Raw genomic sequence first — 66,914 nt, 5'->3', positions numbered from 1 at the left:
GTATATATATATACATATACATATATATACATATACATATATATACATATATACATATATATACATATACATATATATACATATACATATATACACATATATATACACATACACACACATATATATACACATATACACACACACACACACATATATACACATATACACACACACACACACATATACACACACATATACACACACACACACATATACACACACACACACACATACACACACACACACACACACATATATATATATATATATATATATATATATATATATATATATATATATATATATATATATATATATATATATATATATATCTCCTCAGTGCATAGAAAGGCTGTATTTTATTGAAATAACCCACCATTGTGCTGTAGTTCATTGTGGGGAAAGGGGGGGGAATGTGTTTATTGTATCGCATAAACACATTGGTGGAAAGTAAACAGGATTTATGTTGATTTCCTTCTCATTGTGTTGACTTTGGGGGAGTTGAGCTCTGTCTTCACAGCATGGATGGAAAGACCTGTTCTGTTTTATCAATCTCAAAAGCAGATAGCTGGTTTAATCAGAAAACTACACCACAAACTATTTGATGATGTGGTGGTTAAGATCAAGCAGAAATCAAAAATATCCTAGACTTCTTACATACCTTCATAGGTTTACCATTACCTAGGTGTTCATTTTCATCATTATGGATGGGCTTTGGAGATCCAGGCCTGTCCAAAGAGGTTACCATGCTCCCTCTGCTGAATTCTACTTTATAAACCAATAAGTAAAATTAATTCTCACAGTTGGGTAAAAAAAAAAGTTAAATACCTACATCGCTTGATAAGTTGTTGAAACTCAAGCTCAAGTTTTTAGCTGGTTAATAATAGCTTAGGCTTCAACCACATTGGCCTAGAGACCAGTTGGTTACAACCTGGTAATCTCTGGTCAATGTGGAAAAATATATATTCCTCAATTATTTGGCAAGTGGTTACTAGCTGTTGGTGAAGTAGGTTGCAAGAAGGGTGCTACAAAAACCTCCTTGTGATTGCTTTGGTTTCTAACTGGTTGCTGCTGTTTCCCATAGTTTCCAGTGCTGGTGCAACATTTACTTTCAAAGTAAAAGTTGTGCCTTACCACTGATGTTTCAAAGGGACATCTTTTATTTTGATGGTGAATGATCTGTTTCCAGCTGGCATAGCACTCTTCCCAATTTCTCTACTGCTTAGCAAGTGGTTGGCAAGTGTTTGCAGACAAGTCAGCATCTTCCCAATAAATTATTGACATTTGTGGTAATCTATTAGCAGCCCAAACAATCACAAGAAGGTGTTTAGTACTGCACCACCTAGTGACTGTTGGCAAGAACTGGTGAGGGAATACATGCACAACTAATTGGTGCCAGGCAGTTTCTAACCCAATTCTAGATCTGGGTAATTGAGGCTTTAGTGTTTTTGTAGCACTTGCAGTAACTAGGTTGACTGAGGAAGACATTGACTTTGAAACATGTCGGCCGAAGTAAGTCAAACTTGGGAACAAATGTAAAAGTGCTGAGAAAATTGTGCGCTCACAGTTGGTGATCCCAACTGCTGCTCTTGCCTTTTACACTTAGCAATCCAAGATGTAATTCTGCACTTTTAAAACTGTGGCTACATTTCTCCATGTTTTGTTATCCCCTGTTTAGGGGATGGAAACACAACATGAAGAGCATCCATCTTCCTCGAAGTCCCAAGTAGCCACTAGAGCAAGTTTCACAAATATAGTGAGCCAATGCCAAAGCAACAAACAAACAAGTGTGTCTATGGATCCAAACTGAGATAACCTGACCAAAAGAAACAAACCAAAACAATAAGACTAATAATAAAAATGTCCTGTCTAGCATAAACAAGAAAGAACTGTTCAAAATAAATTGCAGCTCAGCCCTGGTCACACCTTTAACCTTGAACACAAAACACATTGCAGAAGTTACACATTAGCACAGGCGTGGCTCTTTGGAAAGTGGAGATGTGAATCATCCTCTCCCTTAATGGTAGCCACCTTGGCTCCTTCTGTAGGGTGTGGTATTCAAGCTGAATCCAATCATCTTTGAGTTATATATGAGGCACACATATTGCTGCCAGGCACCTTCACTTTCCTTTAACGGAAAGAAACACGTTAGACAGAATGGCACAAAAACCATGACAACAGTTTTAACAGTGTACTCTACCTGTATTGTGGTACTGAGGTATGTTTTAAAGTAGATTATTAATTTTCAAACAAGTGGCCCATTATACAGTTATATTAATTGCCTCTTGCGGAACAGTTTTGGTGTAAATTGGGTCTTTCTGAGTGCACAGTGTGCAAGAGTGCACGAGGGCATGTAAGGGGCATAAATTTCCTTTCTTTTTAAACACTAAACTAAGTTGAACTAAATGCCCGCTGTCAGAGTTGGTTGCCTCTCCAAATGATATGTTCTGGTGCCAAGCTTGTAAGATTTATTCACATTGCTTTTTCCTGTGGCACCACACAACACAAGTTGACAGTTTTGAAAATTGTGACTCCACCAGAATTGGTGATCCTCTCACTTTTCCTTTCCTTTGGCCAGAATGTCTTTTTTTTGTTGTAAGTTCAATACCGACTGCAAAAAGATTACAAACCAAACCAAAACATTTCCTATAGTCAGAGGCCATGTCTAATAGATTTTCCTTTGAAAACGCATCTTTTTCTCTCCGTTTTGGCGTTCCGTCCACACTGAGACTGTGTTTTCGATCAAGGAAAACGGAATGTTTTGAAAACGCTGTTTTCGGGTCGCAGTGTGGCTAGCAAACCCGGAGCCTATTAAACTAAGATAGCGGAGGGCATAACACAGCAGTTGTTTTGTCTGCTCTCAATTTTGACAGCCCCATTAAAGATTAATATCTGTTTGTACATGCTTCATATAGCTTTTCTTCAAATTCTTTCATTCTCACTCGCTTTTGCAACTTTGTGCTTTTGTGTTACTCACAGCAACAACTCCACTTCATTGTTAGTCAATTTAAAAAACTTGGTGCCTTTCCTCAACATTTTGCTGTGACGTTTCAAAGAGCTGGAAAGTAAATAAACGGCAGACAGAAATGAGGCAGGTCGAATCGCTTTGCGTTTCACACATGCGCAGTACTGGAACATAAGCATTTTCGGACGTTTTTAATGTGAAAACGAATTAAAATGATAGTGTGAACGCAGAGCATCATTTTCAGACGTGTACAAATTTCAAATTTATCCGGGCTAGTGTAGACGTAGCCATGTAGGTCATTTGTTAGCTTTTTGTGTTTGACTGGTTGTTCTAAGTGACAAATGGCACCCTTACCCTTTCACAGTTAAAAGTAACTGTATCACACAGTGTGCTTGATTTTAAACTGACACAAAAAAGAACCATACTTTTAGCTAGCACGCTGCTAAACTGCTAAAAGATAGCTAACAGCACGCTGACATTATCACTGTGAGCATGTGAGCTTGATGATGGTGGGGATTTATCTCAAATTACCAGTCTCACAGAGCTGCTGGCTCTAGACTTGTTAAGAAATACTTTAACACAGAAAACAGCTTTATGTATATGAACAGGAAGATTGCATATCTTTGGTGCCATGACTAATTAACTCCTGACAGCTGGCGGTGACATAATCCAAACTTGTTCAATTGACTGTACACAAGCATGAGGTTCATGCCAAGAATATATGACGTTAATATTGCTTTGCAAAAAAAGGTCTTCTGTTTGAGAGGCGCGTGGGTGGGCGCGGGGCAGCTTGGAGCGGCAGATGTGGTGTGTGTGAAGGGACGAGTCCAGGCATGCTTATGCAAGTCACCACCACGTAGTTCATTTCATGTTTTGTGCATGTTAGCTTGCTGAAACATTGGAACACATAAAGAAAAGTGCTGTGATTATTTTATACCACCAAATGTTTGCTCTGTCATGTTACTTACAAGTGACTGAAGCAGAAATATGTTGCAAAGTGCAAACAAGTGCAAAACTTTTCATCTTTGCTTTTTAATCTTTCACGCTTTCAGTAAAATGACTTTATTGTTTATGTACTTCATATTGAACTTACTCAACAGTTTTCCTACTGACACCTGAAAACTGAGCTGCTTTAAACCCCTGAGCCGTCAATAGATCGGCTTGGCCCCCCGAGTGCCAGCTACTTTCTGCGATTGTTATTTCCTCTTTTTCTCTCCTCTCCTCTGCGACTGAGGGTGGGACATAACAATTTATTCCTTCGCTAACTGTTGAATCTGATTGTTGGTGACTTGAGTGCCCCAAAGGATCTGAGCAGTCATTTTTAGCTGAAGCATGTTTTTTGCCAGAGAATTACTGTAAACAATCGTTTTCTAATAAGTAACAGACTTGTTTACAGTGTACACACTGACAGGCCTTTATCAAGCTTTATGGATGGGGAAAGAAGTGACCCTCGTACCCTCACATACCCCTGAGGGGATCTCATTAGCTGGTCAAGACCGCTTTTGTCCAGTTGAGCCAAAGGTCTGCCAGAGGCTTAGGAAAGACATTAACATTGTGGTGTACAGTATTTTTCTGTGCACCCTCCTCTTCCGGCTCATGTTTATGCTTTTTAACTGCATGTTGTTGGACTAATGTTTGAATTGAGCAAATAAAAAACTTTTATTAGGTTATTTCTGAATAATTTTAGCATAATTTTATGTTTTGTGCACGGAAATAGCTATGTTAATTGATGGTTTATAATTAAATGTAGTTGCAGTCGGGGGGCCTAAAACCGCTATCAGATTCCTGAGTCGATCAGTGCGTTAGGGCCTGTAAAACTTAGTTAAGCAGTTAAGAATCTAGTCAGGATTCAACACAACAAATAAAATTGTATAGAAGAAGAATAGAAGAAATGTGTATGCCATCCAACACTTTATTTATAATTAAGATATAGATACACTGAAACTGATTGTTTAAGTGGTATAATGTGATTTCTTTTAAATATGTGTCACACCATGTGCTTGTAGGTTATCACTGATCCATTAATTTTTCTTCTTTGTTGGTCACAGGAAATGTAAACTATTAACTTTACACTTGTTTGACACTATCACACATTAATTATGAAGTCATTCTTTTTCCCAGAGGCTGTGCTGTGTGAAATGATGATACAGTTTATGCATTCTCTTCCTTCGAGCTCTCATTTCAAAGAAAATCACATTGTGGGAGAAGAATTGTCTGCAAAAGCTCGATCAGCTCTTTTGTTTTTATTTCCTCTTTCCCACTAAACAGTGCTGGCATGTTCAGGAGGGTACGTTTAATACCAATACACTTCACATCCAGGACAGACAAATCCTACAAGTGCTGTGTCCAAAAAGCATACCTGAGGGAAGGAAAATAAGCCATTGTATTGCAGTCGTATTATTTCCTTAGTGTTTCAAAAATGGATTAATGTATCCTGGTGTTGCTGTATTGTTCTTATCAGGGAGGTGGGGGGGCGGTTACTGACTTTAATGCTGAATTGTAGATTATGTCGCCCAATGTGAGGAAATGCAGACCAGAGTCTTTGGCTCCTGCTTTCCTGCAGTAGCAAGGTTAAAGGAAGCTGAGGGTCTAGTACCAAGAGTATTGTTGGGGTAGTTTGGAAAATGTCTTAATCTTTGGAAAACTGCGGCAATTTCATGTAGAATTAGAAACAATAATGGCATCTTGGAATTTAACCACCTATGTTTACCTTGTAAATTATGCATCATTTAAAAATGACCTACAGTGTAGGTTAATAATAGGGAACCATGGTTTTCCCTCAGAGGATAGAGTATACACAGGTGAAATGTGATATTCTTTAACCCTAAGCCTAATTTAAATGCAAATTGTGTACTCTCCTAAGTACTCAGGCTTTCTTGAGCTTAGCTTAAATGTCCTCAGTACCGGATTGGTTGAGCAACTACACCCAGTTCCTGCTCATTTCCTGCTGTCTTTCTTTAGGGCCTGTGTTCCAGCTTGCTACTGCAGATAAAGGAGATGGAGTAATAAACTAAGCCAAACCACCTGTGCTAAATTAGACTTCTGCTCCCTTGCCTAATTCTCTGGACCACTTAGAGCATACTTACACTATGCTCTCTGTACCAGTGCTCTCAGTACGATTGACCCCTAAAGTCTAGTTTATTTGACTAGTATGACTACTACACAGTGCCCACAAACCTTACAGTGTTTTCATTGTTTAGCCAATTGTTCATGTAAAAATATGGTAAACGAGGGAGGATGTGAGATGAGATTGTGCTTAAGCAATCAAACAGCTACTCATGCAGTTGCCTGCAATGGAGTATAAGCTCCACTTAAAGGAGTGGTTTTACTATGTTGCATGCATCTCAGAGCTGGAGACACGATGGCTGAGTAGTCATTCCTGTTATTACGCTTTGAAGTCAGCTTGAAGTCCTGACCAAGGATGCACGTCTGTGTTTTCACAAACAAATTATGAGACATGCACAGGGATCCTTGCAGCACCATTATGATCGCCACATCACCCATATTATGTGCAAACAGTGGCATCACCACAACTCTGAATGTACTGTCTACCTTACAATATAAAGCACCAAATCACAACTGTTGTTGTTGAATAAATAAAATTGAATTGAACTGAACGGAACCATTTGTACCAGTGCAGAGGATACCAGCGCCTACTGGAATAATCTCCTGAATGATAGTTATCTCTACTCAGACAAAACCTCCATCCACAAAGCCAAAACAGGAAACAATGAAACTGTATTTTCTGTGTTTATATGTATGTATGCTAAAAAAAAGTCAAAATGATTGTACACCCCTGTTTTCATCAGTGGCACATGTGAGAGGTTAGAATGGCGAGTGTGAAGGGCCGATTACACTCAGTGTGTGATAATAAAACTTATGTGATGTGAACCCAAGTAGATTTAGACTTGCAGATGAAGGTGTATAACTGACAGAATGGTCCAACTAACTAAACTTTGGGGGTCAAACAGATTCAGAGAACATAATATGAATATGCTCTACTCTTTGTCCTGCAAGACTGATTGCAAATACATAAATATTAAACTTTCTAGTAAAAACAAGAGAATGTAGGAGGACAAGAGGACTATCCCACTTTTCATCCAAGATGCAAGGGTGAGTAAGAAAAATTTCACTTGTAATTATTCACAGCGCTCTGTGATAGAGCCAAGTAGTGTAAACATGGATCTATACCACCCTAACAGGGATCTTACAGCTGGTAAAACAGAAAGGTGATTTGTTCTGGTACATAAATGATTTGTTGCTCTTTAGCTTTCTTGTTATGTTCCTTAGATGTGTTCTAACAGTGACTCTAGTATCCCAGGTAGAACAGTCAGCAGTTTTAGTTTTACAACCATGCCGAACGGTCTACATGTTCAACAATATACAATAAGGAAACTCAATGCTTCTGATACCTATTACGGATATCAACCTATCAAATCTTCTGACCCAGTAAGTTAAAACACCATTTGGGCCATTTCCTCTGCTACTGCCCGTTAAGCTAATTACACTAATGGTAGCTGTTGAATGGCATTAACAGTTTGTCACTTTTATGTCATCTGCAGCTGCTTCCCAGTATTGTGGTGGCACCCTGGCTACGTAAGCACAATGTGCGGACAGCCAGACGCAGTGGGTCAGTGGTTCTCTGGCCCAGAATGAAGAGTCGTGGGAGGTCCAGACCCCGGTTCTGTTTTTGGACACACAGTCACAAACAGGAAGTCCTTGCAAACCAGTCACACAGCGCCACTTCCTCCTTTTGTTTACAATGGGGGTTGAATTAAATTCCCAAAGACGAAGTTGTACCAGTGTTTGTTGCTCCAGCTCCATTTTGGCCCTGCTGCTTTGACTCTGATTTTTCAGCCTGCTGCCTTTGCTTCACAGTGAATCTTGATTGAATCTTGTTTGTTTTCCTTTACCCATCATCTCTTTTGAAACTCAGGAACCTAGGAATGAATGGGCTGTTTAGTTAAGAACATCAAATTCAAAGTTTTTTTTAAATGGAATAGCTCTTTTTTAAATTAAAAAAAAAATCATTTCTAACTTTACCGATCGATATAGACATAAGCAGAAGATTTTCAGAAACAAATCTAATTTCTTACCTTTATACTTAAAACATTTTAGCAAGTAACCAGTTAGCTCACAACTGTGTTTTTTTATGTAAAACATCACGTATATTCTGTATACCAGGGGTTTTTCGACTGTTTTTTTTTACCCGTTTCCAATGACTCCCTGTAGGTTTGACAATAAATAGATGAATAAGTATAATGATTGCTTTCATCTGATTCATAAAAGGCTTTCACGTGGTTGCATTGGTAAACATTGTTTATTAGTACTATAATTTCCTAAATACAACAGAAATCTGGTGTTATTGTAATGACAGGAAGTTAAAGCAACAAAATAATGTTGAATAAACATTAATAGCTCACTACGGAGTACCTTTGTGGATCCTTTCCAGATATTCCAGCAGAAAAACCCTACAAACTCCATTACTCCAAATACAGTTAGTGGGGTTAGGTTAACAGGGGATTCTAAATTGGCTCTAGGTGTGAATGTGAGTGCGAAACGTTGTCTGTCTCTCTGTGTTAGCCCATCGACCGGAAAAATGTATAGGGTGTACCCCACCCTATGGAATGGCTCCAGCCCCACTGTGACCCTGAATTAGATATGCAGAAGACGGATGGATGTTTCAGAGCATGGACAGGGAACAAAAGGCATTGTACCAGAGAGAAATGACATCAAAGTATGCTGATTTGAAATCTGCAGAATTATAAATCACTAAAAATGGTGGTAGAAAAACTGAATATAGTGCAAGTCAGCAAACATTTTTAAAATTTTTAATCGATATATCTGATGGCTCTGTTATGTAGGTTTTATATCCAGGTGAAATTATAAAGGAAACTACCCTACACTAAGTGACCAGAGATATTTCCGGAAGGCTGCCAAGCGGTAAGACTTGCTTATGGGACCTCCTCTGCATGCTGTGGGATTTTAATATGGGATGTTTGGGTTACTTGGGTGCCTTTGTTGTGATCCTGAACAGTTTTTGGTGATGAGGCAGGTTTTGGTGATCAGCTACAGGAGGCTGCTGCTACATGAAAGTGCAGCAGCTGTGCTTGCAACCATATTTAATATGAGATTTTACGTGTTATGTGACTTTGAAGTAAATGCAGAAACCTGTGGATTCTCACAGAACCTTGCACTGGGACAAGGTGAACAATATTATACACTTCATCTGTCACTTGTGTAAATGTTTTGGCTAATCACTATACATCCAGATGGACCTTATGTAACTGTTGCTTTAATTATGCAGGTGCAGTCAGTGCCATAATGCCCTACACATAGCGAGTCTGTTGGGAGCAACACAGGAAGTTCACTTGATGATCGAGTCACAAAGTCTGCCGAGTGAATAGCTCAGGGACGTGAGTCAATAATATGCCTGACTATAAGAAGCACATTTAATGTTTTATTCTCTGTCTTCAATAAATGTTGATGTTGATACATGGGACCGCGAAGGCTTAAGTAAAGACAGCGCTCACAGCTGCTGCTGAGGTGACAAAACGGGGACTAATTTCTTGGTTGAACACAGTTTGCATTTTACAGATTCTACAGAAAAATGGTGATACCGCTACCACAGTGCAGATTTCTTTCCTTCAGCAGTACATTTATCTTGTTGTGGCTGAAGACATGGTATGACACACCTCTGAATGTGCTCAGGCAGAAAATACAGTTCCTTTGTTCCCTAAATATCTGATAATTACCGCAGGGAACTCTGCATACCACACTATGCTACCTTTATGGGAAAGGCCTCCACTGTTTACATTGTGTGAAGTCTCTGCAATAATGAGTGAAAAGCATGTAGAATAATGGAAAAAGTAATATCAGAGGCTGTGTTCAGAGGATGCAAAGGCTTCTCAAGGGGATTATATGTTACTTAAAATGTTAACTTCGCAATATTAGTGCAGCCAGAGGGAAAAAACATGCTGTGTTTAAGTGAGTTTGGGAACTGTGTGGCCTTTCGCTTATTAGAATTTCCCAAGGGAGTGAAATTCCACTTCTCCCCCAAACTTCTTCACTTCTTCCGTATTTCTTACTGGGTTTCTCCCCCTCACTTAAAATGTATTTCACCTTTTTTTCTTTCCCTGTCTCTCCTTCTCGTTCTGTCTTTAAGTCTTCCATTCTCTGTTTTCTCCCTTAATATTCCAGCTTTAGCCAGGAGCATGTCACTCCCACACAACACTGGCCATGCCATGTGTCAGAGGTCCAGGCCTGTGAAATTCCCAAAGGTGGTTTAAACAATTGTAAAGTGAAACACAAAACTAGTGAAATATATGAATATGTTACAGATGTAGTAGAAGGCCTGTTTTGGTCCTTAAAAATTTCCAAAAAGAGCAGTGACAACGTGCCATTAATATCTCTTGATTATTGTAAAACAAAAGAGCCTTGAAGTCACTTACATGTGCCACACAAAACCCCATTTATTGATGCCAGATTTGACACAATGATGTCACTGAACGGTACCAAAAATCTGCACCATTGAGTCACTTCCTGGAGGAGAACAGCCGCCACCTAACATCACGGTTAGGTGTGTCACCTTTTCCCACTCACAGCCCATTTGGGTTCAGTTTTGGCATTCCCACTCTTCTTTTTATGGAGTTACAGCCCAACCTCTCTCGTGCTCACATTTCTGAGACATTAAATGGAGAAAGGAAATGGAGCGAAAAAGGTATAGCATGAGTCGCCAGTGAAAGCTCTCTGCCTGAAAGTCAGGGTGTGGTTCATTACTGTAAGTTAAGGACAAATCTGGTCAGAGTGCAACAGCTTTCCTTTTAAAATCGTACACTGCAGTTTTAAAAACGAAGGTTTTAAAAAAGCCTTTTAATTATTAGTATTGCTAAAATGAAAAAGAATGAAAAAAGGATGATTATTAGTTCATCAGCGACAGCGCCCCCTAGCAACACCAGTACTTTTTATCTATACCAACTAATAATGAGAGCGTTCATTGTATAAAACTGTATCCAAAAGATGGATGTAGTTTCATGGTGTGACAAATTTAACTAATTAAACTTCAGCCTCCATTTTTCTAGTGTCCACCCAGGGGCAACTCTCTTGTTTAAAAAAAGTCCATTTGTATAGAAGTCTATGCTTCATCCGTAACCTCTGAAAACACTTTACTGTAGGTTTTATGGTTAAGTCCTTCATTGAAAGTGTGACTGACTAAAACAGGATGTTCACTTTGTAATTTATGGTCCTTATGGTCATAAATAACGATAAAGCAAGGTATTCACTCATGTTTTTTTAACATCTGGTTTTAAAGATATACTTTTACTGTAAAACCAGATGTTATATATACAGAATACTCAGCTCGAGGCTTCAAGATCAGATTGTCAGCTGACCTCACAGTGACTACTACATCTTTTATTTACAGTCTATGAATGCAATATGCAGTGCAGTAGGTGTCTTGGGCATTAAATTTTGCTTATAACATTCAAATCAAATAGGCAAAAGCAATGCCTTTAAGGGGAATGATTTCCATAGCAATAGCTATATACACCCAAAGCTATGAAATATATGTGGCATTTGACTTAAAGTAGATTCAGTCATCTGCTGTCATGGAAAATGGTGGTATTCGATGATTAAATGTTGATAAGGAAAATACTGTGTTTCCCCCTTCTTTTTTTGGATAAATGAAAACCATAAATAACACACCAGCTGCATTATTTTGAATGTTTTCCTTCAGTCTGCATCATGCCATCTTTTCTGTCAGCACCTGCCTTCCACTCACTGTCAAATCTGCTCTCTTGTGATGTAACTTTGATAAGAGGGATGTGATGACAGAGGGCAAAGTTGTACCGTGCTGTTGGCACAAACGAGCTCCATGATCCTGTGGGATTGTGGGTAAATATCTGCAGCCCAGTCATGGGAATGAAATTGCTCCATGTCAAGTTTGTGAGCTGGGGTTACTAATATAGATTTAACCAGTGCAAGGTCACTTTGGAGGACCAAGGGACTTTGTACTCCTCTCATCAAGGACTATTTCTTCCCCTGTTTCTAACTCTGTAGAGACAAATTTACTCACTGTGTTCTTTTTACTCCTTTTCCCACTGTATATCTTCATAAGGAAAATATTTTCTTGAAAATAGCTGTTTACACGGAACTTTGATGTGCCCCGGGATTATTATTGTAAGATTTAATGTCTCCAAAAGTCCTCAAAGTTTGGACAACACAGTGGCAAGGAACCAATAACGTGTGTGTGAGTGTGTGAGCTGCTTGTTTGTGAACATAATCACATAATTGTAGTTTGTGTAAGAGAGAAGGAAGGGTGAGGATTAGCGTTCCTCTGTGTGTCGCTGTGTGATGTTTGCATGAGAACACTGTGGAAGCTCGTGACACAGTGCCACACAAAGAGTAAGGAAACCCGCTAGCGTGTGGGACAATGAAGCACCTGAGGAGTTTAGCTCAGCACTTTGGAGGAGGATGTGGCAGTAAGAACAAATTCACACACCTCTCATTTACGTATAACAATGACACTAAAGTTCTCGGGGGTCTTTGTTTCTTTCCTTCTTCTTTTTGTTTATTGGTTTCTGCCATGGAAAAAAAAATTGGAGGATGAAATAAAAACATAATTATTTTTATTCCCCTACAAAAATGTGGCTTGGTTTCACATCATATATTTTTTTCTCCTGTTTATCAGTGCTTAATCAGTGGGAACTCCCCACAATTTGAGAGCAGCTGTGTTAAACAGCAGCACCTTAAACAGTAAAAAGCTATTAAAAAAGAAAAAAAATTCAGCCCTGTGTGTTTTTCATGAGAAATATCTACAATATCTTGCAGCAGCTTGCTTATCCTTGGTAGCTGAAAATAACGGCACACCACAGTCTCTGATGTGTCTCATGCAAATATAGCTAAGCACACAGAATTACAATATTTCTGCTGATGTGTTGCATAAAGATTTTTTGCATGAAGTTATGTCATTCATCTATAAATATAGAGAATATACTTCAGGTTCAGGTTAAGGTTACTTTAGGTTTGGTCTGTAGTAGTGAGTCATGCACCCTTACATTAACATTTTCAGTACAAACAAAGACAGCAGGTTAGCATAATGCAACATACTGAAGAAATAACTAAATAATAACAAAAGAAGATTCAAACACCATCATGCAGGATGGAAAAGCTGTGATTTGTCTGTCAGAGAACTTTTTTTAACCCACGCTGTTGTCCACAGCATCATGGTTTTTGCAAAGAAAAACATTATTGTATGTAAAGTTTTGCTGAAAACTGTAACTGAGTTCAATTGTTTCTTTTGGCAAAATGTACAGCAATCAAAAAAGAACCTGCACAAACATGGAGAACATACTGTGCTGCTTTTCCCAGGAGCACGTACACATTTCAGAGGAAGTAAATGTTTTGTTTTCTGTGATTAAGGTCCTTAGCGTCTAGTTATAAACAGGCTTTCTGTTACCGTCTCACCTATACGCCTGCGAGATCAAGGATATCTCTGATTTATGTTCAGAATTCCCCTTTCACTTCCCAAAAAATTTAGAAGGACTTTTTTAAATTACAGGCTCTGTGACTATTTGCTTATCTACTTAATCCCTCTCTTTAAAGAAAACAGCTATTTGAGTCTTCCAGGCAGTTCACAGGCTACTAGAGTATCCCTTCCGTCTAAACAGAGATAAAAACTGTTGTCTTCATATTTAGACCTATGTGTTCCTGACTGGCTCCCATGACAAGACAACGTCACGACGGTGGGAAATTCATTTTCCTGTTCGGCTAAACAATTGGGCGGCATTAATCCTGAAACTGCAGCTGTGAGAAAGTTCTGGAAAAAAAAGAGTTCATTACACCTTCTGACTGATAATAGGTGTGAACTGCTTTTTACTCAACCAAACAAGGAATAATGGGAAAAAAAACAATACAATACATCTTTAAAATCAGGCTCAGACTTCAGGCTCTCATCCTTCATTTCTCACATTCTGAAATCTTTCTTTTCACCGGCTGCTTTGAGTTCAAACACATCGTCAGTTAGAGACTTTAATGGATGCGCTAAGACTTCAAAAGGATGCATTAAATAAGACTGTTAATCCTATTGTTTGAGGTAGGTAGGCTGGAGCCTACATCAGCTACCATAGGGTGAGGGGCAGGGTAAACCCTGGACAGGTTGCCAGCTTGTTGCAAGGTCAACATAGAGAGAGACAAACATTCACACCTATGGGCATTTGGTAACCTAAACCCACTAAGTGTGCCTCTGGACTGTGGAAGGAAGCTGGAATACCTGCAGAGAACACACAGAATAACAGGGGGCACTAACCCAATATTTTTAGTGGCGCCCATATTGCCACCTCTATTAAAAAAATAATAATAATAATTTGGAGGCACCCCTGCATGCAACCCCCCAGCCAGTTGGTGGATTAAAACCCAGGACCTTCTTGCTGTAAAGCAACAGTTCTGACCACCTTGCCACTGTGCTACCCAGCAATTTGTTGATAAAACAAAAACATCTGTGTTGTATATAATGGTAGAAACGTGTCCTTTTCTCTCTGTTTCTACTGGAAGATCATCAAAGTCATCAGTCAAAATTTCCTGTTTGTGAGTGCACTTCACTGCAAACCAATCAAACAACCATTTTTTCCTCCTACAGTCAAAAACCTCTCTCTGTAATGGCTTGATTAAAGGATGAAGCATGAACATAGTATATGGATCTTGTCCCTGGCTGACTAACTGAGTTCACATCACTGGTGCAAAAAGCTGGAGGTGGAAATCAGATGCCTGGGCTGCATGACAGGAAGTGGCCTGTTTTTCCCAGCGCCATAGAGCGCAATACATGTGGAGAGAATTCAGCTTAGGAGGTTCAGTCCAAAATCATTCCAATATATTTGATCTTTTTATGCATCTTTCAAGAATATATTACCAGTTGGAAAGTATCTAATAGTGTGAAATGCAGTCTGCAGGCTTAATATATCAAGACTCCCAACTTCCAGTTCCAGGAAAAGGTGACTGTGAGATATATGCCTATAACAGCTTCACAAACTCTTATCAAGCTGTTCATCAGTTTCCCACACCGTGTCCACAGCAAGCGATGTTCCCTCTCTGAGACTGGTTTGCAAATGCTGATGCTGTGTGATGGAGTATTTCACAGCCCGCATGAAACTAGAAGTTCTCGTTATTTTCTCCTGGCCCAGGTAGACTCAGAGACCGTTTATCTGACACCTGTCATCCTGTTCCATTCCAGCTGACGGTTTGTTTCCCTGCTTCATTCCTGCAGCACAATGGGAAAAAAGCCTGGGGGTTATTGTCTATTGTTTACCAACTAACCCCATATCTTTTACTCTCCCTGCGCACTGTTTTTGGTGAGATTTTCTTTTTTTGAGCGGGAAAAAAAATTCTCTGGAGGCAGCTTGGGGGAAAAAAATAAATAAAGGAAATGATATTGATGTTTGTGTTCACACAGTGGTTTTCCTGATACCCAAAGAGGTTTTACTAGGTTTGGAGTACCACTATTGTCCTCCCGAAATATTTACAGTTCATTTTTTTGCATGACAACAAGCAGATGTTTCACACTGAACAAGATCATATCACGGTTTTTACACAATCCATTACTGTTTCTGCTGGGAAAAAAACCTGTTGACAGTCTCATCAGGCAGCTCGTATCATTTTACATGATCATGTTTATCCTTTTAAGTGTGAGGAAAAGAGGAAAAAACATCAGCAAGAAATTCTGGATAACAAAATTTTTTAAGTGTTCAGCTGTGTAAATATTTAGGTTTTTCTGTGTTTATGAAAGAGCAGAACACACACAAAATTTTTCCAATCTTCCAGATCTCTATTTACAATATAAGCTGCATAACTGTAGGCAAACAAACTCATAAACAAAGAGCTATATTTATCCTGTTTGCTCATTCAGGATCACTCAGCTCTGACGGCAATCTCCAACTGACAGATCCTCTTGCTCTCTGGACCTACACCTCAACTAAGGGAGTTAAAGGCTCAAATGACCGGTTTCATACTACTGAATATAACTACTGTGAAAACTACTGTGAAGTACAAAGCAGTTTATGCTTCTTTGCTGTAGATTCAAATAACTGTTTCCTTCAGCGATTCATTGGGTAGAATTCCCCCTTGGAATAGCAGGAAAATTAACAGTACAACTGGGTTATAATCTATGACTAGTGACCCCCAAAGTGTTTTTTTCATTGAGATAACCATTTTCTATCTTCCATCTATCCATTCTCTGCCACTTGTCCTTTTCAGGGTCGTGAGGGGCTGGAGCCTATCCCAGCTGTCTTAGGGCAAGAGGCAGGGTACAGCCTGGACAGGTCACCAGTGTCTAAAATTGTTGCATACATTCAAAATGACTGAAGAAAACTATTTATATGGATTATTATACGTGGACTAATGTCAACTTGCTAATGTTAAGACCCCAGTTATGGTCTGTTAGATCCACATTGACAATCAAATGTGTTTTTCAAACGACAGTTTTTGGGTGGGTATGAATAGTGCAGCTCAGGGTTATTTCCATAAAGAAGTAAAACATGTAATAAATAATATAGAGCTAGAAGTTCAAGTGACAACGATACTGATCACAATTGTAAAAGCAGATTGCAAGTTACTGCTTCCTCACATCAGAAAGGTGCAGGGGGAGCAACCGACGTGCAACTCAGACTGAACAAAATACAGCTGATGTTATATTTTTTTACATAATGTTTTATTTTATCCTGTGACCCCAAATCAGATCATTAAAAAAAAGAAATAAATGGATGGATATTTTATTTTGTAGTCCAAACACTGAGTTGAGGTTCTTGGACCGGATGCAATGTTGCATCAGGAATTGGGTGTAAAATCTATGCACAGTGTATGGATCCATCTGGTGTGTCTTTGGGAAATAAGAGAACAATCAAAATTACCTTTTCTTTGGTGTTTTTCTCCTCATGGATACCCTGTAGATAACTAATTCAAGCTTTTGGCCACCAACATCTTGGTGTTTTAAAATCAGACCTCATGAGGACAGACCTGCCTTAGAGGATACCCTGCTTTAGCATCTATCTTAACTCTGTATTTAACAAAATGAAGATCCTGTTTATTGCTTTTTAAGTATTATTAAGTCCATAAACTCATCAGGTGTGGTGCTTACGGAGGTCATGAATCATTCTTTACGGGACTTCTTTTTGCAGCCTTTGTGATTTTTTTTTACTGTTCTCTGAAAATCTATATTCACTCCCTGATCACAAAGTTCAGAAAATATGTGGCTTTTTAGCTGTTAAATACTTACTGTAACTGTGTTCAGTGAAGAGTGTTTCAAATAAAGTATGCATGATCAGCATTGACCAACCTCATTCATGTAACTGACACATTTCATATTTGTCATTAAACAACCAAGGTTCCTATGTAACCTTTTACACATACCGTAGCTAAAAAGCTTCGTTTGAATCAGCTGCAGACAAAAATACCCATTTCACTCAAAGGTTAATCCTTGCGCCTCATAAAAGCTCTGTTTTTCACAGTTCACAGTCCTATTAGATATCTTAAACCCTGTTTAATGTCTAATAGCATTTGGTCACAGTCTCCTTTCAGCTCCAACTGTCATAACCAGTACCATAACTATGAGGGCTTTTGCAGGGCAGCCCTCATATGGTCTGGGTGAACTGGTCATTGCCTCTTTCTGTAGCTGGTCTCCTCTGGGAATAAAGGCTCTTACTGTGTGTGGTTGGACACTGTTGATAACAACGAAGTGTCTGGGTCTGACATAGTCAGGCCAACGGTGACGAGGGCCACACAGGCTCTCGTCCTTTCATCGCAATTATGTGCAGTCCTTCTGCTAATTGCAGAGAGCTGGCTGGAGTGAGGCAAGAACAGGCTGTTGGGATTTTATTGAGCGGAGGGACGGAAGGTGGAAGAGAGGGACGAAGCCGGGTCATGGAGATGGTTGCTCATTAGAGATTGAACAGCTGCCAATCTTCCAGCTGCCTCTGCTCGACACGGGGATTACTGAGGAGGCAGAAATGCAGAACATGCATGTCTGTGGTATACTTTTCCTAACAAGTTTTCTTTACCTTTCTTATTCTTTTTATTCTTTTCTGCTTTCTTTTCTGTAGTTTCACTTTGTTTCTTAAACTCCATCCTTCATGCTTTCTGCTTTAGTTTTGATGGGTTTTTTGGTACCTCTGTTGTGTTTCCCCCCTTTTATCATTTTGCTTGACCCTTCTTTCTGTGTGGGCAAAGAACAGGCAGGAGGACATGACTGAGATCAACTCTGGCTCCGGTATCATTTATCACTGATATCAGCACAAGACCCATCTGCAGAGTGATGCTAATTAACCAAACTCTAAAGAGAGCTTCAATCAGTTCTGATCTCCTGGTAGTCAGCACTGAATCCCAGCAGGTTTGTTAGGGCAGCATGGGAAATAGTGTTTAGCTGCTGTGTCCCCCATTAAAGCCCTGGGAAGTAGGAGACTTTTGGAGGGTGCTGGATTCAATTTGGCAACAAATGAGAGATTTCCTTTATTTTTGTGTGAGGTAATAAAAAGTTAGTAAATGTCACCTATTCCAAAATGAAACACAGGGGGCTACAAGTCATTGAAAGGTCTGGAGATTTTGCAGTAAAGCTGTATCAGCATAAACATGGCCAACAGACTGCTGAATTAAAAAACAAATAAACAGACAATTTATTGTTCTTGTGAGTTTTAAGGTCTTCATTATGTGCACCGTTCAGAATGCAGTTATTCCCAAATAGAGATCCCCAGTCTTTGCTTATTTGTGGTTCTATAACTATATAGTAGTGAATTCACATTTGAACGTTTTGGTTCAAATTATCATCAGTACACATGGAAGAGGTCAGGAGAGAGTTACAACAGTGGGTGGGTACAGCCATCTGTGAAACAGAGTGGAGGCTCTGTCATCATTTGAGCATTTCAGCCATCGTTATTTGGAATCTTGACAAAACTGAAGGGGATTGGAATTATGATCCCCGAAAAGAAGCACCAGATTTTTGCGCAAGACTAACTGAAAAACATCAGTGGCTCCATTTTTCAGCATGGAAATGAGCCCAGACACACTGCCAGAGCAGTCAAAGCCTACCTGGAAAACACACAGCAGAACACTATTAGTCATGGATTGTCCTCCTTAGAGCCTGGATTTCAACATTACTGAATGTGGGATTATTTAAAGGCAGCCAATATTCAAAGAAAAGCTTGAATATCCTTCAAGAACTCTTCCTGAAAACTACAAGAAATTACAAGAAAGCTTGGCACAAAAAGGCAGGGGTTAAAACTGCACACTGTTTTGCAATTCTAACCACTTACTTCAAATGCAATGCCCCTGGAGGCCATTACTAACTGAAATTACTTTGTGAAGTTTGAAAACTGACAAAATAAGTTTTCTTATTTGTTTGAATAAGGTGTTTATTGAGCGAGTCAACTGCATTTAAAAGCCTCTGTGTTTTTGTTGTTATACTTCCACTGATCTACTTCTGGCAATATGTCCATACAATAATAATTACAAAGACTAAAATTATAATAAAAACGAACCTCTTTCAAACAACAAAGTGAAACAAAACTGCATTGAAAAACAAAAATTAACCACAAAATTACAATAACTCTCAAAAGTAGCGAGTACCCACACATTATCATAAACCTAAGGAGAGATAAGAGATAAAATTAGTTAAATACATTATCCTGACAGCTACATAGGTATACCTGTACCTATGTAGCTGTCAGGATAATCTGTGTGTGAACCGGTGGCTGTTTATGATTGTGACCTTAAGGAGACCATTGTTCCTGTAGTGATGAGGTGTCATTCCAGCTCTATTGTCTACATGAGTGCAAATCTCCGGAAAGTATTAAGCTTGTTCCCTCCATTCAGCTTCTGCCAGCCAGAAGGCAGCAAAGTTGATTTCACTACAAAATGCTGGATGACAAACAAATAAACAAGGCAAACAGCTACAGCTGAAGCTGTTTGTACAAGGTCGCTTTTAGTTAAAGTTACAAACAAACAGGTGACCAAAGCTCAGAAGCTCATGTGCTTGCTGGTGCCTGGATGATAAAGTTTATACCCTGGACTATGTTTTTGAAAACACCAACCCTCCATTATAACATAAGCTATATAATATGAAGTCAGATGTTTTTGGATTAATAAAGATTAAAACATCTGTTGACCGTAGATTAGAAGACATACGACAGGAACGAGCAGCCACATATGTGTCCTCTGGCAGACTGACCGAGGATTTGTCCTGATTTGTGCTAAATTGGTTTGGCTGAGCTTTGTATGAGAGCTTGTAACACATTTTAGTGTTAAAGGGTTTAAAGAGAATCAAGTCTTTAAAGTTTTAAATACTTGCAAAAAAATAGAAAGCTACCATCATGTAAAAAATAAAATTAGTTAGTGGACTTAAATTTTTGACAGGACTGCACAGAGCCCTGTGAATCAATACCTTGTGGAACCTCCTTTAGCAGCAATAAGTAACTTGAAGTAACAGTTTTTTGTATTAATTTCAGTCTCTTGCGTCACTGTGGAGGAGTTTTAGTTCACTTCTTGCTTTAGTTAATTGAAGTTTGCAGGCATTCATTTGCACAGCTCGCTTAAGATCTTGCCACAGCGGTGTGGATTTTGACTGAGCCGTTGCAACACCTCGATTCTTTTCTTTCTTAGCTTTCAGTTCAGCTTTAGCTGTCGGACAAATGACTTCACTTTGAGTCTAGAATACCAGAGTACAGTTTTGATTTTGGTCATGTCTGTGCAAAGGACATTGATCCTTGTTGTGATTTGTTAAGATGCAATGCCGCAATCCTAACCTGTGCAAAAATACCTTCTCCCTCTCCAAACATGCTGTACTTGCTCAGTCTTTTTGCACATTGTACTTTAGCATTTAACATGCTAACTTAGCCCTGTATAGTCTAAGATATTCTAAATACTTCTAAATACTGGGTTTTTTTTTTGTAAATTCTCTGAGCAAATGTGCTTAGACATTCATTCCTGGAATTATTCTGGCATTGCATAACACTGAATGACCACAAACTGCTCAAACCTCTGCTTTTATAGAGTTGATCACAGTTTTTTTTATGATCAATTAATCAAGTGCATTTAATTAGCAGGACCTGGCAACACTTTACCCTCTTATTTCTTATGGAAGCAGTAGGGGTATACTCAGTTTTTCACAGGAGTCTTAAAGTCCTGTGAAATCTCCACCAGATTTGCCAAGTCCAATAACAATCCATCTCACAGATACAACTGAAAAGTCTGGAAAATCTACTAAATGGACCTTGAGATATGATATTATATCGGCAACTTTCTAAAATCAAGACTGAGCTTGACCTTAAAAATGTGAGTGATTATGACCATGTGATCCACATGTAGCATGTGGAGTTTTTAGAAGTATATAAGAAAAAATAAAACGTGAAAAAATGAGCTGATAGATTTTCTGCCATGTATTCTGACTGTGTACAGTTCTTTAGTCTTCTTTCTTAGATAAACAGGTTGGTTATCTGAATACAAGCCACACTACGGGGAGCTCTGTGCGACAGGCTGCTACAGTAGTTTATTTTAGGTGTATCTTGAATGTACGAGCCAAGTTTACATGTGCCAGATTTTCTCAGACAAAAAAGAAAAGTATTTGACAGTTACGTTACTTTGTGCTGAACCTCTAAACATCATAAATCTCAGTCTCAAGAAAACAATCCTTAGCAAATATCTAAGCCTTTTGTTGACAGCAAATCACAGATGACTATTCTGGAAACAGACATGTCTGTGACAAAACACACATGTGAGGCATGTGAGGCACTGACAGTTTAATTCCCTGGTGGTGTCGTGGATGAAACCTGAAAACCTGAAACCATGTCAAGTATGCCTCAGCTGCTTGATGTTGAATTGTTGTGGGTCCAAGAGGAAACACAATACGCTTTATGAAATATCAGCTGTGATGGTCTAGCATGAGGTACACAGCGTTGGGCTTGGCACAACACAAAGGCTCCCAAGGCAAGCTGAATTTTGTGGATTATGATGAAAATAAAAAGTGGAACCTTTAGCTGCAAGCTTTTTCTTTGTCAGTTAATTATGAGTCTTATAAGAAACCTCACGGATGGACCCCAACTGAAAGCAACAGTGTTAAATGTTATTGGAACATTTAACACTGGGATTTGGTGCCATATGGATAAAACTGAACTAACTAAAAGTACAAAGGGTGATGACTTTATATCTTGTCCATCCAGTCATTCCGAAACTGCTATCCTTTACTTTTATTTAACTTCATGTTTTCTGTTTCCTTTAAAGGGTGCTCTTTACAGAAAGTCATGTCATTGCATTTGTAGCTATCTGTGGCAATCCTTAAATATCTTCTCCTTTTGTTTTCAGTGTGTTCACCATTTGACCTTAGAACTGAAGAAGCTTCTCGGATGAGAGGTGAAACGTCTTCAAGCAACTTAAAGAAGTCCAGACGCTTTTCTTTGCAAGCTCCTTTGACTACGATGACCTGGATGACTGAGAACCTTCACAGACATACTGTGTTTATTCTTCTTCCCCTCTGTCAGTTTATTCCCTTTTTATTTTGAAAGTTCATGTTTTACTTGCCTCGTTTGCTCTCTCTCGACTAAGTTCGCCCGGGCCTTATTCCCCATCTCCCTGGAGTGTGTCTGTGTTTTCTGCTTCAGCCTTTGTCAGGTCTTTGTCTAATCTCTCACTCGTTTTTCCTTTGAGTCATCTATTGTATTCACTTCCTACTTTTGGTTTATTCTAGTTATCTTGTTGGATTTGGTTTAGTTTGCTGGTTTCCCTCAGAGCAGCACTACTTAGTTTACTGTCAGCTATTCAGTTCCCTCAAAAACTTTCTGAGCTGTAACAAGTTGACTATATTATTTTTATGCTTCATCACAATTTTAAGAAATAGTTTTTCTTTTAACTCTTCTTTGATAAGTACTCTAAAGGATAAAAGACAGTTTGTCCATTGTGCTCAGCATATCCATCCCATATTATAATGATATTTTTGGCTGAAGCGTGAAGTCTGGAATGGGTATTGTTGTAAAAATATTGACACAGTCTAAAAGAACAGCAGTAGTTAGCTGTAAACTTGTGAAGGCTGCTGCACTGCTGTGAGCTTTGGGAGCAGCCGGCTGCTGTGTTTTGGCCGCTGACTGGAAGATGTACATGCTGCCGACAGCTGCTGCACATGCATGCACGCACACTTACTCACAGAAAGCCTTCATAGAGGTCTTTACACACACAGCATGCCATTGTTAACAGCTGGCAGGGGTTTAAGTGCTATTTTACTCTAGACACGCAAAGGAGAGGAGATAATGTGGCATGGTAACCTTGACTGTCAAAACTGGGATGTAAATGTAACACTGTGACACAAATAGCCATTTTGTTCGCAAGTGATTGCGAAACCGTGTAATCCCTGTGTAACTGTGAAGGAATGCTGGGGCACATTCATAACAAACGCGATTATAGTGAAACATCCATAATATTTGTAAAGAAGCCAGTTTGCAAGAAGCCACCTTTGCAATAAACACAGCATCAAATTGTGAGTTTGCGCTTGAATGTCTTAATATACAGAATATGAATAAAGATGTACAGGACACATTTTAATGCATGCAAGGTCAAGCAAATTTAGGTGAATCCATGATGACTCTTAAAAATAGTTGGCCCTCCTATTTTATCTGCTATTAACATCATTATATATCTTTACATGGCTTAGAAAACAATATTTTTCCTTTAAAAAAAAAGAAATTGCACCAACAAATTATTCCTCTGTCTGAGAGCAGGCAGTCAATCTGACGAGTTTGAAACCTGCTTTAATGCTTGTATAAAAAGCTTTAATTTTCCCAGATGGCAATTTCTGGAACTGAAAATTAAAGCCAGCCAGCCAAAACGTCAGTTCTTAAAACTTTCACATGAGACTGGATCTAAAAGCAAGTCAGTTAAAAAAATAGGTTATAAAATGTTAAAATGGTGTTAAAATGGCTAAACCGGCTAGATAGTGCTAGTGCTACTAAGTTTTATTCCTCATGTCTAATTATGGTCATTGACAACTATTAATTTATTTATTGTCTGAAAAAACAGGAGCCAGTTGTGGTGTTTTGTGTATCTGACCAGGATGCCTCTAGGGTACCTCCTGGGTTAGGCGCTCCAAAGACTTCCTCCTGAAATGGAGCCCTGGGGCAGACCCAGGATCTGCTGGGGAGATATATGTCTTGGTTGGATTGATAACACCTTTGTGTGCTCCTGGAAGAGCTGGAGGGGTTGGCCTGGGAGAGGGAGGTTTGGGCGTCTCTGCTCAGTCTGGTGCCCCTGCCACCCAAACTCAGATAAGATAAAGGTTCCAAAAAGGTTCTGCAATGGGCCCACAGTTACACTGGATGTAGCTATGTATATGATGTCACCCAGTGATTTCTGAAACCAAGTTTTGAAGCCTTGAGATGAGCGTTTCCAACACAACCTTGGTTGCAAAAAGTTGCACATGTCAAAAAAAGGGTTAGGTCAAACTGTAAAACTGCACATTCATTAGCTACGGTCTTGTGATCTACAAGAAATCAGCCAATTAACATGCAGTTTCACACCACAGATAATGCTCCATTTTGAAACATAAACTGGATGTCTGACATCTTGCAAGTTTGTCTTCAAAAGAAAATTTGAACTTCAACAACTTTATGTTGCCACATAATGTGCCATCTCCTCTAACTGGATGGGAAAAAAACTCTAACTGAAGCTGCACATATTTGTTTTACACTGGATCAGCTAATGGGTCACATTTAACAACCAAACAGCTGTTTTTAGCTTTGGGTGAAATTCTAATTGTCTATTTTCTGAGTAACACTTTAATTCTCCCAAACTCTTCATTTCTTATGAGCATGTGCATAAAGCTACTGTATGCCACCCATCTAAAGCAAATGGGGAATCAATATAAATGACCACAGGGTGACAATAAATAAGCGTATACCTGCTCCTTGTTTGAACACATGCGTATTGAGTTTCAGATAACGCTATAGTTGTGTTTACAGCTGAACATTAAATCTAAAAGGAGGCCCTTGAACTTGATACAGTGATTTCAAATTCAGTAAAACCAGTAAGAATGAGATCATATGTAACTGTGTATTTATGGGAAGACTGCACTCAGTGTATGCTTGGATTGTGTACAACCATCCTTGATGCCATGACATCTGCAGAGGATGGTGGAGCCACATAGAGAAAGACAGAAAAAGACAACGATTAGGAAGCAGGAAGAATATAAAAAGCAAAGACTGTAGCGTGATGGAGTTAGGGAAATGAGTGGGAGAAGCAGGGGTCCCAGTCAGCCACAGAGAGTCCATGTTCAGTGGCGGGACCAGAGTTGGGGGAGGGTTGGGTGGAGATGTGTGAAGTTCCCATGCCCTGTAGTTCCCTGGGGAGTAGCGGTGGCAGATGTGACGTCTGGAGCCCGGCCTCCCTCCCTTCATCTGTGTCGCTCTTCCTCCCTAGCCTAGATGTTCTGGTTTCTCTGCTGCAAGTCTACTGAAGATAATCAAAATCTGTCACTCTGCCTTCGTTTACTATTTAATTTTTAAAAAGACTAGGCGAGAATTCTTTTTGTGCATTGTTACATGTCCAGTCAGAGATGTTGTGCCAAAGGAATGGACCACAAACGTCTTTTTAATGGTCTTACTGACTTAAATTTGTTATTTTTCAGAAGATGAAATACTTACATTATTATTTTTAAGCACTAAATTCCCAAGAAAGAGACTGGATTCCCATACAAAAGAAATGTTCCTTTTAATTTACAATTTAAGGGATTTAGGAAGTTAATATTTTCAATAAAGTTTGAATTAAGGGGACTGTTTTCATACTGGGATGTGGTACAGAGAGGACCCAAGTGCAAAGATGGAGCGAGTTGGAGTGCAGACAAAATGAAGCGGTTTGTTTAAGCTGATATTGATCCATAGATAAGAAAAGGAAACAAAAGGATAACTATGACAAAAGCAATACTTGGAGACCACTTGGAAGGAGCTTGGGACACACAGGCTGAGTACACAGAGAAGGCAGACACACATCACAACAACGAACAGACAAAAAGCGATGGTTTAAATACGCACAGATACAAAGGAAATCAGCGAGGAGTGGAAACAGAAAGGTAACACAGCTGAAACTAATCAGAGACAAGACAAATAAAACTAAATATAAAAGCACAAAAGACAAAAAGACATAAAGGCAAATAAAACAGGAACATGAAGACATCAAACAGGAGATGGAAATAAAAAACACAGGGGAGGCAGCCATAAACGGAAACTCCAGGAATAAAATATAAATTAAACTATAACCATGAACAGAAACTACAATGCAGATAACAGCAAAGTGAAAACGTAAGAAAACTGAGAGACTAAACTGGGAATATAATCATAACCAAAATAAACAATACATGAATACAATACAAATCTCAAAAAGGTTTTAAAACATCAAAAACACAAGAATCAGAAAATGAATGCGAAAACTCAAACTTCAGCAGAAAACCCAACAACTGTCATAATGTGTGGCTGCACTGAGAGGTTTGTTGGACAAGGACTGGGGGCAAAAATAGCTCATTGCTTGCAGTTTATGCATCAGAAACTGTGAAATAAATTTAAATTGTCTGCCCTAGTTTTAAGAGATACCTGCAGACTGTGACGTTAAGATAGCAAACACTGCAAACATTGGAGAGTCCAGTTGTTCTTTCTTGTCATTTTTTGGCGGTTATTGTGTGCAACTAGCATTTTCGGTTTGTGTCTTTTTCTGGGTTTTCCCAACTTGCATCACATTTCTGTAAATGCTGACCAAATTAAATTAGAGGAGGATTTAAAAGAGAAGTGAAAGTGATTTTGTTATAAAGCCATAAAATCGCATTATAAAGAAAGTCAAGCTAGATGGATGGGTCAACAAAATTTGGCTCATTAACTCCTAAACAGACATCAGGTAAGCAACAGGCAGCAGAGTTTTAAAGCTGTGCTCTGAGTAGCTCTGAGGCATTTGGATCAAATTTGACTAACTTTGTTTGAAAGCATCATGCCTCACAGTTCAAATTGTGTAAAACATTTAAAAACGTCCGCACCAAAAGAGCAAAAGTTCCTTATCTTGTTCGTAGGTACTTGTTCAATCACTGTTGTTTTGGACATAAGCATTAAAAAAGGTTCTAATTATTGTTTTTTTGTAAAAGAGGTGATGGATGTTAAGGGTTTTTCCCAGTGAACAAAGATAGCCAGTGAAGACAAACTGAGATGTCAAAACAGGAAGTAACTAAATAGAGACTCATCACTTATCATTGTACATACAGTTTTTATAACTGTAAGTTCTGTGTCAAAGGTCTTCTAATCTTAGTAACGTAGTTCTTCTAATTCATACTACAGTACCAATACAACCTACTACCCAAAATGCAATTTATCATTAATCTAAAATGAATGTCAGCTTAAATTTTAAAGTAGAAATCCCTGCATACATGCTCCACTGAATTGTAGCACAGAGATTGTGGTTTCACTGTTTGTTAAATCATGTGTCTGAGAAAAACAGAAAAAATGTCTGAGGCTTTGCAGTGAAGTGAACAGTGTTATGAACCACAGCCACAAGGAGACCAATAAGAAGAGAGATTTATGGGTAAAAAGAAGGCCAAGCTTAAGTTTGAAAGGAATTGCAAAGGCTCCAAGGCAGAGACCTGAAGAGGAGATACAGCAGAAAAGAATGAAAAGATCAGTTTCTCCAAGAGTCTGTCAGCATGAGACAGCTGTGAGGAGAGGCCTTTACCTCACTAATGCACTGTATTACAGCAGGCCTCTTGGAAAAAGCCCTGTGCTCTGTGCGGCTTGATGAAAAAGATCCGGATTGGATGCCTCCTTTCTCTGAACAGATTAGGACCCTGTGAGTAGTCACACATCTGTAGCCACCACGTTGCTCTTTGAAGTCCCGCGAGTGGCTGTCGACGCCCATCAAACATGGCAGCAGGAGCACGACCTCTGACGCCTCACTGAGGGACCAAATCTCTGGGTTTGAATACCAGCAGGCAGCTCTCTTTGAGGCTTCTGAAAATAAACATGTTTTAAGACCCTGAGTGATAAGAGAGCGCTCGCTTTGGGCCAGTTTTGCAATGGGAATTAGAAAGAAAAGGAGCAGAGATGATGGAGGCATAACAAATTAAGCGGAGACTTCCTGGATGGTTGGAAAACAAATGCCGGGCCATTCAAGATGAGAGTTTCGGGAATAACAAACAGGATATGACCTCAGATCCTCTGTGAAAGAACGGACACGTTCATGTCCTGAGGGAAACCATCCTTCTAGGACATGAACGTGCCGAATGGTGTTTTTTATAATCAAACAGAAACATATCCAACGTTTTTCACACTAATTGATGAGATTTGCACAATAGTGTGATGAAATGTTACAACATAATACAGTTACAGATCAAGGAGCTCATAGACTTGAGCTGGTGGCTCATTGTTTACCAACCTTTGCTTCACCTCATCAGATAATCTTCATTAGGTTCAAAAGGATCAGTTAAGCTCAAGGGAAGTCCTAGAAGTGCTCACAGTGAAGTTGCCTGATATATATATATTTTTTAAATATCTTGATATCTGATTACATTTATACCTCTTACTGATTGTCAACTGATGGTTAAAATAACTGAAACAAAGCAACTAAGATGACCTTTAATGGAGATCGTTCTGCCAAAGGATTTCTGTAAATACCAAAATTACAATCACAGAAGTTTATTGAGTAATACTGCAAGAAGATGAGTTCATTTTCTTCTGGAGTCAGACCACACATAAAGACATGATAAATGCCATTGCCCCATTGACCATTGACCAATTAATGATGAACTGTGAGAATATTAATTGTAGGGGCAGAACTGAGAGGAGAAAGTGGGGCTGGACAACCTTGACATTATTTGATTCTTAACAGACTTGCGATATTAAGTGTAAGTTAGTATCATTTGGCCAAAAAGGTCAATTCATGTTACCGCCACTAATTACTGCCATTTGCCTGTCTGGCAGATAATCAGTATCACACAGCTGCACAGTCGAGCTATGAGCAGCTGTACAAGGAACTGATCTTTGTATTACTTTTGATATGAATTTACACAAACACACAAATTAAACTTTAACAGCTATGGAGGAAATAAAATGTTGCTGATTATTTTTAGATAATACACATGTTCTCTGTACTACACATTCCTCATGTATCCCCCCCCCCCCCAAATGTTCTTTATTCAACTGTGCACCACACAGGGAGAGCTCTTCCCTATTGATCCTTGGGGAAATCCCATCTGTGTGGCACCTGTTACATTTTTCAGAGAGGAGGATGTCCTCTCATCTACTAGCCCCTCACCAGCACATACAATACAGCCAACCCTATACTCCTCCGAAACACAACACATGGATATACAGTGTTAAATATAGGTCTCTCAACATTTGTCCCCGAGGAGCACCAATCTGATACCATTGTCTCTGGGTACATTACACCCCACACTCACACAAAGCTGAATCTATGAGCTCAGCTGGAGGACAAGGTAAAGAGCTAGACAAAGGGCAGTTTATACACCACAGTGCCTTCCTCTCTCCCTATCTGCCTACAGGGCAGAGCTTTCCTGGCACCTGAAGATACCAGAGGAAAGGAGAAAAATCCCGGCGGGGTCTCTGATCTGTTATCAACCAAAGGTCAGAGTTGACTCACGAGTCAGGTTTTGTTTCAAGCTTCATGAAAGAGATCTGGGCAGAGTGCTGTGCAGCATTGTGCAAAGCCAGTAATGGTGCCACTGCCCCCTCCTGGCCAAGTCAATATTGACTAAGAAGAGGCAGTTTGACTTCTTGATGCAGTGCCTGCTGTGTCTGGAGATGCAGAGGTGGTAGCTTTACGGAAGTTAAAGTTATGACACAGCAAAGATCAGGTATTTTGAGTAGAAGTACAGTATATGACAAAATTAAAGGCACTTTCTGCCATGGATGATTTTATACTAATGGATCAGTGTATAAGTAGAATTATAAATAGAATCAGTGTATAATAGAAGTAGACAACTGTCACAGCTCTCATAGCTGTCAAGCTGCACAAGCCAAAAAAGAGAAAAGCTCCTTTCTGTTGAAAACTAAGAGCTCATTTTAAGATGTTATGAAAATTGTTCCACCACTGACAAAAGAGTGACCGTAAAGTCACTGACATTTTCCTTTTCAGGTCAAAGAAAGTTACAGAGACTGTTTTCACACCCTGGGCATGTGCGAGATAATCTTTCCAGTCTCTGTTTTATTTTTTGTGTGAAGCTGTCGGGCTGTCGGGCTGGCGGGCAGCGACGAGGTGCATCCTGAACACGTTAGTTTACGCCCAGACTGCAGCTGTGTCAACAGCATTGCCCACGCAAGATAGTGATAATCTGTCAGTGTATGACTGAGGGCACAGATAAGATGCATAATAAGTTTGCAAACTCTCTTAGACTTTAAAATGTAGAGTTTGACATTTGTGACATTAAAAAAGTGTTAATCTTGATCTTGATCTTTCTCCCACACACTTATGATGACGAATTATACCATCATCATTTACAGCAAAATAAATTCCTATCACCACCAGAAGGTTTGGTATGTTCCACTTATCCAGACTTAAGTAGAGCTCTGAATACATTACTGTAAGTGGCATCTCTCTCTGAATCACCATATGGAACTGATCTGCTGGTTATATTAAAGGGCCTGGGCTCAGGTCAAAGGTTGCTGCAGGTCATTAGGGCCCCATGAGTATCTTCACACCACAACTGCCTGAAGCCAAATCAGCTGCATCTGCCATACAACATGGATGCTGATTTACTGGTTAAAGAGGAGCTTTCTGCATAGAAAACAAAAGCCTGGCCAAAGTCAAAGGTCTGCTTTGTGTTATTAGAGGTCATATGAGGTCATTGAAAGTCTTACAGGGAACACTAAAGCACACTTAACCCTTAACTGGAGTTCACTGCTGTGGAAAACTTGCAGTGAATTGGAATTTCATTTGGTTTTTTTTATTCCAATGACTGAAACATTTTCTCAACAAATGAACTTGAGTGCTGATGTAAAAAGTGTTTACCTCATCAAAGGTCGTAAAGGGCAGAGGTTAATCAGATGAGGGAGTCTCTCAGCTCATAATGAGGCCCTCATTTAAACAAAATAAACATGCAGGTTGAGGTCAAAAGTAAAACATAATGGACACATAAAGAGCTGATATGGCAAAACCTGAATTTCTATTTACACAAATGGTGTTCCTTGTAGAGACAAACCCACGAAGAATGATCACCTCACTCAGTTTGCCCAGCATTTTATAGCATCTGTTTTGTATGGGTCACAAAATAGCCACCACAGACACAGAGTATATGTGGTGAATGATGTTAAGCAGAAAAAGAAACAGATAGTAGCTGATGACATGAATGAAGGTATAAATAGTGCTGAACTTGGATTCAAATTTATTTAATATTAAATAAATGTAACCATTCATAAGGTAAAAACACAGTAAATATTTGAAAACTATCTAATGGGAAGCAAGTTAATTTGCCTTTATATGGCCTTCATAAAAAAATCATTTATGATGATTAAAAAATAACTCAAAAACAAAACAAACACAAACACATAAGAAACCTCAAGCTTATTAAATAACTTTCTCTTGAAGTTTTAACTAACTTGTGGCTCCATTAAAAGGTCAGAGGTCAGAGTTCAATGTTTGACCCAAATACTGCTAACCAGTGCAGCAGGGTGTGTGTGTGTGTGTGTGTGTGTGTGTGTGTGTGTGTGTGTGTGTGTGTGTGTGTGTGTGTGTGTGTGGAGGGATGTAGTATATGCATTAGAACACAATAGTGCATTAGAACACAATGGTCTCAGCTCTCTCTCCCATTACTGCCACATCCACTCTCCATTCACCACTTCCTGGGCATCTGGTTTTACAACAGACTGGAGCGCAGTGTTTGTTTCTCTCCCAAGCCTTCCAACTGCAACAAACACACAGTCAAAGCTGACCTGGACAAATACTCAGAGGGAAACACACAGCGCCAGAGCCCACATTCCTGCTGCAGATCTGGGCCGTTATCAGCGATGCCTGGAAACAGAGGAGGGGAGGCCCAGGAAGTGAGGACAGCGTTGGCACCTTATATATATCTGAGCAAAGTCAGATCCAAGAGAAAGGCAAGAAAATATTCTGTTTCTTTAAAGAGGCTTTATTGTGATTATGCAGTCACACAACAACATTCTGTGCAGTAGTTCACAGCTTAAAACAGACAGTATTTAAAACACAAACACAATGAATAAATATACACAATAGGGAAATATTTAACAGCTGATTTAGTATTTTTGGTAATACTAAAGTTTCAGTTATATTTTCCCCCTGGTGATGCATGCCCAACCCGCAGGGGCTTGTACCCAACCAATGAGCAGGTGGTGGAGGAGGTTGAGGTCAGAATTCTGTTTTTCTTCATCTTTTTTTTCCTTTTTTTTTGTGGTCCTCGCTTTTGCACAAGTTGTAACAGGAAACATTCCTCCCCAAACACCTTTGAAATGTTTGAAAAAATCCTGCTTAGAAGGTGAAAAGCCAAATTTAACAAAAAACGAATGACAGATCCAGCTGTTGCAAGTTGCAAGGGACTATAAAAGTGTGCCGCAAGATGAATATTCTTATAATTATGATGTGATTGCAGAAGTCACTTGCAGATGTGTCTAAAATACATTTTTTACCATACTATAAGGAAACTATGTATCAAAGTCCTATGTATAAAAAGTATCTCTTTGATACATGTGGGAAATACAATGATTCTGTCCCCCAGCCTCCTCTTACAATGGCTAAACAAAGTTGTTGTTCTTTTTTGTTCAAATTGTGTTCATTTATTCCAATTTCAGAATCTTAAGCAGAGTCACAGCCAAACATAAATAACTGGTTAAATATGGCACAAAACTCCTGCCTTTCTATATGTCTCCATCTATGTTGGTGACATAAACACTCCATAGCGTGTTCATAGGGGAACTTTACAGATCACAGAAATCTTGGCCCTTTTACTGTCCATATAAACTATAGAGAAACACAGACCTCAAAGACATTCATAAGGAGTTAACAAAGAGTTCTCCCAACTCTTTTAACTGCTTCGTTGTAGAAAGTTAAACCATCCACTCAACTTTTGACTCTTTTCCAGAAGTTCCACTGTGCTGTTTTTACTTTCACTTATTCTTTTACATTAAACACATTAAAGTTTAAGTGCCGGCAAACTCTGATCCCTTCTGTATAACAGGTGGGCCCATGATCACACCTGCAGTAATATGCCTGAGGCCTGTAACCTGTGCCTGCTGTCTGTTAGCTGGAGATGCTATTATGCGTGACTAATGAACAGCATGTTTGTTGGCACATGTTCTCTCTCTCTCTCTCTCTCTCTCTCTCTGTGTGTGTGTGTGTGTGTGTGTGTGTGTGTGTGTGTGTGTTATAGCAGTTAGAGTTGTCACAGCTGTATACTGCCCTAAGGACAAAACCCCTGCACCTGCCTCTGTTTCTTATGGGCTAAACAAAAAGTGTGAGCAGGAGTAAATGGAGTTATTTGTACAGATGAGCTCAAGCTGTCAGGATGTCATGAGGCCATCATACATATGGAGGAAAAATTACACAGTACATCCTCCTCGGCCCTGCCCCCTGGCCCTTTTCTTTTTCTTGTCCTTCTCCTTCTTCACTTTATGCCATTATTCCAACTCCTCTCTTTTGCCAACCTGACCTCCACCTCCTGTCGACATTGTATAACCACACAAATAATAATGTTAATAATAAAGAAAGAAAAGAAAAAGACTAACCAGAGGAGCCTGTAGTATATAGCGCTCACCTTTGCAAAGTTAATGTACAACAGACCGTGATTCTACTTGATAAAATTGTGACACAGTACAGGTTAAACAAATACAAATAAAATAAATACAAAAACACTAAACATTGTTCTCAGAATATATCTAATGGGGTCATTTAGGAGAAGACCTGGAAGAGCTGATGGAGAAGATGTGAAGTGCACCTTGCATGTTGGGGCAAAACATCACCTCAGGAAAAGTTTCAAACTCTGACTCGCTGTTCACTTCATATTCTCAAGACAAGCTAAAGTTTTATATTAACATCAATTCAGCATGATTTTTTTTTTTAAAATATATGACTCACAAAAACAGCAAGAAAAAGTATGAAAAAAGCAGAGGGGCCTTGAGCTAAATCGTAAAATACTCACAAAATCAATGCTAACATGAACATGTAACAGTGACTGCCACTCTTTAATGTTTTAACATACTAACATTTACTAATTAATACCACTAAAACCACAAAAGTAAGAAAAATCTAGGTGTCTTCATCTATGTTATTTGGGTTTTATTCCCTCCAAATCCAGGTTGAGTTTCCAGGTGCCGGTGAGTGGAGTTTAAGATTCCTGATCTTTACCTGTCACATCTTTTACTTGTGAATCTCATCTTTTGCTTTTACTTAAGGACCAGCTCCAACGTTTGATCTCCAATAGATTCTCTGCCTCCTTATAGTGGTAATCAGGCTCCTCTATGATTCTCCTGTTGTTTTAAGTTTTTTTGTTTCAGAGAGTTCCCTGTGTGGGGAACTCTCATTCCTGTCCCTGTTGAGCTGGTCTGTACCTTCTTGAATTCTTTCTCAAAAAACTGACAGCTCACCTGCCTGTTGACTTCCCCACTGTGGCAAACAGACCAGTGGCCTACTTCAAGTATGTTTCCCAGAATGATCAAGTAAGCAATCTCATATACAGGGAGTGCAGAATTATTAGGCAAGTTGTATTTTTGAGGAATAATTTTATCATTGAACAACAACCATGTTCTCAATGAACCCAAAAAACTCATTAATATCAAAGCTGAATGATTTGGAAGTAGTTTTTAGTTTGTTTTCAGTTTTAGCTATTTTAGGGGGATATCTGTGTGTGCAGGTGACTATTACTGTGCATAATTATTAGGCAACTTAACAAAAAACAAATATATACCCATTTCAATTATTTATTTTTACCAGTGAAACCAATATAACATCTCCGCATTCACAAATATACATTTCTGACATTCAAAAACAAAACAAAAACAAATCAGCGACCAATATAGCCACCTTTCTTTGCAAGGACACTCAAAAGCCTGCCATCCATGGATTCTGTCAGTGTTTGGATCTGTTCACCATCAACATTGCGTGCAGCAGCAACCACAGCCTCCCAGACACTGTTCAGAGAGGTGTACTGTTTTCCCTCCTTGTAAATCTCACATTTGATGATGGACCACAGGTTCTCAATGGGGTTCAGATCAGGTGAACAAGGAGGCCATGTCATTAGTTTGGACGCGTGTGATGGAGCATTGTCCTGCATGAAAATCATGTTTTTCTTGAAGGATGCAGACTTCTTCCTGTACCACTGCTTGAAGAAGGTGTCTTCCAGAAACTGGCAGTAGGACTGGGAGTTGAGCTTGACTCCATCCTCAAGGCCCCACAAGCTCATCTTTGATGATACCAGCCCAAACCAGTACTCCACCTCCACCTTGCTGGCATCTGAGTCGGACTGGAGCTCTCTGCCCTTTACCAATCCAGCCACGGGCCCATCCATCTGGCCCACCAAGTTTCACTCTCATTTCATCAGTCCATAAAACCTTAGAAAAACCAGTCTTGAGATATTTCTTGGCCCAGTCTTGACGTTTCAGCTTGTGTGTCTTGTTCAGTGGTGGTCGTCTTTCAGCCTTTCTTACCTTGGCCATGTCTCTGAGTATTGCACACCTTGTGCTTTTGGGCACTCCAGTCATGTTGCAGCTCTGAAATATGGCCAAACTGGTGGCAAGTGGCATCTTGGCAGCTGCACGCTTGACTTTTCTCAGTTCATGGGCAGTTATTTTGCGCCTTGGTTTTTCCACACGCTTCTTGCGACCCTGTTGACTATTTTGAATGAAACGCTTGATTGTTCGATGATCACGCTTCATAAGCTTTGCAATTTTGAGACTGCTGCATCCCTCTGCAAGATATCTCACTATTTTTGACTTTTTTGAGCCTGTCAAGTCCTTCTTTTGACCCATTTTGCCAAAGGAAAGGAAGTTGCCTAATAATTATGCACACCTGATATAGGGTGTTGATGTCATTAGACCACACCCCTTCTCATTACAGAGATGCACATCACCTAATATGCTTAATTGGTAGTAGGCTTTCGAGCCTATACAGCTTGGAGTAAGACAACATGCATGAAGAGGATGATGTGGACAAAATACTCATTTGCCTAATAATTCTGCACTCCCTGTAACACTATCTGGAAAAATTCTGTGGAGCTGATGTCAGTGGGCTAACCAAGGCTAGCCTATCTCTCCCCTCTTCTCATGGTCTCCAGTCCTCTGAACTGTCCCCAGGAATTCCCACGACAGAGTTCACCTTCAGTGTCACCATTACTTAAGAAACCTTTTGAACTTGTCTGCACGAGTCCTGCTTTAGAGCACATTTATCATTTTGACAAATTTAGACATAACAATAGCACCAGATGAAGAATCTTATTTTTCTTATAATAGAATCTTATAATTTTATTTGAGATAAATGCTTGTATTATCATACTCACAATGATCTTCTAACCTTTGAGTATACTCAAAGTCTATAGCTTTAAAGAGGCCCTGATTCTAGTAAAAGTCTGTGTTTTCCTATAGATTCAAACTTCAGTACAGCTTGGATGAAACAGAACTCTTCTGCACAAAAAGATTAGATATACTAACAGCCTCATTAACTTTCTATGCTGGTAAAATGCTGCCTGTCCTGCTGATCCTTCTTACTTGGGTCCGTATAACCTTTAGCAGTTTTCACGTTATGGCTGTGCTTGACCCAGGACTCATACAACTCATACAACACGTGGTCAACTTCTCACAGTACATGAAGCCATTAGGAATTGATAGATGCCTTTAAATAAATAAATAAATAAAACATATACACATCTTCCACGAGAAAATAACTAAATACATTTTGGCCGATCCTCTGAAAACATAAAAGGTTAGAACCAAATTTTGGGATAATCCAAACTGGTGAAACTTTTCTTGAAGCCATATTGCTCCACAGGTTAGAAATATGTGTAAAATCAGGCCCGTGGCTCCTTGATGCTGACGTTGTCACTGTACATGAAAACAACTTTCCTTGAGGATTTAGCTAGTTTCTTTTACACAACTACAAAGAGCCCTCATCTGTTTTGCATCATCAAAAATTAACTCCATTCTTTAAAATAACAAAATGCCATGGGTGCATTGTTGGAGAAATCATTTGGATTTTTTTTCATCTCAGGATTTGCTATGCAGAGTGATTTTCTGGGTCTCCACAGGCTTTAATCAGAGAGTAAAAAATGGAAACCTGCCAAACAAGGGGCTCTGATTTTGAGAATGCCGCCTCAGGTTAAGAGGCAACGAACTATACAAGGCTTTGATCTGAGTTCATACCTAGGCAGAATAACGATGATACCTCTGACCAGAGCTATTGACGTCTGCGGAGTGTTAGCATGCTGCAGAGGGGAATTTGTAGCCATACAGGCCCCTTTAATGAGTTTTATTTGTTTTGTTTTATCCCCCTCCACCTCCTATCACCTCAGCACACAGAGTAATGATGAGGGAGGGGTAATACTAGTTAGGAATCAGCCCTCTCCACACCTTCACGGGGCTAATTATCTGACCCTCTTGAGGATCATCTCCTAGCTAAAGGAAGTGAGATTTCTCCTTTTCTCTTGACACATAAGTCCACATTAACCCCCTTTGTTAGAGTAAATTGGAATACTGCATGTTTGTCTCCATGCATATTGTTAGTGTGGAGGGGGCAAATAGTGCCTGGCATTTTCATGATAACTATTCGCATCCACGGGAGTCATAGCATGATATTTTGCTGTACAAACAAAAAGGTAAGATCTCAACAAATGAAACTATTATGAGCAATGTTGCATTTGTTTTACTTATTATTAATTATATTTCCTAATTTTGTGGAATAGGTATAGTTTTCATAGATTATTTCGCTCTTGAAAATAACTTTTTGTAACCCTGCGATAACTTAGAGAAGTAAATTCAGATAACAGAAAGATACCCTGGGTATGTTGAACTCTATTTGTAGCTCAGGGTCTGGAGAGATTTGAATAGAAAACAGTTTGCCCATTTGGACCAGCAGGACAAACTGTAATGGTCCCTGTTTTTTGGACCCTTGGTTACAATCATATGACCCCCCTATTAGCAACTGCTTTGGTGACGGAAAAACACCTGCAGGAAGAAACAGCAGAACCAGGCCATATTTAAAAAATGAATCCAAGGCAAAAGTATTATAATTTATTATTAATTCTAATGGCTAGCAGAGGGAAATGTCTCTTGTTGTCTCTTGTTAAAGCCTTGACTCCGCTGAACTATGATCACAGTAAAAGCTTTTCTCATGAGTTCACAGTCTCAGTTGATAGGTTTGACTTTTTATTTAATTTATATGATGTTATTTTTGTAAATTATGGTTTTCATTTGAGTCACAAAGGAGGATAAAGTGGAGCATGCTTTTAAGTCACTATCATATGAATATGCAGTGTTCTCCATTTTTCAGCCAGATCCACCCATTGTTTATCATGTTTCAAAATTTCTAACATGATGACTGTGAAAATGTCCAATTTGAGGAGTTAACAGAGGACCTCAATAAAAAGTAGAGGATGTTTTGGTGGCTATGTCTTTACACATTTACACAGCATTGCTCTCCATGCACTTTACAGAGAGGATTACTGTATTATTATTTCTGCATTGATCAGGCCATGCTAAAGGCTATCACTGATATCTAACATGGATAATATGAGTATGACTCTTTCCAGGTTTTGTGGGCAGAAGTTAGAGTATTTAGAGCTCTTTCAGGTATTCTTTTGTAAGAAACTTTATCTTTACTTAAGTTTTTTTGTCATTGCATTTAGTCATACAATCGTAATAATATTATGTTTCACATGCTTTTGTTTATTTTCGTGTTACGTACACAATACATTTGTGTATTTCTAAGGTGAAACTAGCTTTCCATAGCACGAAGTATATGTAAAACTCCTGTAACTTTTTTGTTAATGCTGCACAAAAGTAAAAACCTCGACTCCGAGTGTCTCCAGGGTTCAGCATGAAACGTTAATCCATCTGTCTCACTTCACAGTAATTTTCACATTCTCAGAAGTCATAATTACTGACACGGATGTTGCCTAGAAAGTGTGTCCTTTAACAGTATCGGTCACAGCACTTCCTCCACACAATACGCTTCCTATCTCGCTGTCAGACGGCAGGTCCCAGTCCATCCTTTCCTCATTAAGCATATGTCTCATTTTCCATTTCAGACAAGAGATAGCATAGAAGTGCTCACAAAAGCACTATTTTCAGGCCCTCGTCTGAAAGTCTAATGAGAGCAGATCAAATATAACTGACACCGAAGGGAGACAAAGGGAGACGTAGCCCTGGGTGAGAGATGAGGCGAAGCAGAACAATGGACCAGAATGTGCTGTCGCTGCGGCGGTACGGAGCAGGACGAGAGAATGCAGATGATTCTGTAATGAGGGATTAAGTGGTGGATTATGGGTCTTTATTAAGATGTTTCTGATCCTCATTAGGCTGAATCTTGTATCAGGGCTTCGATTCCCTGCTTGCTCACTGGATTGGCTGTTCTCTGGAGGAAGAGTGGAAAGGAAAGAAAGAAGAGTGAGAAAGAATGATAGAAAGACATGCACTGCTAATATGCTCCTCGGAGGAATGGGAACTAAAAAAATTACGAGACAGGCAGTGAATTGTGCATATTTCTTTTGTCGTTATTGTTGAGACTTTTATATCACTAATTTAAACGAGGACCCACGCAGGACAATTAACGAAAACAAATCAAAATCTAAATTTTAGTATGTCATCCTCATACAACAGACATTACTTCTCATCACTTTCACAGGATTAAGAGTCTACAGCCATACTGACGGCTCTTTGTGGCTGTCTTTAAGCACCGTAGTAGTTTGAGTTCTGTAATGGTAGACGTACACGTTTTTTAACAGAGGCTATAATAGGGCATCATGGAGGGTGACATTTTTTCTGTAGTATGCAGGTTATGTGCACATTACATCAATATTAAAACAGTCAAAAATTGTTTTCTCTCTCGTCTAAATTAAAACAGTGTCAGAGTTAAAAGTGAAAACTGCTCCGTGAACAGAACCATGAATTAAAAAAAAAGGTGACTTTAAGTCAAACAATAATTTAAGAATCACTTAAAGGGACAGGCTAACTTGTTTTCCAGCTCCATGTTATATTAGGCCTTGGTGCCCCCCTTAGTTTATTCAGTATTCGAATAAACAAGACATCCCTTCATACTGATATCACAAGAGCAGAAATAAACTGTGTTATTTAGAGCTGCCTGAAGCCTGAGCGTTTGGCTCATAAAGATTTCTTCAACATCCTGGCCTCATTATTTGAAGGTTTGACCATATTTAATAGGAGCATCCACCATTGTAACAGAATACACTCACCAGCTACTTTGATCAGCTGTTTGTTAACACAAACATCTAATTAGCTAGACACATTTAGGCATCTAGAGTTAAAATGACCAAGCAACAGATTTAAGTGACTATGAAAGTGGTGTAGCTTGGCAAAAAAGCGCTTACCAGGAGGTGGCTGGAGAAAGAGCCCCCAACAAAGAAAGATTGGATAGGAATAATGGAGGAAATATATAGAATGGAAAAATTTACTTTTTTTTTAACCTCAAAATGGACCAATTTCATAAAAACTGGAGGAAGTGGGAGAGATTTGTTGAAGGTGGTAACGTGAGATGAGATATTCACACAACTACTGGAAGAAGGAAGGTCTGCTAAGGACGTGGTCACGTTTTTTTTTTAGTTTTTTTTTTAAGGTAGTTTATAAAAGAGACTGGAAATACCCTTCCGAATATGATCAGGGATGGACTGTAAAGTGCTGAGTGGACAGTAGTAAAAACCTAACGACATGGGACCTGTAAAGAGGTGGAGGGGAGCTCCCCCAGACCGAGCAGATCTGCGGGTTTCACTGTGCCATTATGTCATCGTTAGTGCGTAGTATCTTTGTTTGTTTGGTTGTTTTTTTTTTGTTGTTGTTTTTTTTTGGGGGGGGGGGGTGTTTGGGTTTTTTTTTTTTTTGTTTGTGTGTATTGCTAAATTAAAGTACCTTTTTATAAAAGAAAAAAAAAAGAAAGTGGTGTAGCTGTTGGTGCCAAATGGTCTTGATAGTTGAGAAACTCGTGATCTACTGGGACCACGAAATACAGACTAGACTGCTTTACAACCACAATATGCAGAAGAGCATCTCTGAATGTGCTACACATCAAACTTTGAAGCAGATGGGCCACAGCAAAACTTGACAACAGAAAATTGGGAAAATGTTGCATGGACCTGATGAATCTTGGTGTCTTGTAATTAATTTCTTTGTACTGAAATGATAGAATCAACTGCTGTTAGGCCATGTGAAAATTCAGAAAACATGCACGCCATCACCAAATGTCATGGTTGTTGAGATATATCAATATGTCAGAACAACAAATAGAGAATAAAAACAGACCATGTGCATATTGTTATTATGTAGCTGCTGTATATACACTGTGCTTTCAGGGTGCTTACCTGTATGCCTGCTCTATTCTTTTGCTCTAATGAGAACAGGACTGAGGGAAACAGTCTTGCAGAAACAAACCTAGGTGGTCCAACAATAACATTTGGATCTAATAACAACTCACGCTGAAACCTAACTGGTACAATGTAAATATAATCAGAGAATTTCAGCTATGCAAGTATTTACATGCCATTGTCCAAGTTTACTATAGAAGACTCTAGACACAACTGTTTTAGTTCTACTCAGAGTGAGACTAAACTTCCTTTATTTCAACAATTGCAACTATTGTTTTATAAACAACAAAGCTGCAGATCAGCATCATGTATTATGATTTCTCTGCTATTAAACAAAATGCTTTACAGATAGTTACAGGCCCAGAAATTTACAGTGACTCTAAATGAAGGCCTCCTTCTTACAGCATGCTCAGAAACACTTACTGCTCTTTACAAGCATAAGTACTCAGTGTGTGTTTTGGTTCTGTGGAAAGATAGTCTTCACAAAGGGTGAAGTCTACAAATACTGTAAAAAACTAAAGTATCCTTCTAGAAGAAATCAAAAATGTCATACCAGTAACCTATAAGCCTGTAAGTTAAATCTGTATTCTTTCTAATGGCCAGCAGAGGGCGACTCTTCTGGTTACAAAGAAGACTGTTTACAACCAGAGAAAATGAATGTTCTTACCCTCAATAAACACTTTTCTAAAGTGCTCATGCTCTCAGTCTCTAGCTTGAAGCCTTAATGAATAGAATATGATGTTCATTTTTTTTTTTTATTTGAGTCCCAGTTAGAGTAGAGGGGTCAAAAAAGCAAACTATGCTTTGGGTCTCTGTTGTATCAAACTGAAATGTCTCAGGGTTTCTCTTATTTAGCCCCCCTGGTGAAAAGGCTAGGCTCAAGACCAGAATATAACTAAACAATAAATGTCTACTTCCATCTTTAATATACAGTCTATGTTTTGGTTTTTTTGGGGTTTGTTTTGCCTTTTAATTTTTAATTTTTTTTTTTTGATAGATGCAGTGAAGAGTGACAGGAAAGCAGAGGGAGAGAGAGGGGAAGACATGTGGCAATGGTCATATTTGAACCTGGGCCTGCCGATTTCAGCCATTTGGCTCATCCCAGTGAGCTAAATTTGGGCCCCACAGTCTATGGCTTTTAATGTAAAAAGATATGAAAAGAAGGTTATAAGAGGTTCACTGTGACAGTGAAGTTGTGGTACATATAAGTGAACATTTTGTGCTAAAAGGTTGCACAAATTTCACTTGTAGTTGATTTTTGAAAGAATGTGGTTTGAAAATAAGAATAAAAAGCAAATGACTTGCTTCTTCTGAATTACTGAAACGTTAGAATTTCTGAATGAACGTAAGTACTCAAAATCTACTCAAAATAATCCATGACTTAAACACACCAGTAGTTCAGTTCATGACAGCTTTATTTAGTGCAAAGACAGCCTAGTAGCAGGAGTCAGTGATGCGCCTCATGCTCATGAACCTCATGCCGCTGAATCCCATGTTCATGAAGCTCCTGTACTCTCCAGGCCTCATGTACATCATTCTGCCTCTGTAGTGGGGCTGCTCGTACATCAGCCAGTGGCCATCCATCACATTGCAGGACATGCAGTTGGACATGCGGTAACGGTCCATGATGTTATCACAGTCGTCCATCAGCTCATACATCTGACCACCAAAGTTCTCTCTCTCGTAGATCCTCATCCTGTAGGATCCCCTGTACTGTGAGGCAGAAGACAAATGGATTTAACTCAGAGTATTTTAATGATGTCATCCAGGGTAAATGACGACTGGCGTAAAATCTTACCATGGGGATCATACGGCAGGACCTGATGCAGTCGTTCATCCCCATCATGCTCATGTAGTCAGAATATTCACCCCTCCTCAGGAAGTACTGGTTGCCCATGTAGTTGGTGCGGTCGTACACCATGAAGCAGCCTCTCTCAACCCTGCAGGAGTGGCACCTGCTCAGGTAGGAGGACATGTCAGGGCAGTCGTTCATGACCTCATAGGAACGACCCAGGAAGTTCCTGTCCTCGTAGAAGATGATCTGAGGAGAGAGAGGAAACGAGCACATGTGAGGCATTTAATTTTTGAAGCTGAAAGAATTGGTGAGTTCAACAGTAGTGCTGTTAAGTAGAAAGTTCAGGTGCAGCTTTAAACTTCTAATGAGGAATAAATCAATTTAGACATTTATACCTTTCTGTTAACTCTTAATGTGTCAGCTCCATGTCTGAATGAGCGATCTATGATTTTTCTATAAAGGTAACTAATCTAGTTTTATCAGGTCAGACCCAGCAGCAGTATAAATCATTTATACAAGAAGTGCACACATTTGAATCCACAGAGTCAGATGGGCACTCAAAGCACAGCAAAGTTCTCTTACTGAGCTGTTCAGCTCATGAGAGAAGCTCTTAACAGAAGCTAATATGTACATAGTGACATTTTATCTCGCAAAGTCTGTTTCTATTTTGTTGGCTTAGAATTTTAGAGCTTTTTTACTAGAAGAAATATCTGCAAGCTGTAGTTACTGAACCAAACAAGCACAGGCTCTGGCTGGAAAGCAAAAATAGGACTCAGAGATGCTTTAAAGCGGAGGAAAATTATACGATACACCATTCGTGCCACACCTCATGATTGGTTGCTGTTACAAATATAAATATTATATTTTTATAAACACACGTTTAAGACCTTAAAGGCAATTCTCTTACCCTGCTCATCATGTTCATTCCAGTGGTAGTCATATTGCTGATTATTGGGCTGCTGGCTGAGCTGCTGGTTGAGCTGCTGGTTGCCGCTGATGTTTCTGCTCTTGCACCAAACTGTATCCTACCTGGTTTAACCCTTTCCTTTTATACTAGACCCGACCGCACCAGCCCATTGTCCAAACCTCCTGAGTCAGCAGCTGTGTCATAGACATGCACTGAATATGGAGGGTTTTGTCCACATTTCCAGGGGCCAGCGAGCTTAGAAAATCCATTCAGCTGCGGTTCTCGTACATCACAGGGTCAGGGAATGGGTGAAAGGGTTAACAATCGGAGGTCACACCTTGACATTGTTTATTCAGTGTGACTTACACTGTTTTGTCAGCAGCAGCGTTTTTCTGCCGTTTCTTTGTGCTATTTGTAAAGTGACTGACTTTAACGTGTTGTAGTGAATGGAAAAGCTTTTGTCTTTTCATGAAAACACCCAGACAAGCATTTTTTTTTCAATCAACTGAGCTAAACTAATGACGGCAAAATAAGTTACTTAAAGAACAGAGGATCTTGGATATTAGCAATGTAGTGCACAATAATATTGAGCGATTGAGTAAATAAAAGTCAGAAGTTTAAGTTCAGAGTCCATAAACGTAATTCTTTATCATCTGACTATGGCCAAATAACTAGTAAATGTATCTGACTGGATTATAATTTAAAGCATTATAATTTATAGCCCCATAGTATGTTTCTTTAAAAAAATCTTTGTAAGCTGACTAATACTTTTAAATACATCATTCAAATATATACTGGAGATATATATATATATATATATATATATATATATATATATATATATATATATATATATATATATATATATATATATATATATATATATATATATATATATATATATATATATACATGATCTAAGCTTTGATCTGAGCAGATCAAAGCTTAGGTCATCTTTAGGTCTACTTGCTGAGAACAAAGGCTATGCTCTTGATTGTGATGTGAGGCAAAGTGGACAAATTGTAAGAGAATTAGAAATTAAATTGTAGCTGCAAATATCTACTCAATCGTATTACACTACACTGATTAAAATAGGCATGTTTTATGACATTTTGATGAGGGGTGGGCATGTTACTTGTGCTTCCTGACCTTTGTTCTCTGTCATTTTTATAAAACACCCATGAGTCTTTTGATGTCAATTATATAACATTTTTTTCTTGGCATTTTAAATGATATATTTAGAGAGCCAAAGCAAAAAAAGTGGTGCTCAAAAGAGGAAGGGAGTAGGAGCGCAGGATGGACTTTGGATTTGAGCAGTGTTGTCAATAACTTTGGTGATGTTCTGAGAGGTGAGTTGCCTTGTCTTTTTGTTTTTTAAGTATTACTAATACTTATCTTTTGAAAATGTGCACTCACAGTGTTACAGAGTTCTTATGCCAGCACATTGAGCTACAGTGTAAATTTAGTAAAAATTAGCCTCTTAGTAGGCTAATTTAGGTCAGATGTCTGTTGCCTGGAGTCCTCTCTCCTCGTATAAGAAGAAGCTCCCTGGAAATTATTCGAAGATGTGTAAGCTGCAGAAATGAGAAAGCAGGTGGTTATCCTAGTAGTTGACGCACAGGTATGGAAGTAATACCCCTTCTTAGCACACAGGGGCGCTGTGATACATGCTGAGTTCAGACTGCGACTCTCTTGGTAACAGAAATCTGTGTTGTCAAGCGTTGCTAAGGAAGTCACGGAGCTACTTTTAGTCAGTCTCCCTGACACCAACAGTGCACAAAAGGTAGCTTTACTTTCAGCCTGATAAAAGAGACATAAATTGTTAGTGCAAACGACAGAAACTACCAAAGTTATCCGTTTGTTAATGTGGTCACAGAAACGTACGCTTTAGGCAATAGTTAGCACAGCTTTAGCATTTTAGCTTTGTTAGCTGCAGCTGCAGGTTGTTATCCAGTGAAGAGAAAAGCTTAACAGATGACATTGTTGTGTATGTAAACGTGATTTAGATGATGGCTTAAGTAGAATTGTTAAAGTAGACTTTAACGGGACTTTTCGTTCAGCATTAAAGTTGTTGAAACAAGCAGTAATTGCGTTAGCTCATGTGCTTTGTCTTTTTTAGCTACAGCTCTTGCTTTTAATTGCTTGAAATCAAAAATGTTTGTTGTTTCCACTGATTGGGTATTTGATGCAGTAACCCTCTGCCGTGGCTGATATCAGAACGTATATCAGACAGTAAAGTGATCGTTTGAAGGCCATGTCAGTAAAACAAACTCCGCCGTGTGTCTGAACAGGTCTTGTGCCACTTGAAAATGAGAGCGCTTCATCCACCTCACCACAGCTGGACTCAGACATGAGAAGAGGATGACTGAGGATGGAGAGGACGGCCCCCTCCATCACTCCTGTGAGGCTCCTGGTAAAGGAGACTCAATTGCCAATGACAGCAGCAAACTCAATACCTCCATAGTAGATGTAAAATCCACCAACGGGCACAAGGATGACCTTAGGCTTAGAAACACAGGGGAAGGGATCAGTCCGTATCAGCCCCGCCCCCCCTTGCTACCCAGACTGTCGAAGTCCAGCAAAAGCATTTCATTGGAGGAGACTGTGAGAACCAGGAGGCTGAGAAACAGCCAAGAGAGTCTGAGCGACCCAGCTGAGACCGGCTCCTCCACAGACTCGCTTAAAGAGGATGAAACTGTTGTAGCTCCAAGTGGGTTCGTTATCCAGGGTACAGCTGCAGTGAGGAATGAGCGGGATCCCAGTGCGAGACCCCATTCTGCTGTTCCAACTGGATCCCCAGCCTTCCGGGACAGAGGGAGTAGTCTTTCTGACTATGAAAGGAGACCCCGCAGCCAGCAGAGCGACCTTACAGTCCAGCAGTGGAGGGCCGCCAAGGTGCGCCTGTCTCCGGTGCAACCCACCGGACCACTGCCTGCTCTGGAGAAGAGCTTTGCGTCAGCCACTTTGAGGGCAGCTAATAGGATTGACAGGGATTGTTTGGATTATGCCATGCCGGCCAGAGAGAAGCTTGGAGAAAGGCTCCACAGGAACCTGAGCGACAGCCGGCTTTTGGAGAACATGGGGTCGGATAGTGCCTCTGTCAACTCCATGAGGTCCACCTACAGCGTACTCAGCCCCATCAGACCGCAGGATATGAGGAACAGGTAGGTTTAGCAGGTAATATAAAGATGCACCTGTAGTCATCATCCTTGTGCTGGATTTGAAGGCTCTATTGTAAGATGTCCTGTAGATTAAAGTAACTGCACTCAGCTTCCTGTTAAACTGTAGTTACTTACCAGTCTCTTTCAAGGGTATTAAGCTAGTGACACTTAAAAACAAAAGAAGTAAGATGGGGTGTGTTTTTGTTTTGTTTTTGTTTTTTTGTCTGGATGAGCCCTTTCTAAGCTCACCCACTTTATACTCATATTACCCTTCTATTTTTCCTTTATTACAGTACACTTTAGCTCCAAAACCCCCACGCTCCCCTGCAAGCTGTGTTAGATTTAATTCATCTTTCATCATTCATCTTTCATTCCTCTTTCCAAACTAAATTTGAAATGTTTACACGTTAGTCTGCGATACTTTGTGGTAAAGAAATCAACATCTGAGCTGCTTTAGCTAAAAATGCACAAATAAGAATAAACAGCCTCCATTACTGGAGCAAAGAAGAACATAGGTGTGAGGAGATTCAGCAGGGTTTTTGACAGGATGAGTGGTAAAATGGTTCTTAGTCCACTGCTTTAATACTTATAAAGATAAATTATTGACCTGACCTCAGAGATAGCAGCCTTACAGCTGTGATTAAACTCGATATATGTGCTGATTTTACTTTTCGTCATCCAGGAGTTTTATGGAGGGCAGCGTGCTGGGTAGTGGTGCCTTGCTTGGGGCTGAGGAGCTGGACCGCCTCTTCCCCGACAGGAGAGTTGGCATCTACATCGCCACTTGGAACATGCAAGGAGAGAAGGTGGGAGGATGTTGTGACCTGCAGCATCTCTCACAAAGGTTTTTCTGATGGAGAAACTGAATCATAACCAAATTCCTGCCATTTTCAGGGCCTTCCAGTCAACTTAGATGATCTCCTCCTTCCAACAGACTCTGAATTTGCACAAGACTTTTATGTTATTGGGGTCCAGGAGGGCTGTCCTGACAGGTGGATCATTTAATGTTTTAAATAAAAGCCGGTTATTATGATGAATTACTCCGTAATGGCTTTCATTTTCTGCTTACTAATATGTAACTTTGTTTGTGTGCAGGAGGGAGTGGGAGACCAGACTTCAGGAGAGTCTGGGACCTTACTATGTCATGTTATATGCAGCTTCACATGGTGTTTTATATCTCACTGTATTTGTCAGAAGAGACCTCATCTGGTTCTGCTCAGGTCTGTCCTACTCTACGTATTAGTTCAGGAGGGATGGTGATTATGAAATGATATTTCTAAATTGCTCATATTTCTGTGGTGACTTTTGTATTTAATAGCATGTTGTCTTAAAGACAGGGTTTCTGGAGGTATTAAATGATTCAAATTGATTTCTTGTTCCTCAAAACAGGCTTTAAAAGGTTTAAATAGTCTTTAATTCAGATAGGTCTTTTATACTGTTGAATTAATTTTCTTAACTAATCAATTATTTGAGCTTTAAAATCTGAAAAAAATAATCAAAGCTAAGCTGTGAATGTTTAGTTTTCTAGATTAAACCTTTCTATAATATACTTAAAATGCTGTTTACAAGTCGATATGAATATCAAAACACTTGAAAAGATCCTTTAGTTTCAACTTACAACTCTCGACTGATATCCTTGTTGCTTTGGATGAAATGCTCCACCTACTATAACTGGCCAGAGGATTGTGACAAGGATTTTGTTGTAGTGACATGTTGATTTGTGTGCACAGACATGAACCACCTGAAAAGCGCTATACAAATACACGCCATTTACCTTTCTTCTTCTTTATTTTTTTGCACAGAGGCGGAGCACGCCACAGTCACAACGAGGATCATCTCGCAGATCAAGACCAAAGGCGCAGTGGGGATTGCCTTCACCTTTTTTGGCACTTCTTTCCTTTTCGTTACTTCCCATTTTACCTGTTAGTAGCAGCTTTTCCAAGTCAGAGAAGCTTTTTTTTACACTGCACATTAGTGTATTGCATTTAAACCCTACAGCCGGCCAATGTTGCACATTTCTAATGTGTTTTTCTGTTTTTCTCCCAGCCGGTGATGCCAAAGTCTACGAGAGAATACTTGATTACAACAAGATTGTCGAGGCTCTAGCTCTTCCAAAAGGCCTTCCAGATACCAACCCGTACCGCTCCACACCATGTAAGACTCTCTGAAGCTACTTTGTGTGAATAATTTAAAATGTTAAAGCTATTTGGATGGTTTATGCATCAGAATACTTAATCTTTTAAAGATGTAACAGTATAAAAGTGGCATGCATTCATTCTGATAAGACAAATAATCTTAAAACATTGCATTCATTTTCTAATTGTCCTTCTTTTTCAATCAAATCACAACATGATTGATTGCAACAACTGTAATTAGATTAAACATTCCTAGACACCTAGGTTTAGGATTATTTGCAGGAGGAAGGAATAAGCGGTCTGGCTAATGTACAGGAAGGTTTTTCTCTATAAATATAACAATCTATTTTTGTATTTGTTTCCATGGCCATCTTTGTACCAGCAGTTACTGATGATCTATATGTGGTTAAAATCTTAGTGCTTATAACACTAATTGCCAGTATTCAGTGAAAATTGATGGAATATAATTTTTCACTGCAGCTGACGTCACTACAAGATTCGATCAGGTCTTCTGGTTTGGAGACTTTAACTTTCGGCTGGATAAAGACCGGAGTGAGGTGGAGGCCATCATAAGCTCCACAGTAGGTGGCGATATGAGCCCTCTGCTGGAGCACGATCAGCTCTCCAAGGAAATGAAGGAAGGTATGCACATAGGAAGCCAAAGCGTCAACATTTGCAAAAACTCAGAAAGTTGATTTTGTTCATCTGGACGTCGCGCTTTCAGTGGGAGAAACATTTTGTCACTTCAGACTGAAAAAGTGGCTTGGCTGAGTGATGAAAATGATTTTCCCACAGGAAATGCAACGACTGGATGAGCAGAACCAACTTTCTTGGATTTTCTTCCCTACATGATTTTTTATGCATCTAAACAGTTGCAAAAGTTTTTATAGAAATAGGTTGTTGTTTTCCATTGATTCTTATCCTGTGAGTTGTTTGTCCCTCCAGGGTCAATCTTTAAAGGTTTCCAAGAGGCATCAATACACTTCTTACCCACGTACAAATTTGACATTGGTCGCGATGTCTATGACACCACTTCTAAACAGAGAACACCTTCATACACAGTAAGTAGAACAAAGACGTGTCGCACATGACAAAAGATAAACGCCTTAAGTTTTTTAAAAACACTTTGTTATTTCTATTAAAGTGGCTCTCAAACACATAGAACCTCTCTGTGTTCACAGGACAGGATCCTATTCAGGAGCAGGCAGGCTAATGACATAAAAACACTCATGTATACCAGCTGCTCAAACATCAAGACCTCGGACCACCGGCCTGTCATTGGTGTCTTTCAGGTCAAACTCAGGCCAGGAAGAGACAAGTGAGTCCCACTAACATTCACACATACACCTTAGTGCTGTAGTCCTTTTCAATTAAATTTAATTTCACATAAAGTTGGAATTTAATAGCCTGAAAGAAGGCATAAGTAAAAGTTGCCTTTTACTATGACCTATTTGACTGAGAGCCTTCACTCTCAGCGGTGTCACGTTTGGGCCTAGCACTTGTTTCTAGAGAGTCACTGGTGTAGGCATGTGTGGAGACTTATTGAGATTAGGCGCTGGCACAGGGTCTAGGGAAAAGAGATAAGAGCTTTTTTTTGGTTCCCACTCCTGTTATCCCATTCAAGTTTTCAACAAGTAACACAATTTATGAAGTAATATGTTAGATCAGATTCAGATGGGTTTTTTAGTGACACCAAATCACAGTAGTAGTCAGTCTCAAGCTCTTTGTATTGTAAGGTTAAGAGCTCTGCATCAGTAGAAACCCAAGAATCTCCTTTGACTAAGCATTTAGAAAATAAAGGAAGAAAAAGTCATCCCCAAGCAGAAGCAGCCTTGAGAAGACAGAACAGAGTAGAATAGAGAGAGAATGAAACACAAACAGGATGAAACTACGTGCAGCAGTGACATATAAAGGGGGAGAGTAAGAGAGTCCCCCAGAGGCTCCAGGCTTTAGTGATGTAATAAACTGTGCTGTCGTGGATTTTCGTAGGTAGTGCAAAGGTTATCATTGTGAAAGAATCCTGACAATCTTTAGCTGTGGTCACAAAACAGTAGCTCTGTGTCATACAAATTTGATGGCCTACCCAGGTTTATTAAGTTCATGTTGCACTGTGTGGGTTGCAGTTAAATTAAAGTCCATCCATCCATCCATCTTCATCCGCTTTGTCCGGGGCCGGGTCGCGGGGGCAGCAGCCTAAGCAAAGGGTTAAATTAAAGTGTTGCTGAAATATTACAATGCAAAAATCCATGCCTTAAATGATGGTTCTTTTTCACTGGACTGCAATTGATCATTTGGTAAACGATCAGTTGTGCTTTATGCATTTTGACTTTCTAACACCTGTAATGTTGTATTTGCTTGTATTTTTGTCAGCATTCCTCTGTGTGCCGGACAGTTTGACCGAAGCTTGTACTTGGAAGGTATCAGGAGGAGGCGGATCACCAGAGAAATAAAGACAAAGGAGGCCATGAAGAACCAAAGCAGCACGATCTGCACCATCTCTTAAAACCCATTAAGGAACACTCTGGACCAGATCAGGCTGGATTGGATCAGACCTGTGCCAGAAACAGGAAGGCCAGAAAGGACAAAAAGGAAAAACCAAAGTTGTCTTAACTACACAAATCCCAGCTGTGGTCGAGGTAACTGAGGTGCAGCTGTGTCCCGAAGAAGCTGGCTAGACTCGAGGGCAGGGATCTCGAGGTCATGCAGATATCAGCATTCTGGCCTTTATTTATTCTGCCCCCTGTACTCAAACATAACTAGGGAAGGGGGGTCTCCCTTTGTGGCTTAAAGTTCAGTCACATGCTCCAGTGTGGACTGATAAGACCTTACAGACAGTAACAATACCTATTTTCTCTCTATTTTTTGTAGCCGTTTAAGAAGCATCATATACTATAATACTCTGTTTTTCTGAATGCTATGCCAGTGTTCAAATGCCTTGTGATTTTTGTCATGAAGTAATGTACTAAACATAACTACAGCACACTTTTAGGTGTCCGTTTTGTGGGGGAGTTTTGAGGATCAGGTCAAATATAGACTCTGAAGAGCATGTTGCACCTTGTTAAGAGCTACTGTTAAATTCAGGGAAATTACAGTTATTTGATGCTTTTATTCAATATTTCTTAAAGGAACTCACTTGCTATAAAAAAAAACGTTTGAGCATTTTAATGATATTACTACTATATTACTACCATTATTGCTACCTTTTGTGTGATTAGGCCAAGTGAACCTTTGCAACACTAAACGCAATGCCTTACCTCTCATCTTATTACTGTGTAAACTGTCCATGTACTGTATGTAGCAGCACATTAATCATCTGCATTCCCAGCATGAAGAGCATTCTGTTTTAAAAAAAAAAGTGCCTGTGGGTATTGTTTTTACATCATCGGGACCTCTTATCCATAACTGTATCTTTTTATGTCACCTGATGTAACATCCCATAATAAAGGTTTGAAAACACCTTTGTTTGTTGGATACATTTTGCCCATAACAGATGTATTTAAGTGTGGGGGAGCACAATGTGTTGCAATGTTATCAACTTAATATAGTAGTTATAATACTGTGTTAAATCTAAGGTGAAGCTGAGCACCAGCTTCCAGAGCTTAAAGATGAAGCCTGTGTGGGAATCCCCAAAACTGCAGTTTCTCCAATGGCCACTTGAGGGTGCTTCTTAAACTGAGTCAAAAATAGTTGTCCCTTTGTCACTAACAAAGGTTAAAGTTAGGGGCATGATGTACAGGCTTACAGCCTCTTGTCAACAATCATGTAGTAAAAAGAAAGTGTGAAATAACTCATGTTTTATAGTCTAGATTCTTCAAAATAGCTATTCTTTTCTTTGATTACTGCTCTGCACACTCTTGGCATTCTCTCGACGAGCTTCATGTGATAGTCAGCTGAAATGGTTTTCCACTTGTTGGCCCTTTTCCCGTCACTCTGCAGTCCATCAGATCCCAACCCATCTAGACTGGGTTTAGGTCAGGTGACTGTAAAGGCCAAGCCATTTGGTGCAGCACTCCATCACTTTCCTTCTTGGTCAAATAGCCCTTACGCAGCCCATAGGTGTGTTTGGGGTGACTGTCCTGTTGAAAAATAAATGATGGTCCAACTAAACGCAAACCTGAGATGGGATGGCATGTTGCTACAAAATGCTGTGGTAGCCAATCTGGTTCAACGTACCTTCAGCTTTGAAAAAATCCCCAACAGTGTACCAGCAAAGCACCTCCAATCCATCACACCTCCTCCACGCTTCACAGTGGGAACCATGCATGTAGAGACCATCTTTTGATCTTTTCTGTGTCGCAGAAAGACACAGCAGGTGTAACCAAAGATCTCAGATTTGGACTCGAGCAGTCTCCTCTGAACAGTTAATGTAGAGATGTGTCTTCCACTGACTCTGTGAGGCATTTATCTGGGCTCTAATTTGAGGTGCTGTTAACATGATTTTCTGAGGCTGGTGACGCAAATGAATTTATCCTCAGGAGCAGAGGTGACTCTTGGTCTTCCTTTCCTGGGGTGGTCCTCAAGAGTTTCATCGTAGCGCTTGATGGTTTTTGCGACTGCACTTGGGGACACATTCAAAGTTTTAGCAATTTTTCGTACTCACTGACCTTCAGTTCTTAAAGTAATGATGGACTGTTGTTTCTCTTTACTTAGCTGACTGGTTCTTGCCATATTATGAATTTTAAGTTGTCACAGCTGTTAGCTGTGTACAAACCTTACTTCTGCACAACACAACTGATGGTCCCAAACCCACTGAGAAGGCAAGAAATTACACAAATGAACCCTGACAAGGCACACCTGTGAAGTGAAAACTATTTCAGGTGACTACATCATGAAGCTTATTGAGAGAAGGCCAAGGTTTGCAGTGTTGTCAACAAAGAAAAGGGTGACTACTTTGAGGAATTAGGGTGACCAACCATCCTCCTTTTTTGCACTTGTTGACTTGTAAAAGCCTATATGATATTTTTTATTTTACCATTCATTAACGGCACAGAGAAGGCATTGTTTTCTTTAAACAAACAGTATTATTAAAGTTCTTCATGACTGGGCCAAGTGTCCACTTTTTGGGAAACCAAAATATGGTCACCCTACTAAAATATAAAACATATTTAGAGTTAATTATCTGCATTTCTTTGCTTCATAATTCCATATATTTTGTTTTATATATTTGATGTCTTCAATGTGTATCTACAATATAGAAAGTAGTAAGAACAAAAAAAAACCATTAAATGAGAGGTTGTGTTCAAAGTTTTGACTCTTAGATTGTGCGTTTCTGTGAGAATATCCATGAAACACAGACAAAAAAATAATCAAGTCAACATATGTAGACAATCACTGCAGGTCAAACACTCAGACTATAACCTGCTTTTTCTATTTTTTGCCCTTATGTGGTCGTCACACAGCTGTGGCTCTTCATAACCAATGTGATTTGCAAAGCATTCAGCGTAACAGTAAAAACAAACACCACACTTGTTTAACCATCTTTTTACTGTACAATACACGAATCACAATTTCAGTCTGGAGGACAAGCAGTCAAGTCAGTGACTGATCCAAAAATCTCCATTTTGTTTTTAATCATATATTATGTAACTTTCTGCTGTCTCTGTACCTATAAAAGGACATTATGAAGTCTTGTCGTATAAATAACAGTTTAATCCACTGACTCTGGAATAAAGAATTTTTAGAGAGCTGCGATCTGCAAAGAAAGTAATGGTGGAATAAAAAAAACGAAAGAGTTTTAGGGGCATCCAGAACACAGTCTACTCTGAGTGGCTCTGTGACACTGATGGGGTTTTTAAATGGGAACCTTACATGATAATTTTGTGTTTCTTTAAAAGCAAACTCCTGCAAACCTCCCATAAAAATAATGAATTATTGACTTCCTGGCAACAAAACAAAAATACAGTTGTATACAGACTAGGATTACTGTAGAGTACAATGTGTCATTTCTTTAAAATCACCCCTTCTCTCAGAGGTATTTGTCACCCTTCACAGTAAGCTGTGGTGATTTCCGTGTTCGGAGGGAACACTAGTGTAATCTTCAAGTCCAGTTTATGTAAAGTGATGATGCGGGTCTATCTGAAGAGGCGGTATGTGCGGGGCAGACGTCCGTCCTTGCTGGACAAGGCGGCCTGGATGTGTTCGTACGAGGGCAGCTCCATGAGATCTCCAAGCGCTGCGACAGCTGGCTTACTGCGCAGCATCTTGGTGGTCACTCTTTTAATGTCACCAGGTGTCACGCTGCCTGAAAATTATTTGAATATTATCGTCACACAAATTTAGATGACTTGCAAAGAAAATAACACAAAAATCCTTCCAGTACTCACTTATTAGATGACAGAGCTCATGTGGCAGCTTTCTCTTTCCTGTGGAGAGAACCTGACGACCAACGTCTTCAAAAATAACCGGCCGTGATTCAAGGTTCATCATCAACATGGACTTAAGCTGAGTCTTTGCCCTCTCCAGCTCCATCTGGGCACATAAGGGAAATTTATTAAAAGAACTGTGTAATTTTTATTCTGCTAAATGATGATGACAAAGCTTGTGGCGATCATTACCTCTCCTGCACTGCCGCCCATCTGAATGAACTCTCTGGTGATTATTTCCACCATTTCTCTCACCTGGAAATGAATAAATGAAATAAGAAATAAGAAAAAGAACCACAAAAAACATGACAAACTATTCACTGGAGGTGAACTTTTCCCAAATATACACTCAGCTCCTTACAGGGAGAAAAAAGCAAGAGCACATTACCCATTCATCCTCTCTTTACTGGCTTCCTGCCACTTTTAGAATTTAGTTTTAGATTTTCACAGAGAAGCTGCATTCAGCTTTTATGCTCCTTATATCTGGAACAAACTCCCAGAAAGCCTCAGATCAGCTGAAACACTCAGTTTATTTAAATCCAGGTTGAAGACTCACCTATTCTCAGCTGCATTTGAATAAAGCACCAAATCCACACTTTAAGCTTAAATTTCAAAACTTACATTTAACTACTGATTTTATCTACTGTTCTGATTTTATCTGTTTTGATTTTATATACTGTTGTTTGTTTGTTTGTTTGTTAATTAGTTAGTTAGTTTATTTGCTTGTTTTAATCAATTTTAAATCATGCTTTTTATTTGTTCTTGTTTCTAATGTCTCTGTAAAGCACTTTGAATCACCTTGTTGTTGAATTGTGCTATACAAATAAACTTGCCTTGCCTTGCCTTTATTGCTTGTTCTTAAGTCTTTGACCTTTGCCCCCTTTTTTATCTAAGCCTTTAAGCATCCACCCTCAAGTTAGGGCACTAAGGTTTTCTAATCAGAGGATTCTGGATGTTCCCAGGACAAGGTCAAAAACAGAGGGGATCGGGCCTTTCCAGTTGTAGGCCGTGTCCTGTGAAACCACCTACCCCAGAGCACCAGAGCTGCCAAAGCCTCATCAGAAAAAGTTTCAAAATTTAATTGAGAAATTTGTTACAGAATCCTAACAGATACTCTGCAGCTGTCCTGTATTGAGACTGTACCAACCTGTCTGGGGTCTGCACTAGCATGGATACACAGTAGGCCGCTGTCCTCGTAGCTATGATGGTAGGAGGTGGCGTTGTACATCCAATGATGTCTACAACAGATAACAAAAATTTAACAGTCGGTGACGACTAATTGGAATAGTTTTAGTACAATTTTCTTGTGAGACGCTCACCTGTTAAGGACGTTCAGGTACAGTCGGGTAAACATGCCTTTCCCGGGTCCTCCTGCAGAGAAGGAGCCGCCTCCACCCATCATCATGTTGAGCACAGCGAATGGGATAAAGTCATCCTCCTGTAAAGGGAACATTTTTACCCTTTAACATGTCTCAGGCCCCTGATTGGAGACTTTCCAAGACACTGCAAACACCCACCAGGTAGGAGCAGCTCTCCAGGCCGATCATGATGTGGGTAAGTTCTGGGATGGGGGTGGGGCCGAGGCTCACGTCTGACATATCCTTCTCCATCTAACAGAATAAAACACAATGTCCAACTTTTAAAGATCCGTTAAAAAGATCATTTGCTTTCTCCAGCAGAACGGAGGAATAATAACAAAAACAGGTATCTGCCAAACTTTGATTTTAAACAGAGCCTGGTTAATCACCTTGACGATGCCACCAGTGTACTGTGCTACAGAGAGGTCCACGTTGGGCGCTGAACTCGTTCCCCACACTGGTTTTACGTCCAGCAGGTATTTCCTGGCACTTTCGACCAGCTGCTCGTGCTCGATGCCCACTCCTGCCAGCACCATGCGCTCTGGACGGTAATAGTTACGCAGGTAACTGTGAAGCACATTCTTGTCAATCTTATCCACATTATCTGCAGGACAAAAACGAGGCAGTCCGACTGTGTTGCCTCGATACGCAGCCTGGAAACAAAACAACAAAGAAGGGTCACATATAGATTTAAAGATGAAAACAAACTAGGACTACTCGCCATTGAGTTTGACATTAATGAGGTCAGAATATCTAAAAGTAATCCCTCTAACCCAATCAGACTTCAAATTACTCCAAACACTCATTTTCATAATTTTTGCCACTCCTGACTCTGTATGATATCAACAAGAGCGAAGCTCCTTAATGTGATTAACCCTGACATACAGAAGCCTTTTTCACTCCTTGTTCAAATCTTCTGTTTGCACGAGGCCTCCAATAAGAAGAAATTTGGCTTAAAGGAAGGGTGGACTCAAAGAGGGAAGAAGCAAAACAGCTTGGTTCAGACTGTGAGTGAATGGAGAGGCTGCACAAAAGCTCAGCTAAGGCAAATGGATCATTTTGGACTGTGAATCATGCAAAGTTACTCTATCAGAGTAGAAATGAGCATTGAAATTTTGACAGTGGATTTTGGTTTCATTAGTAATTCACTGATTAATAATAAAATGGGATGAATGGCTGGATGGACTAGCTAAGGAATAATGAGGCATAACTCACAGCATGGATCATCTCAGTGAGTAATGGCTCAGGATCTGGCCTCATGTTGAGATCTTCTAACTCAAAGCGCACCGCCATTCTGGTCATCTCGAGCTCTTCATCTGCACACAAAGAAACAGTTTGTATTACCGGTGGAGACTCTTGGACCGTTTGTGAGGACTGACCCTAAATTATATGTCCTTACCCAGCAGGCGAGGCTGCAGAACAGCATCAGACAGAAGACTGACCACTGTGTCCAGACCTTTCACTTCAGCAGACACTGCATACATTGTGGTGTCTCTGCAAAGCAAAACAACCAATCAACACACCTCAAATCAGCTGTGTGTTGTTTGCGTTTATCATTACATCATTCCACACTGAGACGGGAACTGTGTTAAATACCTGGATGTCTGGCAGTCACAGATTCCCCCGTGTTTCTCTAACGTAAGAAGGATTTCATCTTTACTCCCATACTGTGCAGTGGACTAAAGACATAAATGTTGTTGTCAGGTTTATTGCTCGCACCTCCACCTTTTTGGTCTTTTTCATTGGATTTTATTTAATACTTACAGAAAATGCAAGTTTTTCTAAGAAGTGTGCAATCCCACTTGGATACTTTGCTTCATGTCTGGATCCCGAATTAACCAAAACTAACAAAAGGAAGAAAGAGAGAGAATCTCACTTTATCCAGTTCTTGCAGGTGACAAAGAACTGTGAATATATCAGCACATCAAAGACACAACTTACCTCCAACTGTGCAGAATTCACCAAACTTGTTTTGGGAAGCAACTTTGAGGCCATTTTCTAGAGTGGTAATCTTGGTCTCATATTTTTCCTGACCATCCACTGAAGCGAACACTGGTTTGGGGATCCCAGGCAACGGTGTAGAGAGGGAGATATTTGGGTATCCGCCACCACTGCTGTATTTCCGGTAAGCTGCTATTCCATACCTTAGATGACAATAAAACAACTGCTATAAAAAAATAAAAAAAAAACCTCATCGACTTTTAAAAGCTGAATTTCAAAAGCCAACTTTTGAAAAAACTGCAGCTTATACAACATGACCAATAAATATTAACATTGCTGGGTTTAATTTTTGTACAACCTTTACATTGTACATAGCCCTTCTAGCCACAGCTACTTTAAAGACCTCACCAATTGGTCTTCTGACAAACAATGTGCCAATACAAAAATAAAAACAAACAGTACAACAAACAGCAATGAAAGAAGAAGAAGAAGAAAGTGTACTTTATTGGTCCCCGTGGGGAAAAAGAATAAAAAAGGAAAAGAAAATCCAGCTTGCATGTTTTCCATACTCTTCAGAGGGAAACAGCCATTTTGCAAAGACATACTATTGTCTGCAGACTTTTTGGTCAGTAGGTGGTGATTTCATTACTGCTGATCTCTAGTCTGGACCAGGTTAGCTTTGCAGCATATTTTACCCAGTAAGAAAATGAAAATCGAATTACTTGATGAATTGTTGCAGCCCTAAATTCTAACAGCTGTAATCCTTTCAGTTTATGCATTTAACCCCCTCAAATATTACAATTTACACCAATTAAGTGAACACACAGGGAAAACTTTCGGTTAACTTAGCCAGCTGAAAACAAGCTTGACATGACTGCTTATCATGATTGCCAGTGTTAGGGTAAATGAATCCAGATAACATCACTTGAGTATACTGAAGTGGCTTCGTAGTACAGAGCCCTGGCCATGGTTAAGCTCCTCTCTAGCTGTGAGAAAACTCTGTTCTGATTGGCTGTCCATCATAAAAAGAACAGTGTGGGTTTTGTGTTTACAGCCACGCAACAGGGATCAGCATATTCACTGACATCATATAGCACCAAAAGTACGTAAAAACTCTCTGAAAATGACTATTTTCGCCTTTTGACTCAAACAGATTAGGTGCACATAGATACTATTATCGACTTCATTGTCCAAACGTGTTTGGAGCTTAAAAGTTTAACATTCCTCTTATAGCACTTCTATAATATCAGAATCTCAGCCACACAGTGATAAATTCAAAGTCAGCACGTATAATCCTCCACCATCCTCAGGCAAACGCACATTATTAAGTCCAGCAATCTATTCTCTTTTACCCAAATATGTCTCTTCGTATTCAAATTCTCAACAAAAACAGCCTAACTAGCACGTCTATTTAAAATATATTAAAACAAAGTAGAACAATTCTTTATCTCGGACATTACAGAAAGCCGCTAAAATAATGCCAAAGCTTAAGCGAGAGGAGCATTTTTAGCTTCATTAACGGGTTATGATGTAACTTAGCATCATGCTAGCTGCTAATTAACGGTGACGAGGACGTAGAGAATTTCTAAACCCGCAGGGATGAGCGGCAACGTCAGGTGGGAGACAGTGGGTGTATCGGTGCTGCTGCAGTCTGTTCGCGTTAAACTCCACATTAGCGACACTGTAAGAGCGTTTATTTAAAACGTGTTACCTCTGAACCCGACTCCAGGTTCTGCACCTCGACATGTGAGTCGCCATCCTGGATCCTCTGTGACGGAGATCAACCCGGATGACGACGAAAGCTACTCGAAGCACTTCCGCTTTCAACCAGCTGACGGTTGTTGAACATGCAGCCCAGGGGCCAAAACCACACGATGTTACTGAATAATAAGAACATCACAGTGAAGTCATTAATAATTATTTAATAATCAGTTATAATTGTTAAATAAAAAACACTGCAATTTCAGCTAAGGGGGACAAACACATGTTTTAGGTTATTGCCATCCAAGTACATGACCCGTCCATTACCTCCTCAGTGTGGTGAAGTCACCCTGCAACCTTAACAGAAAAACAGCCCCGAAGCGTCATGTTTCCACCTCTGTGCTTGAGTGTGGGAATGGTGTGCTTTGGAAAATATTAAGCATTTCTCTTCCTCCAAACACGACAGGTCAAGCTGATGCCAGATAGTTTCATTTGACTACAGAACTTTCTTCCATGCTTTCTCTAAATCCTTTAGGTGTTCATTAAGTGTTTGTTGGGAAACTTAAGATTACCCTGTATATGTCCCTTCTTGGGCAGGTAGACCTTTGGTTGATATTCTGTTTTTCTCCATTAAAATGAAACAACCATAAAAATTACACTTAAAAATTCAACAAACTCAAATCAACATTGAGCAGAAATCCATTTTGAAAATTTATAGCACACCCCTGATCTAGAAGATTGACAGTACCTGTCTGGGGAGATAGTAACCCAGATTATTTTTTCTCTATGTACATTTTATAGATGTTCTGTAAATGCATCACACACAGGCAGTCATAAAGCAGAGTTTTGAAAACAGAACAGCTCCAAGTGTCGGCCGCCTCACAGGGCAGTCACAGCTGGCAGATCTGGGGTTGCAGCTTTCTCAAGAATTATCCATCCATCCATCCATCCATCCATCCATCCATCCATCCATCCATCCATTTTATGACATTGTCTTCCACTGGGTAGCAGCCAGAGGATGCACCACCCACCTCCTCCAGCTTGTCCAGGGGAACACCATGGTGTTCCCAGGCCAGCCAGGAGATATAGTCTGTGTGCCCTCGGCCTATCCTGATGGGACATGCTAAGAACACCTCAACTAGAGGTGTCCAAGAGGCATCCTAGTCAGAAGCCTGAAACACCTCAACTGGCTCCTATCGATGTGGAGGAATAGTGGCTCTACTCTGAGCCCCGTCTGGCTGGCCGAACTCACCTTATCTCTAAAGGAGAGAGTCCAGCCACACATCAGTGGCACGAGAAAGCTCATTTTGCTGCTCGTATCTGCGATCTCGTTCTTTCGGTCACTACACAAAGCTTGATTGACCATTTGATTTACCATCAAATGGTAAATCGAGAGCTTCACTTTTACGCTCAGCCCTCTCTTTTCCATGATGGGCTGGTACAGCGTCCGCATCATTGCAGCTGCAGCACAAGCCGTCAGTTAATTTCACACTCCACTCTCCCCTCACTTGTGAACAAAACCCCGAGATACTTAAACTCCTCCATTTGGGGCAATAACTCAAACCTTTTTCAGCTGAGGACCATGGCATCAGACTCAAAGGTTCTGATTCTCATTCCCGCAGCTTCACGCTCAGCTGTGAACCACTCCAGTGCAAGCTGGAGGCCACAACCTGATGAAGCCAACAGAACCACATCAGGTGAGAAAAGCAGAGACGAGATTCGGAGACCACCCAAGTGGAAGCCTTCCGCCACTTGGTTACGTCTAAAAATTCTGCCCATAAAAATTAGAAACACAATTGGTGACAAAGGGCAGCCCTGGCAGAGTCCAACACCCACCAGGAACACGTCCAACTTATTGCCACTGCCTGGGCAGTGTTCCGCTTGGCCTGTTGGTATATATCGGCTGCCTGCGAAGTTCTGCAGGCTAACCAAGCCCAATAGGACTCATTCTTCAGCCTGATGGTTCCCTTTACCTCTGGTGTCCACCATCTGGTTTGGGGGTTACCCCCAGGACAGGCATCAACCACCTTGTGGCCACAGCTCAGTGCAGCGTACCTAAATAGCATAAGTAAATAAAAAGTATTTTATTTATTTACAGGAAACCAAAAGCAACAAATACATAAATAAATAATCATTTGAGAACCAGTTTAGTTTTAGGCAAGCAAAGTAATGAAGAATTGTGAAAGAATTGTCTTTTTGGGGTGAAGGGACAAGTTAAAATTACATTTATGTTAGGGTAAGATAAAGGGTTGGGCACTTAGCTGTAAAAGTTACAAATATAGCTAATGAGAATCCACAAATCTCACAAAGATAGCCAAATAAAGGAAGACACATTTAAAAGACCCCAAGAATACACTTGCCAAGTTTAAAGTGGATGGGACGAACTGTCATATAGACACAGAGATTTGTCTGACTATTAGTAGGTTTAAGGAGATAACTACTTACTGACTTAATTTCTTCAGTGCACTGCTCAAATTCACAGGTGCTTTTTGTTTTTTTGTTTTTTTGTTTGTTTGGTTTTTTTGCTTTAGGATGAAGGTTTATTAACTCCAAACCAGCTCTATCCGTGTCTGTAATTTGGGCTCTAAGATCCAAAACAGAACAATTGATCCATTTGAGTGGGTAAGCGGGCCAAGAGCATTTAACTACCCATCAGTGAATCAATTCTGACACAGAAACAAGTCAGCTCCTCAATAACATTAACACTTCCACCTGACTTTAAAGCACTCTGCAGCTGAAGAGAGATTCAGCAGGACTGTGACCAGCAACAGCACATTTATTATTTGCCACAATGTTCTCCATTATGCATGTCACCGCAGTGCTTTGGATAATTTCTCTGTTTTCACACTCCGGCTCAGCTTACGAGCTCCAGGATACCATCCACACTCTGAAAGAAGAAAACCTCCACCTGCAGCACCAACTGGAGAACCTCACCAGGGCTCTCAGGGATTTGAAACATCTTCTGATTGAGCACTCCAAAGGTAAAAACAGAGCTTTCTTGTTACAAGTGGATAGAGTTTCAAAAATACAAAGTCTTAATAGATACTTTTATCAAATTTGAATATAGCTACTGGTGGGGAGCATGACCCTGAATATCTGCACGCCTGGAAGGAGTGGTCCCAACATGGTGAGCTCTCCAATTCTGGTTTTCAGAGCAGACTTTGTTGTAGCACTTAGTTGTCTCTATCCCAACAAAAAAACTCTGTACTGTGTCCTTTAGGGATAAGTGCTGAGACCCACCAAATGCTGGAGCAGGCCCTGTGTTTAAACGAGCTCCACGATGCAGCGGATCACATCTTCATCACTCCGGTTTTCCTCCTCCTCTCACCTGTTATGTTTCTGGCACTGCTGTCATGACTTTGACCAACAACCCAACAAACATATTAAACTTTCACACAGATATGACACCTTATAATAAGAAAATTTTCCTACATTAAAGTTCAGGATCAAAAATCAGATTGACTTTTAGATCTAAAATTGGACATAAATGAAATAAAGGTAGCCCTTGAGGATATATATGAATGCCTTGTACTAAGATGAATGGACAAATAACCATCTTATTCAACAACCTACACACATCTGCAGATTTACTCAGCTCAGGCTTTAACGACCAAAACAAAAGTCAAATGATGAAAAAAGGGATACCATGGTAACACAGTTAAAGCAGCATAAAAATGATAAGATAAATTTTGATAGATCTAATTTTAGATCTATCTACTGGGTCACACCCCTTTTGGCCTTAGATAAATCTAAAGATTTTAGTTTTAAGGTCATATTTCATCCTCCTGTATTTTTATATAGAAGCAGAGAAAGGGTACTGCACAGGTTGTATTTATTTATTGGTATATTTATTGTGTTTACAAACAGAAAATTACTTAAGAATGATGTGGAAATTTGTTTGGATAACATTTTAGACTAGATACAATCCCCTGCAATGAGTGGTATTTATTTTCTTGCAAATCTAATTGTCATTTGTTTGTGCTATTGTGCCCTTTTGTGTTTTGCAAAACAGTAACTTATGCACTGAAACAATATGGTTTATTATGCAGGTAATATGTGTTGTGAAATGTAATGTGATGTTCTATAGTTGTACTAAATGTAAAAAATACATTAAAAAAATATTAGAATTAATATGTATACAATACAAATTCTATATCTTGTTTGTGCAGACATGCAGTTTGGAAAGAAGAAATCCATCATCCTTCAGTCCTAAGGAAATACAATATATACAATACTTAAGTCAATAGCTCATGTATCAATATGTCATCACTTCAACTGTTATCAACATTTTTGCTCAGTGTTGAGCAAAGTCAGAGTGTCTTTTAGAATCTACATTAAACACAGTTCTGCCACAGTGGGAAAACTGGGACTATGAGAGTCTTTGGTGGATTTATGTGTTTGATGTTGTCCTGAATCCAACAGTGTTACATTTCACCCGCTACGTCTGCTTTGTCTGCTTAATTAAAATGACCCCTCCTGCATAGATTATAAATCGGTGCATTTGTACTTTCATTTCCATTTGATTATGCTGAATGGATTGCCAATTTACATTTGCAAGGACTTCATCTGGACCCAGTATTTGGCTGTAGACATGTCCTTGTGAATAAATGAGACAGAAGCCACCATATGGACAGTTTCTGTGTTGTTCTCCTTTTTTAATATAAAATATTGGTCACTTTGTGGATTAGGCAACATTAATAGTCTAAAGCTATGTTAGCAACTCTTAAGACATAAGTATCCTTTCAGGCTACTTATTCTTTTAAGTTTGTGGTTTAGCTGTTCACCACCTTAGTTTGGCCTGTTAGCATGCTAATTAGCACCAAATTTAAAGCTAAGAGTGATGAAAATGCATTTCCTGACGTATACCACTAAAAACATCAGGCAAATTCAAGGGATTACACACATAGTTAGGACTCAATTCCTTCCAGCTCCAAAATTTGTCTTTAAATCTTGAGTCCATCAAACAATCTGAGCATGTCTCACCAAATGGCAGAACTAATAATTTTAAAGCCATTTTTTGCATATAATATATGGTTGACTAAAATCAAAGGGAATTATTTCCTAAGTACTCAGATCCTCTACATAGGTTGATTGCATTCTGTTGCAACAGTCATTATCATTCCCATTAACCTACATTTAAGAGGGAGCAGTTCAACCACCTCTTGCATGTTAAACGAGCTAAATAGTGCTCTTTATTAAGTGTTGCTGTGACGTCAGCTTAGACAACATTGTGCCAGCAATGCTCAAAACTCAGACAGCAGCAAGCTGATTTCAGCAGGTATCTGAGAAGTGATTTACACATTTACAAAACAAGTGAAAGGCCCCTAGTTAATCTAAGGAGGAGATTAGGTACTGCGGAGTCCCGCTGAAGTAGCTTTAGTGAATCATTGACCTCTTTCTGCATCCCTCCTGGTATTTGGTGTGGATGGTAGCCACATGTGAAGCAAGGTGTTCATTCATTAGAATCAGTCGCTGTATTATACAGACACTGGTATAAGAAGTCAAACCTTTATAGTTGCAACTGATGTTTTATCACTTCAATTCTCTTTGAAGTGTTTTGAAGACAAAGTTGGAGAAGTGAGGTTGAAATGGTTTAGAGGAGGAGGAATAGTAGATATATTGGACAAATGATGTGAATTATGGAGCTACCAGGCAGGAAGAAAATTTAATGGATGGAGAGAAGGAGAACATGCAGAGGGTTGGTGTGAGCAAAGACGATGCAAGTGACAGGGTGAGATGGAGGCAGATAAGCCAATGTAGTGACTCTTAAAGAGAGCAGCTGAAAGAAGAAATGGAAGAACAGAGATATAGAGTATTTAAGCTTATTTGGGAATCGACAGCATATTATAGTGGAAAAACTTTTACTTGTGCTCTACTCATGCAAAGTCTTTAAATCTATCCATCTGTTTTAATACCATAGCTACTATTTTTTATAATGTGTGGATATTTTTGCTTGACATTGTTCCTTGCACTAGTGTCATTTTATGATCATACTAATAATTTAAATAACTGGGGTTTTTGTCTCATTATAGCTGATGGCGTTGAATTAGAACACAGAG

General features: G+C 39.6%; 3 protein-coding genes across 3 annotated transcripts; 1 reads left to right on the top strand and 2 right to left on the bottom strand.

Moving 5' to 3' along the window:
* Positions 1-42,877: 42,877 nt before the first annotated feature.
* Positions 42,878-44,352, bottom strand: LOC308404190 (gamma-crystallin M2-like). The gene is made up of 3 exons (XM_080894093.1): positions 44,198-44,352; positions 43,294-43,536; positions 42,878-43,208 (listed from the first exon to the last, which is right to left on the bottom strand). The coding sequence occupies exons 1-3, from the start codon at positions 44,228-44,230 to the stop codon at positions 42,930-42,932; spliced, it is 555 nt and encodes a 184-aa protein (XP_080750219.1). The 5' UTR covers positions 44,231-44,352; the 3' UTR covers positions 42,878-42,929.
* A 1,535-nt stretch (positions 44,353-45,887) lies between these two features.
* On the top strand, positions 45,888-52,949 carry inpp5e (inositol polyphosphate-5-phosphatase E). The gene is made up of 11 exons (XM_080893412.1): positions 45,888-45,980; positions 46,489-47,361; positions 48,041-48,164; positions 48,253-48,350; positions 48,454-48,578; positions 49,161-49,280; positions 49,405-49,512; positions 49,974-50,135; positions 50,439-50,554; positions 50,675-50,811; positions 51,864-52,949. Exons 2-11 carry the CDS (start codon positions 46,559-46,561, stop codon positions 51,994-51,996), a joined length of 1,926 nt encoding a protein of 641 aa, XP_080749538.1. The 5' UTR covers positions 45,888-45,980; positions 46,489-46,558; the 3' UTR covers positions 51,997-52,949.
* Positions 52,950-54,958: 2,009 nt separating this feature from the next.
* On the bottom strand, positions 54,959-60,950 carry pmpca (peptidase, mitochondrial processing subunit alpha). Its single transcript, XM_080895284.1, has 13 exons — positions 60,866-60,950; positions 59,155-59,357; positions 58,978-59,057; positions 58,810-58,892; positions 58,613-58,707; positions 58,429-58,529; positions 57,603-57,866; positions 57,373-57,465; positions 57,175-57,293; positions 57,003-57,093; positions 56,048-56,110; positions 55,817-55,961; positions 54,959-55,734 (listed from the first exon to the last, which is right to left on the bottom strand). The coding sequence occupies exons 1-13, from the start codon at positions 60,910-60,912 to the stop codon at positions 55,565-55,567; spliced, it is 1,554 nt and encodes a 517-aa protein (XP_080751410.1). The 5' UTR covers positions 60,913-60,950; the 3' UTR covers positions 54,959-55,564.
* Positions 60,951-66,914: the final 5,964 nt, after the last annotated feature.

The sequence above is a fragment of the Rhamphochromis sp. 'chilingali' genome (genome assembly GCF_963969265.1).
Source record: "Rhamphochromis sp. 'chilingali' genome assembly, chromosome: 10".
Taxonomy (NCBI): domain Eukaryota; kingdom Metazoa; phylum Chordata; class Actinopteri; order Cichliformes; family Cichlidae; genus Rhamphochromis; species Rhamphochromis sp. 'chilingali'.
This window is presented reverse-complemented; position numbering and strand designations above follow the sequence as displayed.

What these genes read in the sequence shown, in the direction of transcription:
- inpp5e (XM_080893412.1), top strand. Translation starts at nt 46,559, where the DNA reads ATGACTGAGGATGGAGAGGACGGCCCCCTCCATCACTCCTGTGAGGCT. An exon ending in CCTCATCTGGTTCTGCTCAG is followed by an intron (nt 48,579 to 49,160) that starts GTCTGTCCTACT and finishes TTTTTTGCACAG; the next exon opens with AGGCGGAGCACGCCACAGTC. An exon ending in CTCCAAGGAAATGAAGGAAG is followed by an intron (nt 50,136 to 50,438) that starts GTATGCACATAG and finishes TTGTCCCTCCAG; the next exon opens with GGTCAATCTTTAAAGGTTTC.
- pmpca (XM_080895284.1), bottom strand. Translation starts at nt 60,912, where the DNA reads ATGGCGACTCACATGTCGAGGTGCAGAACCTGGAGTCGGGTTCAGAG. An exon ending in TACCTGAACGTCCTTAACAG is followed by an intron (nt 57,094 to 57,174) that starts GTGAGCGTCTCA and finishes TATCTGTTGTAG; the next exon opens with ACATCATTGGATGTACAACG. An exon ending in TGGGCGGCAGTGCAGGAGAG is followed by an intron (nt 55,962 to 56,047) that starts GTAATGATCGCC and finishes TTATGTGCCCAG; the next exon opens with ATGGAGCTGGAGAGGGCAAA.
- LOC308404190 (XM_080894093.1), bottom strand. Translation starts at nt 44,230, where the DNA reads ATGACTACCACTGGAATGAACATGATGAGCAGG. An exon ending in GAATGAACATGATGAGCAGG is followed by an intron (nt 43,537 to 44,197) that starts GTAAGAGAATTG and finishes CTCTCTCCTCAG; the next exon opens with ATCATCTTCTACGAGGACAG. An exon ending in CCTGCCGTATGATCCCCATG is followed by an intron (nt 43,209 to 43,293) that starts GTAAGATTTTAC and finishes TCTGCCTCACAG; the next exon opens with TACAGGGGATCCTACAGGAT.